Here is a 72,089-nt window from a genome sequence, read left to right as displayed (position 1 = left end):
GAGAGAGATTTTATAACTTCTTGTCTCATAAAAGTCATCATGTAATTGAAAATAGTTGTTTATAATAGCATAAATGTTAACTAAAGAATTAATGTCGTCAAGCCTATCAATGATGTCGTATATATTATTCAGAAACACTGAATATATTGATCTATTGTTAATTTCTGTATATATTTCAATGTCAGTATCCAAGTATGTATATTGTTAATTAAATTTACATAAAATGACTAGATAAACGGAGTACACAATGCAGGTTATCTACAATGAGGCAAATATAAATGTCCTCTATATATATCGTAGTCTGGCTCATTCAACCCATCTACTTATAGTTCCTATGGTACTACACCAGTTTAGTTGATATGATACCCTTTTGTCTGTTATTCGGAGGGGCCAGTGTTTTGTTTTTGCCATGTCAATCTACTAGGTGGATTGCCGAAAAACATTGCTCCTAAAGGAAAATGCGCCAATATGTCCACGAAAGCAAGCTAACTTAAAAACCCAAACAAAGAAAACCAAACAACATGTCACCTTAACAGATGATTGTATTAACGTCAGGTATTAACTACAAGTCTTGTTGCTATATCGTTTTGGTCCTAAATAAAAACGATGTTAATCTGACATCCACTATTAGATTATAATATCATCATGTAGTATTCACTGAAAGACTTCTTGTGATATCTAGATGGTACTAATAAAATGGTGCCTATCAGTCATCTATTATGATAGTTACAGTAACCATTATGAACATCGCGTTATCACTACTCATCCAGAATATAAATTAATATTGACATGATGTTTTCACCACAAGACATCCTATGGTGACTAGTCCTAAATGAAAATGGTCCAGCCTGGACAACCAATATATTTTCTTTCACAAAAGACTTTTTGAATTTATTACTCACAACGGATGATCATGTCAGCATGGAGTTTTCAGTAAAATGCTTTATGATGTCGACTTGATCTCCAATGAAAATTGCACCGATCTGACATCTAATATTACTGCTCCTCCTAAATAGAAAGTCATATAATTTAACTAGAAGACTTCGTATAATGTTTAGTTAGTCGTACATGAAATGATACAGTCAGGATATCGAATATAGCCAACCTAGTGTCCATCTTACAAATCTTCACCATGCAGCAGGGGCATGGCTATGATATTAGTTATACTGTTTATACATAAACTGAATGTGGCTAAAGTTTAATTAAATTCCCTTCAAAATTATACTATGGACAAGGTTAAGTCAGAATCAATGTTGCGACCATAACCTTGAGGTACAGGCTGTGGCTAAAGTACCTGAAACAACAACAAGTCTTGATACATGCTTGGGAAACGTTTAATACAATTATTGTCGTTGGAAAGTTATGTGCTCAACATGTAAATGTTAATTGATGTACATGTGCATAGATGTGTAGACAGCCATTACATATATCCGATTTAAGAATGGGCAATGAGAAAAAGACTATATATCTATAGAGTATATGCAGGCAATTAATATTGTCAAAATAAATAAACGTGGATCAAATCACATTGACATTATTGGATTTGTATCAAATGTAAATCAAGCTACCTTAATCTCGGACCTGTTTACATCCTGGACAATATACATCTTTCAAGGTTTTGCAGGATTTATTGAGTCGCCCAGGTAAATCTTGTGCGGCATGGTTCTATTTGCTTGCAATCTTGTCGTTTATGATCATGAGGAAAATATTTTATATTAATGTAAAAAACATGGAAAGCAACTGGCATCATTTTTATCATGTTTAGTTTGAATACCACAATTTCATTATTATAGCTTTAAAACTTTAATTATCTGTCAGTGTAACGTTGAAATAGTCCTCTAAGACTCAGCATAATCTACATGACTATTCTGACCTTTCTAAAATATAATCATTCTTTATCTCAATTCAAGAGCTCCGATTGTATCATTTAGTTAAAATCACTGTCCAAGACTAAGATATAGACATGTTGTCAAAAACGTGGTAAATTATTTCAGGACCCAACATGTGTACACCATTTTATCCAGGGCAATAATACTGCCATATAATTTATGACAACATACTCTTAATGCTGCCTTTGAGTATGTCTTTACTGACCTATCTAATCACCAATCCATCCATTAATCTAACTTGAAGCAATTAAAAATACCTGCAGCTGAACAAGTTGAGCTTTCGGATGTTTTATCTCAAACTCTTGGATTTTGATCTGCTCACCGTTGTCCTAGCAACTGCTTCTATTAAAGCCTATACTGGCTAAAAACATCGACTTGAGGACTGCTTCTAAAGAGGTACATGGTGGGAGAGAATTATTTAGTATTAAATTCACGGCGGGTTTATTTGGCAAGCTAAACTGATCAGGAAACAGTTCATCATATATGTATGTCAATTGTGGAAATACTATTGTCATGGTGTGTCATTTCCATTATGTTTAATTTTGTTTCTACATGTGATTGCGTTTTTGTGCAGGTTATACTAATATGGAAGTAGAAGTGGTTGTGACAGGACTAATTATTCATGGTTTTGATTGTGAAATGAAAGTCCTTTCGTCTTTAGAGGATCTACTTTGTTCATAGGTTTTTCTCTCACAATGTCACTATCACATCTGATCCTTGCATGCATCGGAAGAAGTCTTTAAGTGAAAAATCCTTATTTTGATATAACCATCCAGTCAGGTCTGACCCTTGCATCCATCGTAAGAAGTCTTTAAGTGAAAATTCCTTATGATGATATAACCATCCAGTCAGGTCTGACCCTTGCATGCATCGTAAGAAGTCTTTAAGTGCAAAAACCTTATGCTGATATAACCATCCAGTCTGGTCTGACCCTTGCATGCATCGTAAGAAGTCTTTAAGTGAAAAAACTTTATGTTGATATAACCATCCAGTCAGGTCTGACCCTTGCATCCATCGTAAGAAGTCTTTAAGTGAAAATTCCTTATGATGATATAACCATCCAGTCAGGTCTGACCCTTGCATGCATCGTAAGAAGCCTTTAAATGAAAAAACCTTATGTTGATATAACCATCTAGTCAGGTCTGACCCTTGCATGCATCGTAAGAAGTCTTTAAGTGAAAAAACATTATGTTGATATAACCATCCAGTCAGGTCTGACCCTTGCATGCATCGTAAGAAGTCTTTAAGTGAAAAAACCTTATGTTGATATAACCATCCAGCCAGGTCTGACCCTTACATCCATCGTAAGAAGTCTTTAAGTGAAAAAGACTTATGTTGATATAAGCATCCATTCAGGAGGACTAGTGATAACAGTATTTGCAACAATGAGGTGGCATTTTGGACATTACAGCAGCACAAATGTCATCTTAGAGCACCTAGAGCCCTAGACCATGGGACAAATGCGCCTGGCAAAGGCAATCCTCCAAGTAGTTTAGGAGGATTAGTGATAATAAACTTCTACTAATGGATGGATGGGTAAAACAAACGACATAATAAGTTCCTCTGGTCTATCACCAGTAGAGTTTAGTACTCAATACATGCTAAATTATTCCTTTCAGTAGAGTTAAGGACTCAATACATACTAAATTATTCCTTTAAGACACACCATACTTAATATTTTGAGCCAATTAAACCAAAATCATGTTACACTAATCATTTGATGATCATATCAAATCAACTGTGTTAATTGAGAATGTCATCATACTATAAAGTATGAACAAAATGAAACTCTACTGAAAAGCAATGTCGGAAATGTTAAAAATACTAGACCTCCAGGGCACATGCGTAATTGCCCTAGGATGTTAAAAATACCAAAATACTAGACTCTGGGACACAAGTTTAAATGACCTACACTCAACAATAATACTCAGCCAGTTAAATGGTGATAACTATGTCTATCAAATAAAAGATTTTCTTGAATAAATTCACGATTGCTGAGAACTGTTATGCATTGAAAATGTCATGCAGTATGGAAGATAGATATCAAATTATAAAGATCTAAAATTATATATTCATGTATATGGTACAGGAAATCCACATAGCTCCTGACATACACTTGAATGATGGCAAAGGAAGTAATAAACTAGGCATTCACCAAGCTGGGTGATTAGGTTAGTTTGTATAATACATGACAGTAGTGGAAGGTACAGTGATCTATTAAATACTGGCTACTAAACGTGTTCTAGTATATGTTAGTTTTAACATCTTTTTCTTGGCGCATAATAATCTATAAAAGGAAAAACGGGGAGGAGGAAGAACCTGGTAAGATCCCAGAAAGAACCACTGACGCATGGGTATCTACTGACAATCGTTATTGTATTTTAATTCAGTTACATGACGAGACATTTGGAACTGTCCGTGATGTTAATAAAGTTTGAATTAAACATCGACCACTGAATTCAATGAAGGAAATCCTATAAGCATGTAACAGATAAAATACATGCAGGATGAGTAAACATTTCAAGGCACTTGCCCGGCAGGGCAAATAGTTAAATGAAAGTATTTTCTAGCCTCGTGGGGTTGAAAATATACAGGAAGTGTGGTATGTTGGACCTCTTTTAGAGTTCACTTTGAATAGGAACAAACTATACAGGAACTGATATTGTGTTCAGAATGTGGATGCATTTAATTGTAAACGATGAATCTGGGAGTGGATGAAGATATCACCTCCAGAAAAGATAACGTTAAAGGTTCTATCTCTGCATGTCTGGATGAAGTGCCAGGCACTGGTTTAGTTTTTAACCCCAATCACCCCCAAGTGTGTGCGATGAAATATCTCAAATGCATCCAAACAAAATGAACATGTCATAATTCTAACACCCTTAAGTGCCTTGGAAAATAATTTCACATTCTTAATTTGCATATATACCTGAATTTGGATGTATGCTTATTATCAAGCTGAGATCTAAAAAAGAACATGATACATGTGATATTTTACTCGTGATTTGGTACTAAGGATGCATGTTCAAAATCCACTGAGGCACTTTATAAACAAAGCAACACACAAAAAGGTACATTGCAAACTATATTCGTAAGCATCAGAATGTGAATAATGTCTTTTGGAATTTGGCTTAGTAATATTTATTTGAGAACGCATTCTCTCAATGGGAATATACTATTATTTTAAGAGGAACACATGGAGCTTGAACAGATGGCATATATTTTTGACTGATAGACTGCTCCATCATACAACACACTACCCTAAGATGGTAGTGTAAAACAATAAATAAAAAATTATGTACACAGAATAATTATCTCCTTTAGATTATTATATGTAGTTCTGATAATACATCAATAATAAGAATCAATGAGACACGTGAAGCTACACGCAAGTAAAGTCGTTTGTCTTTGACCACTCGGCCAGAGAGAGAGAGAGATTATGGACTACAGTTTAATCTATATTATCATCCGAAACGTAAATAAAATTCGATAATTATGCGCTAAATGTTATGCATTGGGGAACACAAATTTCATTATACTTATAAATCAAGAAAGAGGAAAGCGTATTTTATTAAGGATACGAAAGAAGCTTCCTAATTTCGTGAATTTCCATACAATCATATAAAATACAAATGGTTGACATGACCAGCCAAAACTAATACACATTTAAATAAATCCAACCTCTATAGTATTGATCTATTAATACAAATACTGGGTTCACGAATTTACTAACCTTTTGAGGTTTTAGCTTACATGATATAACTTTTACGTATAAGCTGACCAAATGTCTATCTTTTGCCTAAATACAGACATAGTTTATAATTTGCATGATTCGCTGCGGGTAAAGGCAATGGTAATTGAGACTCAGTTCATCTGAATTATTATTAGTACTTGCAATAAAATGGCTGTAAAAACGTACATATCACAAAGTTGTTTTATTAGTACCAAGCAAGCTATAAAATTTACGTAAAGAATCCGGAATGGTCAGCTCATAGACTTGCAGTCTTTCTTCTAAACCGTGTCTTTCCACAAAAATCGCATTAGTTGAGAACTAATTCTTATATTAATTAGTATGACTAAATTTTAGAAATAGTTTTTGACTGTAGTTACGGAAATTCCCGGCAGGTTTACTAAAGTGTATTCCTGAAAGGCTTATTATGACATTTTGTAGGTCCTAAATGAATCAGAGGCAAATCGGATGACTAATATGGTCACCACATTTGCCATCTTAATCTTGTAATCGTTGCACTTCCTGAAAATAAAGTAACATTGTCATAGGGTCTGAACCAGAATGTTTTTATCATGTCTAGTTAGTTCTCATATCAAATATATCAGCCACAGCGGTCATCTTGAAGATTTTGTTTATATTCATCCTGAATGGATTGACATAACAAAATGGATATTACTTAACGTAGTATTATGATATCTACTTGGTTCTAAATGGAAAAAGGACCACGAAGAATTTTAATCTTTACACCTTTACACTTGATTGTCACTGCTTCTCCTGAACGGAATGCCATATTTTCATGGACTTTTCAACAGAGCATGTATTATTATGTATAGATAGTCTTAAAGTCATAAATGAGAATAATATTTATATGTCGACCAATGTGGCCGTCATATTGGGCACCTTGAAAATCCTATTATCGCTAGTCTTCCTGAACGAAAAGTAATATTGCCATGTGAATTGATCGTCAATTAAAAATTTTCAAGATGGCAATTTTAAATATTTTATTATTGCTAATCTCCCTGAATGTAAAGGAATATTGCCCAAGGGTTTTCCACAGATAACTTTTTATTTCTGGATGTTTGAAATGGTAATGGTGTCACACAATAGCCATCTTAAAATTATCGTTATTACCACTCCACAACTGCTGAATTAAGTTTCTATTAACAGGAAGATTTTACAAAAGAACGTCTTATGCTGTTTAGTCGGTTCTAATGACTCCATTCAGACAGTCAAAATGTCTTCTACAATGGCTATATTGAAAATGTTATCAATACTTCTTCTGAATGATTGTCATAACAGAATGGGGTTTTCACCAAAGGACTTCTTATTGTGTCTGAAAAATATGACTGAATTTTTTTAAAAGCTACGTTAAAAATTCAAACCACACACACACAACCAAAATTCATCTTATTTTGTCTAGTTGGTCTTAAAATGAAACTGGTACCAGTCTGGCGTATAATAAGATTGACACGATGACAACCCTGACAAACTTGTATCACTACATGTCCTATCTGGCTCGTGAAATTAACATTATACATTCACCAAATGGCTTTATACGCCGTCGAATTTGTACTAAATAGAAGTGGTACCAATATGACATCGAATTTGGCCACCATGACATCTTACGTGAAAATCGTTACTCCCCCAAAACGGAAAATCTTATCAACATGGCGTTTCCACCAGACCCTTTATACTGATGCCTTGCTGTTCTAAATAAAAATGGTTTGTAGGTGGCATATGATATGTCCACAGCAGTAGTTGATATGTAAATTTTGTTATCGCTGAAGATAATCAAAGATAGTTTCGACAGTCAGCTGTTTAATGGAAGAAATGGTTTTGTCTAGAATTTCAAAATTTATTTCCAACCAGTAGAGTGTCAGTCGCTTTTATGGACTCTTGCTTATATTCACACGTAAAGTATATCTTTCTTTACACTGTGTAATCAACATGTCATCCTGTCTGCTATATAAATGTTTTGTTAGAAATTATATTTTATTTCGGTCGCTGCTTACATCATGCACATATTACACGACTGTAATGAATCGACGACAGAGCTTTGATTAAAAGGGACCGACTCAGTATTTACATCGAAATTAGTGAGGACAACATATTTTTTAATTCTTGATTATTTCTGAAGAAATGGTATATTATTTGCAGTCAAAGAAATTGAAATTGTTTTGTCCAGTTTTGCATTTGGTGACCTACAGTTTGCATTCCTTGTTCTTGGTGTTGTCAAGAGAGGTGAAACACAATGAAATGTAACTTTAAATGATTAAGAACGGTCTTGTACGTTGAGATTTGTAACCATAGCAAAATTTTATTTATTTATGCATTTTTAAATGTTATTTCTTTAGAAGACAAAGAATTGAAGTTTAATATTTGTATCTGAGTTAAGTACATTATTATGCTTACAAAATCTCCCCAAACCCCATTGCATTGTGTATTTTTCTTGTCATTGTTGACAAAGATGAAATGTTATTTATATTTTAAATACAATAACGATAAACTCACTATAGAGTATTGGAAATTTTATATGGCCTTAATGGATATACTCCATCTAGATAGTGATGTCATTATAAACTTAAAATGGTCTTGCTGGACAATCGAGCAAAATAGAAATACACACCAAGTTTTGGTACAGGAGACGTGAGCTAAGTTTAAATTCGCTTGTGTACATGTATTAAGAATGAATAACGCTGATGAAATTCAAACTGGAAAACCAAGCAAACAAGAACATTATACAAACGGTATCTGTTTTTAAACACATTAAAGCGATGCATGAAAGAGGGGGATAATTTTGATGTTGCTTGAAAGTTAAGAGTTAAGGTTACTTGCTGGAATATTTTCTTCAGACAACCAATTTTTTCAGGAGTTAATAAAACAAAGTATTTGAATGTGTAACTTCTGTAAATGTGTATGCAACAGTGGAAGGAGGAAACGATGCCGATAAGCTGTAGAACCATTAATATAATCTACATAACACTGGTCAAAATAATTTATTAAGCCTTAAGAAGATAGTCGTAAAAGCTATGATAACGGAAGGCACGGATCAGTTAAAAAAGGTATGTCAAGACTGGTGTCATCACATATAATTATAAATTTACAGACATATATGGCATATAAGTGTTTCAAGGAAAGGTATCAGAACGAAAATATTTTTCGATCCGCTTTTCAGGTGGAGGAAGTTTGGTTTGGTGATCGTTATCTAGGAGGTGATCGACCACGGTGTTAATACCCGGATCGAGTAAAAAACAAGACATAAAATGAACTTGCTGGATGGAATAATAGAGATCTGAGCAAATACATTGAATATAACAATTTAATCAGTTAAATAGAAAATGACATTTAAATGTTATACGTTTTCTTAGAAATAAAATTATCACATTTATCAGAAATACAATTAGTCATGAAATCAAGCGAATGATCGAACTCGTTTGCTCAGCATGCCTGCATAACCTGGTTGCTTCCGATCGTTTCAAAGTCAAAGTTACTGACAGGTCAGCGTTGCGTGTTCCTTTTCCTTCTCTCTCTTTCCTTTTTGAGAGCTCCAACATTCACTGAGTTGTCTTCTCTCTTTCTCCATTTTGTGGTGTATATATGGAGCTAAATAAATGTATAAAAAAAACTGGAATCTAACAATATTTTCATTCTTTTCACGTCTGATATCGTCTTATCGTAATTCAGCAGTGACCTGATCTAATACGGGTCAGACTGCTTCCTGAGAGGCGATACATACGACGCTATTAACATAAAATTAAGTTTTTTGCTTAGCGTTTAGTCGCATTCTTAACCGGGTTATGACATCTAAACAAACCACTCGTACGCCCTTGCTCTTGGTTATAAATCACCAACTGGAATATGCAGGTAGTTAGACGTACGATTCAGGGTTGAAAATAATTCACAACTTACTGACACAATCGAATTAATGGACTTCACTTCTTGTCTTAACTACATTATTTGCCAACTAGCAATGTATTGGCATAACACTTCCAGACACTGTAATATCAATTCCTAACATACATGATGTCTATTCCATATAAAGGATTACATTCGAACAATTCTCTGAAAGTTCAAGTCAATGCAATACTGTATGACATTCTTAAAATACAAGAGTCATATAACATTGAAGACAAATGAATGCAAGAATGTAACTTCCAAACTCAAGGAAAAGTTATGTATGAATATATATATGAATTGGAAACGAATACTTGAAAAAAAAAAATATATATATATATATATATATATATATATATATATATATATATATATATATATATATATATATATATATATATATATATATATATATATATCCGGATCTCTATTTTCCTATGATTTTCGTGTCTCACCTTCCAAACACTCCGTCCCTTGGAGAATTTTAATCAGACAATGCTTGTTATTTTCCCGGAGTTATTTTCTTGGTTTCTGACAATAACTAAGGCTGACGAAAACTTAGTTCCATAACACTTAAATAGCTTAGCCAATCAGGATTATCTTTATCTAACCTTCAAAATGTATCTCACGCCTATCAAAGATTTAGCCCAAAATTGTATCTGGCTTGTCTCCACTTTGTCATTTTACATTTACTTAGCACCTCCCCAATTTACGTCTCTTCTCCATGTGTCTGACTGTTATTCCAACTACGGATTAGAATTAGAAATAAATCATGCCCCAAATCTTGGATGCTAAAAGATCGTAAGCTATCAATTTTTTGTAGGCTTAGCACATACGTGTTTCAAGATCTTTAGTACAGAAATGAAATCTTCTGAAATACTATAGTGTATTTCGGATCATTGGAAATGGCACTGTAGGTGGAATTATTATGATAAACATAGAGAAGCAAAGCAAGCAAAAAATACTTCCTGGACGTAGAAGACAAGGCAAAATTGTAATTTTGAGTAAGAATGTGCAAGGTCAAATTAAACTCATTATGTAAGTAAACTCGATTGTTTCATACAAGCCAGTACTTGCTAGAAAAGAACATTGTATGTGTAAACGAAGAATAAATTATGTTAAATATATATTTATACCTTGCTTTTTATATCTGCCTTTTGGAACATAATGACAAATTGCAACAGATGAATTTGTTTTCTTTTAAACATACAATCGTGATAAGGACATCTTCAAAATGTACAATGTAGTACTATGTTATTATGATGAGTGATAACATAAATTCATTACATTGAAGACACGAGAGCACTTTATTGCCAATGGGATATTCTAACCTCATTAATTATTTGTTCCATTTTAGTATTGCAAAGTATCTACAGTTTCTTGTTTCATTTTTCTTAGAACAGTATGGTTCTCTGTATACACGGTCTTCATTGGTTTTCTGTCCTTGCAATAGAAGACGATTTAAAGCATGTGCATTGTTTCTAAAATCTCTCACTAAAAGATTACACATTTCGACTATAATCCTCACTAAAAAATATACGTTTCTACTCTAATCCTCACTACAAAATACACATTTCTACTATACTCCTTACTAAAAGATTACACATTTCGACTATAATCCTCACTACATATCTAAATGCCTATCAACAAAAATACTTCACTAAATAGGACCAACGTATGTGAACCTTGAAAGAAAGGAAATAAACAGAAATTGCATTTCATTTCATAGTTGGAAATTAGCTTCTGCTGAAGAAATCTGACTCGACGTTGTTCGCGTCTCTTAGAAGTTATATTCAATTACTTGATAACAACGATAAACCAGCTGTGATGTTTTGCTGAATCGGACTTGCCTTGTGTTCATTTAGGGTCAAATAGTTTGCCAAAAATAAAATTTCCTGCAACAGTTTGATCAACCCAATCCTACCGCTCACTTGAGAAATTATATATATATACTGTGTACTGACGGGTGTGTTTAATTTTCCAAGTTTTAATTCTGGGCAGGGCTTGTATATCATTAAAAGAAAATGATCTTTCATTACATAAATACCGGTTATATTTCATCTTGTGGTATCCAAAACGGTATGATGTAAATTTTTGCTTCGCCCCTCATTAAAATATAACCTTCTTTGTACCTCACGATGAAATATATCCGGTATTAACGTTGGAAAAGACAATATACTCTGTGTTCATTATATAGTTTAAAACATCTACAATGCAGTTATAATCATGTGTACATATAAACAAAGCCAGATACAGTTTCATTGTACAATTTATGAATATTTGTGTTACTAATTTCAATGTCCTTTGTTGGACATTGAATAAATTCATATAGGCTTTTGTAAATTACTGCCTCAGTCAAACTCTTCTTAAACGAATCCATGTTTGATAGATTTACTGTGCCTCGGGTGGAAACTCTGAGAAGAATCCACATTTAATAGAACTTCTGTGCTTCAGATAAAAACGCTGAGACGAATCTGTTTGTCTGATATCCTGACGAAAAGCACATAGGATCTGTAGATAATTGTATGTGAATATTTTAAAGTAAATTGGTATTATAAAATTGCTTTTTTCATACACCACACATAGTACAGCTTCTGTAACGTATTGTTTCATATCAGGTGCCTTTGATCTCAATATTCTCTATCTGTTGCCCCTTGTTCAATGCTCTTCATTAAATTGTTACTGCTAGAAACTAGTCCCTGTAGATCGTGAAAATGTTGCAGTTTATTTAACTTGAAAATATATGGTGGTGTGTTTCACACGCATTCTACCCGAATTGTTTACAATTACATTTTAAAATCTCCTTCCACTTTCATATCAAACAATATGATGAAATTATAGGTAATATAAAATTTCACTTACGATGCATAAACTACTAAAACTGAACTCAGTGCTTGCACTAAATCAAAGCATTCTATACCAGACAGCTACTGAATTGTGTATAATGCACATTAAAAAAACTGCTGTATTGTGCATATCCTACATTAAGAGACAGTTACTGTATTACAAGTAATCTACATTAAAAGGACATCTCCTGTATTGTAAATAATATACAATAAAAGACAGCTACTGAATTGTACATAATCTGCATCAAAAGGACATCTACTGTATTGTAAATACAATATTAGACAGCTACTGAATTGTACGTAATGTACATTAAAAGGATATTTACTGTATTGTAAAAACTCTACAAAAATAGACAGCAACTGAATTGTATGTAATATACATTAAATCGTCTACTGTATTGTGCACAAACTTCATTAAGAGACAGCTAATGCATTATCAGTAATCTACATTAAAAGGACATCTACTGTATTGTAAATAATGTACAATAATAAACAGCTACTGAATTGTACGTAATGTACATTAAAAACAGCTACTGTATTGTAAATAATCTACAATAATAGACAGCTACTGAATTGTACGTAATGTACATTAAAAACAGCTACTGTACAGTGCATCACCTATATTAAAAGACAGCTAATGCATGATAAGTAATCTACATTAAAAGACAGCTACTGTACTATAAGTAATTTACATTAGAAGACAGCTGCTGTACCTTAAGTAATTTACATTTAGAAGAGAGCTACTGTAAAATAAGTAATTTACATTAAAAGACAGCTACTGTACTATACGTAATTTAGATTAGAAGACAACTACTGTACTATAAGTAATCAATATTAGAAGGCAGCTACTGTACTATAAGTAATTTAGATTAGAAGACATCTACTGTACTAGAAGTAATCAACATTAGAAGATAACTACTGTACTATAACTAATTTACATTAAAAGAAAGCTACTGTACTATAAGTAATTTAGATTAGAAGACAACTACTGTACTATAAGTAATCAACATTAGAAGACAGCTACTGTACTATAAGTAATCTACATTAAAAGGCAGCTACTGTACTATAAATGATCTACATTAAAAGACTGCTACTTATTGCTAATAACGTGGATTAAGCGACAGGTGCTGTATTTTAAATAATGTACATTAAAAGAGATCTGCAGTATTGGGAATAGTCTACATCAAAAGACAGCTACGAATTGTAAAAGGTGTAGGTTTAATACAACCGCGGTATTTTAACTGATCTAGATTACATGTAGTGTACGTTATCTATATTACAACACAGCTATAGCATTGTAATCAGCATTCATTAAAGAAAGCTACTGAACAGTATACATTCTACATTAACAGCTGCTGAACTGTACGTAATCTTCATTGAAAGTCATGTACTGTTTGTAAATAGTGTACATTAAAATCAGTTAAGGTATTTTAAGTGGCCTACATTAAAACAAAGCTACTGTATTGTAAGTAATCTGGATTAAAAGACAGACCCTGCAATGCATGTATGGTACACTAAAATGAGTTTCTGTATTTATATGTAATAATTAAATGCCCTTGTGATATCACAATACCAGTCTTTCTTTGACCCATATTCATATTTACATTTCAGTGGTTTCAAGAAAAGCTGTTGCATAACAATTCAAATGTATAGTAAAAGCATGACATAATGTGTAAATAATTAAATTTTCTTAGGATAAAATATGTAACTGCAGTAACGTTCCATACCATTTTATGAAAACGGACAAGTCGACAAAGTATACTGACCATCTTTCGTTTATGTATTTTCATGACAATTTGCAAAATTACTATTCCTGAATATAAAGTCTAATTTTTATTTTCATATAATTAGGAATGTATTTTTTTGCTGAACCGTGTAAAAATTGAAGCTTGCAATTGATATTAGAAATTGCCATTAAATGTGGTCACATATTCTAACTTGAAATAAATTATTACTAGGCACACACTACTAGGCACACGCTAGAACCAAGCAGGTCTTGCTAAAAGATTGTAGCATCTCCACAGAGAATGTAGTTAGAATAATGCTTACAGACATCTCGTGATCAGTTGATGTAGGTCACACAAAGGTTTGCATCTGCCTCTCGTGCCAAGCGTTGTATTGTATAATATGTTCGATTTTCACTATCTTACACGTTGAAAAGTCATAGGTTATGATAAAACGAAATATTCCATTAGTCACATCATATAATTCTAAGAAGTACCACCCACCCCAACAACTAATGTCAAGTACGCCGCAACATGAAAGATTTTGCATATATGTAGCAACAAATAAAAACGTTTATACTTTATCCTAAAGATTGCTGAAAAAACTGAAAATGTATTCCTTAATCACAGTTGTTCAGTTTCGATCAGTATAAAGTCTTTTAAAGCATTCAAGAGATGTTCTTGTTAACCAGTCTTCAAAATAATGAACTTTCGTGGTGGCCGGGTACATAAAAATATCCCTATGACAAGCAACTGTTGTGGTCAAATGTTTTATGTGGAGTTGTCAAACAATGTCAGCTCCTAAACCTGCAAGTTGTCAGTCGTGGCATCCAGCCACAGTTAATAGTACTATATGTCTTCTTTGTACTCGTGTCAACCTTTTTCGACTATAAAAGTTTTAAAACAGAATCAGCTCTATCATTGTGCATTGTAGCATAAAATGATCCGATATAATTCTGAAAGAACTTGTTGCAGTACATAGTCTGCCGTGAATTGTTACAAAGCTGCCACGATATATATTGAAAGGTATTCAGCTAAAAACCTTGTGCAACATAGAAACCGCATTAGAGCTGCCAAACGTAAGTCTCGTAAAAAAGTGAGAAAGAGAAAAGAAAAATCGAGAACTTATTTGTCATTATTAAGAAGTATGTTTCTATGTTGAGCAATCCGAACAATACAATTTAAGAAAATGGTTTAAATTATTCAAAAATAATTTCATTATTTTTTTTTATTATTATTTTCTTACTTAGGACAACATTTCGGAATTATTCCATGATCCGCAAAGACTTAATTTGAACTTCTGGTTGGAATATGCCAAATCAGCTATTCTAATTTAATTCATTGAAAGACATACCGAAAGGTCCTGTTCAAATATGTCGGGTATTCAAATGGATTGCATTCAATTGAAATACACACTGCATGTTCGTGTTCGAATATGTCAGCTCTGCAGCTCGAATTTATTTGTTGCAAACACATGATGGGGAAATGGAGAGAGAGAGAGAGAGAGAGAGAGAGAGAGTGTGTGTGTATGTGTGTGTATTATATGTATATCGGACAGATATGACCGAGCATAATATAACTGTAATTATTTGCAGTCAATATAATTAACACACTTTGTTTTTCAATTGCTCTCAACCTACATTTCTCTAATTTTCAACATCATTTTAAGCTAATCTGTTGCCTTTTCGCTAGTGCTAGAAGAATCATCAGGGTGCCATTTCTTTGCTGCTGAGTGGAACTAATACTATCATTGATAAAAAATGTCAACTTGTGTGCCTATTTCTGTGGCGTCTAAGGTCAAACACTAAATTAATTAATGAAAGGATGATGGGTTGTCTAATCATTGAAGATTATACTTGAATTATATCAAAGATAAAATAATAACTGTATCAGTACGGCGCACGTAGGTCACATCAAAAGTCCTTAGAATCCTGCCCATTGCTGACATCTAAGCTGATTTATTGCTCTTCTGTTCGAGCAAGAAGAAACGTTAGGAAGCCAAATCTAACCTGCTGCTCAAACTACTATTATCATTTGTAAAAATATTGCTTAAGGAGTAACACAAAGTTAATGATCAGTCTGCTCCGTGCAGGATAAACTTTAATTATATTGGACATAAAACGGTATCTGTATCAATAAGGCCCAGTGATATTGATTTCAAACGTCCTTAGAAGGTTGTCCAGTGCTTAAATGAGAGCGAAGAGAAACAAATACACACATACTCATTTCTGGCACGACCAATGTCGTTTGAAATATTACTGCCATCTAAAATAGACCCGGAGACATAGAGATATATTATATCATACTGAATAAAGTAGTTGTTTGAGAAGTGATTGCAACTTTTCACAAATATATTACAGAAGCAACACATTTTATTCAAGTTTAGATTGGATAAAAGGGCAGTGAAAACAGCTTGTGTTTAACAGTAACATACAAGGGAACAGAAATGTCAATTTGTTGGTAATTGGCACTGAACAACTATCTTACGATGTATCAAAATGGATAGTGATTTACAGATTACTTTATATTATGAAATATTTGAAACAAGATGACTACAACCATAAACTACGAGAAAGTATGATTAATTACGTATTTGTTCCGCTTATTATATAGATCATCACTGCCAAATGTAGATGTAGTACATAACATCAATATGTTACAACAAGCAATATAATGCAAAGAATAAAATCGAGATTTCAAGCAGCAAACTGTGTACCCGAAGATGGAGCAGCCTTGTCACAATCGATTTTAAAACATGGGAGATATTAACGGAATTATGTACTCATTATTGCATTTAAAAGAGGCAAGACAGGTGGAAATTATCGCGAAAAATGCATATGTTGTTGATTAATATTTACATGCTTTGGAAATTATCCCTAAAGACAATATACTATACATTTTAAACCAAATACAAATAACAGAACATGATGATTATATTTTCTAGGATCCTGATCCACTGGTCGCAGCAAACACGAATGATTTATGGAAACATGCATAAGAAGACACAAATAAGAAGATACCGCGGATTTCGTATGGAAGGGTTATATAATATATGACAGAAAGAAAAATAGAATATGGCCGAAGATATTTTACGTGATTTCTTGAGAAATTAAAGAGCATTCCATTGTGAAGAAGAAGAAAAAAGATTTGATCAAAGAAGCGAACTTTTCAACAAAAGGTTGAATCGTATGCTAGAAAAAAGAAAACCTTGAATACATCTCAACCTACTCCGACAAAAAAATAGATCAGTTGTTGAAAGATTCAACAAACTGTTAGAGACCAAAATGTGGAGATACATTACACAAATAGAGACTAATAATGGATAGACATTTTATCTATATCAACAATGGAAGAGAACAACACTATTAAAGCTCGATCGATATCACAGCAATTGAAACAAGCTAGGTGAAAAACAGGTCCAAAGATTGGATCAACCTTTCCGATTACGTGGCAAAACTGTTTTCTGGTATACATATATTTCAAATAGGTAAAACATATATGATTGTGTAATATAAGATCAATCATAGGAATAAATTCTTCCTTCCAAATTTTAATAAAGAGATTGTTAAAATGAGATAACTGGTGTTAGGAGATCGGGTTGTATAAAAAACTGCAATCATTCCACACACTGCCTCTCCATCAAGGAATGTTTCTACTTGTAAAATGGAAATGATGCGACGATTCTTTCACCAGATGGTAATCTTCGAAAACGAATTGTTTAATTAAAATAAATATTAGAAGAAATATAAATAACAGTATCATGCAACATACGGTTTTAAAAAGTTAATTTTGTTTATAAAATCGAGAAGACGTCAAAAGAATGATGCAGTACGTGATAAGGAAGGAGTAGAGCGATGCTTGACCTGTCAGTTGGTGTTTATTATAGCACCATAGGGAAGAGTTACATTCCGAAATATCATAGGTGTGCTAGTAAACGTCACACATAAAAACGTAAAAAGTCGACTACTGTATACACACTCCTCTATCACGATAATTAATATTATATCACAAACAAAACATTAAAATAGATGACACTGAAGAATAATGAACTGATTATAACTATATCTTTGTAAAGCAAACCGAAAATCGTCAAAACGAAAAATCACCCCAACAATAAAAAAAGCAACAAAAGCTAAACAAAACCAAATGCATTGTACATGATTGCAAGATTTAGTTAAAGTTGTAGGGTTGAACGGCATATATTAGCACAAGATTGGCCATAGATAGAGGCCAGTATTAATGGTGAGGGAAGAACCCGGGAAAACCCCTGAAAGAACCACCGACCCACGAGAATGTACTGTGCAAGCTTTCTCACATACCACTCGGCCACTCTGGGCCCCTATTTAATTAAAGATATTTATAAAAAAATAAAAGTTAATGAGCATCATATAAATATTTGTAACATTTTAGAGAGTATTTATAGTCAATTTTACGGTGTGGATATATCAAATATTTTGTATGACATTCATTTATTACACATTATGAATTGTAATAATACTACAATAATAAATGCCATCTGAGTCGCATAAAGCGAAACATTCGTTCAAAAAGTCAACACCATGACTGTGGAACCAGAAGAATTAATGGCAATTTTTTACAAATGAAACAGAGAAACAGCCGATACAGGAAATTGAAAAGCAAAACGCTAAAAGATTTTGCGAAAGCAATAAGTTTTAAAGTGGTATAATTAGGTGAGTATATCAACAGGACCGGATCAAGTCATGTGTTTGTTGTATAATGATTAAGTAGGATGTGAATAAAGCTACACTGAATGTATTGGGGAGCTTTCTTCATATGTCTGGAAGAAAAACCCATATGGCTCAAATGATGTGTTTGGGTAAGATCGTTTTACATTCAATACATTCAGGTGGGGTTATGACACGTGCAATATGACAATAAATTGGTTAAAAGGTTGATATAATGGTGAATTTTGAAAATGTCTATGCATTTGGCGTCACGTTAGATAAAATTGAATAACTTATCAACCACAAGTTGCAAATTTTCGTGCCTAAATATGATGTAAGAACGAAGTCTCTGGCCTTTCTTGTATCATAATCAAGACGTAAAGGTGACCTAACCAGCTCAGTGACTCCTCTGTCTACAGTCTAATCTTCCTTAAGTGACACTTTTTACACCTGCCATTGATGTAGGAGACAATACTTACTTGTGCATGCATATGAGTAGATTTTTTTCTGTCACTGACGTTAATTATGTCCTTACTACAGAACTTTAATTAGTTTAGTTTATCACGGAAACAGTGGCATCCAGGGCATGCTTTTGTTGTTGTTCTTGTAGGGTTTAACGCCATTTTTCAGCACACGATAGGCCATAAATGGCGGCCAGTATTAATGGCAGAGAAAGAACCCGGGAAAACCCCGGAAAGAACCACCGACCCACGAGAAGCAACTGGCAAGCTTTCTCACATACCCACATTGGCTGAATCCGAGACTCGAACCCACGCAGACAGAGGTGAAATGGCAGTGATCCGTAACGGAGAGCGCTTTAGACCACTGGGCCACTTGGGGCCCCTCCAGGGCATGCAAGTACCACTGTAAAAGATACAGCTCTAGAAGAAAACTAAATTCAGGGAGTCTACGTCGGAATATTGCCACCTGGATTTAAAAATGTATTAAAAATGCGCACATTTCAAATACATTATTTCTCTGGTTACATATATTTTTAACAGTGTCTGTGCCTTAGATAAGGGTTTGTACGAATCCACACTTGCCAGTAAGCGTCATGAAACCATATTTAATATGATAAAGCCTTTATTTTATAAATTTGATTCTCTTGAAGGAAATATTATACTAATTAGCGAATTAGTAATCTAAAAAATGCTTAAAGCCTAATACAATGGGCTTGTTACATTCACTTTAAACTTGACTATATTTTGTTTCTTTAATTGGCAAGATCGATAGATGTAAATGACCATTTCGTACATGGTACCCCATGGGAATTCAATTAAACATCGGCGGTAGATTATCATTCAAGGGTTATATATCGTATCCAGGTAATTCACTGTCCCTACATGTATGGTCCTGGCTATTGATACGCATATTAAACGATGAAAATGTCACGGCGATGTGATATGAAGAGATCTCCGCCACCTCTTTCAGTGTTTGGTTATGCTTATTCCGGAATGACCGATGACGGTAGTATTGCCTGGATCGAGCAAACATTAAAATAAAATATGAAATTGTTCGATGTAATAACAGAGATCTGAGAAGAGATGTAGAATAGAACAACATGAGACCCTTTATGTAAAATATAACAATTTAATGTATGAAATTGAATATTTGAATGATTCCTTTTCTTATAAAAATAGAGCTTAAAAATGTATGCGAAATTCACTTTGACATTATGTTATACTGATAGAATAATTTCTGCATATAATAGAGTGACTGATCAACCTCAAATTGTCTGCATGTCGGCATCACCCAGTGCTTTCAGTCTTTTTCAAATCATATATGATAATAGGTCGACGTTTCCGTATTTGATCTCTCTCTCTCTCTCTCTCTCTCTCTCCTCTAGCCTCTTTAGGGCATCAACCTCTTGGTTTCAGACTGCACTTTCTTTACACTGTATACTCAGCTATGTAGCAATTTGTCTTTCAAAACTAAAATATAATACCCAACCTCATTTGTCATTTGTTTTCCAAAAGGAATATAGGCCGGTTTATCATTAAAACTATAAAAAATAACTTGGGTTTATACGGAATTTTGACTGGCAACCATACCATTATATTGATGTGCAATTGCCTTACACTCCAGAATATTAGTGCACTTACTGTAGTTTGTAAAAAGGGGTGTTAGTTCATTTACATCAAAGCAAACTACAACTCAGTTTTTATGGTATTAGTGTAAGTTTCGAAGCATTATTTATGAAACTTCATTATCATATATTAGAGATATTATTAAAGTTTAGTGAAGTTCATTCGAATTCAAGTGATGTACTTCATTCAGTGTAATGTTCGTCATTCAGCGCATGATCAAACGGACAATGTACACGCGTTTGCACATTTATGTAAATATGCTCACTAACCTAAATGAATCATTGTAACAAACCATTTTGTTGTTCATTGCTGTTATACTGGGATCACGTCCAAATGAGTTGGGTATTTACAATTGCAAGGCAAAATAAAAACTTAATACCCGTGCATCGATATAAAATGTCAAATGCAGCAATGCATAAACAAACAATAACCGAGTCAAAATGGAGAGGACGTGTTACAGCAACACGATGATGCTCAAGTCATGGTCATCGTCTCATCAAGTTATGCACAAATATGAATTAGGCAGAAATAATAAGAAAATAGATCATTAAATAGATTTCTTGACTTTTCTAACAATTTTATGAACATGTACCATTTGTATGCAATGATTGTCCATGCCAACCCGTTTGGGGGGGGGGGGGGGGCTTATATGTGAACTAGCTTATACACGGTATACACATGTACGATCAATTCTGCCATGAATTGAATGTCTGCCTTCTTCCATAGATAAGTGAGCCGTGGTATTTGTTTGCATCTAGCAGGTTATACACTGAGTCAACAAGGATATTATCATGGTCACTGAAGCCTGGAAGTGGGAAGCATTTATCTACAATTAAAGGTCGGTTGGTGCAACATAAATCAAGGGTTCGTCAAGCCTGGTAAAAAGCCAACTATCATATGCAGCTTATTTCATTGACAGTATTGATTAATGCTGGGCTGATGGGGATGGAGCAGTTATGTCCCTTTATGGTTTCTGTAGTCCAGTTTGGAAGGTTTGCATAACCGCCTAACCATAGGATGTAGCCTCTAAACCTGTCAGTAGGACACTTATTGCTCTGCACATTTCGTTGCTTGAATATGCATTGTTGTCATTGGGATGTCAATATGTTATCTCAGATTGACTCAAAGCTGATCAAACATTCTCACCCAGTACATCTATATAATTAAGAGTAATTTAAAGGTTATCTACTTATTTACAATATGGCTGCCATATGTAATGGCAGAGCAGTTTGAATTAAGTTTAAAAGCCTTGACTGCAAAGGCCAAAATCAGTGCATAAGCTTTTGCTAAGACAGTGTCAAAATATTTTCCTATTTTTAGTAATAGAAGCCATATTTAATGGCAGATCAGCAACATTTTGTACAACTTGAAAAGTATTGAGTTTCTAGTAAGGGTTTACACATAGCTCATTTAAAGATTAAGGGTTTTCGTGGAAAGATCGATCAAGTGAAATTACTGCTAACCTCTCCAAATAATAATATCCATTTTTGGGCTCTCGGAAACAATGTTGATATAAATCAGGGTAAAAATTTATAGTATATCGATGGATATGACAATCCCGATCGTAGGGTTAGGAAATCAGGCGGTGGTGGGCTCCTATTGTATGTTAGGACATGTACTATTTCTAAAATACGGGATGACCTAGAAATACAGGAAAATGAATCCATTTGGCTACATATCACTACATAAAAAGCTAAGCCCTTCTTAGTAGGTTCTGTGTACATAACCCCATTATCACATACTAATTGGTGTGAATATTTCGATCTACACGTATATAACATTTCAAATGAAGAGAAAGAATTTTACATGCTAGGTGATATAAACAGAGAACTTCTCAATAATCAAATAAAAGTGAATTGGATGGATTTTAAGAGTACATTATGACCAGTACTTATATTAAACTGAATTAGTGAAATGTTAAAATCCTATCCATTGCATCACATTACCACTCTCCTGTCTCCATTAATTGCCTCTTACAACATGTCTCTCTTACTTCAGGATAATCAAATCGGCATATCTGCAAGAGACAGATGGACAAATACACACACAAATTCATTTGGAACAACTATAGATTGAAAGTAACATTCCATTAATTTTCACCATCAGAACTTGAATGGTGCAATGGTCCTGGTATCTAAGATAATATTTTAAGTCCTTATAAAGTCCTTTTTTGAAGTCTAATTGTATTAATTATTTATGACAAGATATTAGAAATAGTGACATAATCTGTGCACGTACAGTATGTACTCAATTATAAATGAAGACCAACTGCAATCTGCATTGACCCAGAGCTTCTGCTGCATAACACACTGGTGGATCTGAATTTAAGCAGTTTGTTAGATGTAATCAGCAGAACAGATAACATACACCCTGATCTGCTGGTACATTATGCAATGACAGATCAGGGTCTGTGTTGTTTGATGTTTAACTGGATGTATAAGTGAATATATATGCGACTGTAGATATCCAATGATAGCAATCCGTTTGATGATAAATCCATCTAAATATTTACAAACTTTTGTCAAATCTTCACTAAACATATCTATTTGATAGTACATCCATAACCATGTCTTTTGATAAATCTAATCTTGCTTATATCATGGAAGAAATACTTTATGTCACACAGCGTGAAAAGGAGATCAAATGTGATATGATACAGTTGTTACATCAAAGGACTGCCATATTGTTATCACACAGGAAACTAAAGTGTGGGACAAAAGTTTGTTGTGGCTGAATTACTTGAAGATAGCTGAATGATGCTACAATGCAGGTCTCCGAGAAAAATACACACAGAGAAAATAAAATACTTTGTGTGGATTGTTTCCATACTGAGAACAAATATATTGCACCAAATGAACTTTGAAAATATGACTCACACATGACATCAAAATGAATAAATTTTCAATATATGTTGTAGACACAATTTGTACACAAAACCAACCCAAACTTTAAGTAGTTCCCCTATAATTTTGTAGCTGCAATGACAACCATCATTTTACCAATAACTAATTTGTGAACTATTTCAGTAATTCAACAAATTATGAGAAATAAACTGATACTGATAGTCTTCTGGTGGAAACTCTATGATCATATGAATTTCCATTTAGAGTGGGAATGATAACATGATTTTCAAGATGGATGCTCTGGTGTCCATATCAGACTGGCACCATTTCTATTTGGTACCAACCATATATCATCAGACGTTTTTTGTTGAAAGCATGATGTAAATATGACCAGCCATCAAAGGATTAGTACTAACAAGATTTTCAAGATGGCATTTGTTAATTAGATTATTTATTTGCTTGATATTTTCAATTGTAATCAAGTATATGACTCACAGAGAGTGGTAAAATGTGTTAAAGAAATTGATTTTCGGTCAAATGCTATGTTAACATTGGTTGGAAAAAAGGTGCACACAATTAATTAAATTTAATATAGCAACTAAAACTTCTTGTTTTGATGCTAATGTTAATTGACAATGACACTGTCCCCAAGGCCTGGAAACCACTCACATATGGTGTTACTCTATATTCTCAGTTTAAGTCCAACTGCAAACAATATAGACCCTAATCTGAGGTCACATAATGCACTGTCAGACCAGGTTCTGTGTTCTTTATTTTGCTGGTTATTTCCAACAAACTGTATTGACCCAAATCTTCCAACACATTATGTGATGGAATATCTGGATCAGACCTGTATGCAGATAAAATCAACGTATAAGCAAGTATATAGGGTGATCATTAGTGTAAAGAGACTAATTATCAATTAGATCTACTCGAATCTCTTTAATCAACTGCATGCAATATGTTGGGTATTCATGGTGACAAGATAAATTACTTCAAACCGCTGTGATAAATAATTTATATATATATATATATATATATATATATATATATATATATATATATATATATATATATATATATATATATATATATATATATGTGTGTGTGTGTGTGTGTGTGTGTGTGTGTTCAGCTTTCCTTTCTCTCTTTTTTCTCTCATCACATGCTGTAATCAGTATATGAAATAAAAAAAAACTCTTGTCCCAAGAAATACCTAAATCAATACAAGGCAAACCTTATTTGAAAATTAAATTACTTGTAACGAGTGGGTCACTGCAACAAGAGTTGACTGTAAAGCATGTCACATTCATGATGCTGAGTCTAAGAGTAAAGATTTAGAACAACGACATATTACTGATGTGAAGTTGATTCATGCGTTAAATTCCATTTTAAAAAATCTCTTAAAGAAAAAATTAGCTAATTGGTTAGTTAGATCTGCGATGAAAAGTAAATTATCATTAGGTGCTGATAATTAATCATCCAATTATCAAATAATGGAATCGATTTATTATACCCCGAGGGGATATTGGAAATGTAGAACAGCGATTAGTAAACTTGCTGATGCAGTGAATGTCACACGTTCTGTTGCGGCAATATGGTTAGCACGACTGGCAATATGGCCAATTAGGCTACCACCACCTAAACGAATTCAGCACGCACATTTTGATGTCAGTGCTCCTAATGAAGTTCATCAGGCTGATATTCTGTTTTCACCACCGATACAATACAAATTGGTAGACGTGAAATAACATACAAATACGCGTTAACTGTCGGTGTTGCTGCAAGTAGATATAACGAAGCAGAGCCACTATCAACTAAAACAGCCGCTGAAACTGCATCTGCTATTGAACGAATTTATCAACGTGGGCTTGGACCACGAGGTGGTCTACGATGGCCACAACTATTACAGGTTGATCTTGGCAAGGAATTTCTTGGTGTAGGATCATCTCTGATGAAAAACATAATGTCAAAATTAGACGAATACATACTGCAATTCATCGAGATCAGGCAATTGTTGAACGATATAATCGAACACTTGCTGAGCGGTTATTTGGATATCAATAAGCGAAGGAAACAATTCAGGATACAATATCTCGTGAATGGGTTGCAATATTACCAAGTGTGATAGCTGCATTAAATAATGAGGTCACTCGAACAACTGCCATGAAACCTATTAACGCAATTACAAAAAACATATGCCAATACAACGACATGAATTTTCAAAGACTCAGATATGCTTACTTTTTTATTTTGTTTATAGAAATACAATTTTATAACAAAAGGCAAAAAAGTCTTGCAGGGTACAAACTATTCCTGTATAAGGATGACTTTAGGTCAATCAGGTGATTGAATGGTACAAAACATGTTCCAATATAAGATTCCCCACGCGGTAATGCAGCAGGATCAAGTCAAGCCAATTCAGATATATAGTACAAAACATGTTCCTATGGAATATTTCCCACGCGGAAGTGGAACAAGACGAATTCAAGTAAAGTCAATTCAAATCAGTGTTTAAAAAAGCATGTTCCTGTATAAGATTTCCCACGTGGTTGTGGAGCGGGATAAATTAAAGTCAATTCAGAGTTTTGGCACAAATATTCCTGTAAAAGACTACGCATGCGGCGGTGGAGCAGGATGAATTCATGTAAAGCCAATTTAAATTTATTGATCAAAACATGTTCCTTTATATGGTTTCAAATCCGGTGGTGGAGCAGGTTGAATTCAAAGCCATTAGGCAGTTATTGATGTGTTCTATTTCCCACATGGTGGTTGAGCAAGACGAATTCAAGTCAAGTCAATTCAAATTTATGGTGCAAAACCTGAAGATGATTAAATAGAACACAATTTAATAAAATCAAAGACAAGTGGCAAGACAACGGTACACTTCAAGGATGTTATGTTCGAAGCAATACAGTTATATTAATGTCATAATATTGTGACCATTTATATTGAACCCTTTCAAATTCTATTTGTATTTGATATAAGCGGCAATGGCTTATTAATTGGACAGCATTGCACACCCAGTATAAGCTATTTTATAAGAAGTAATCGTGTCCATTGCTAATAGAACCATACATTTTTTAAAATAAAATGACTGGATATTAACACTTCAATGGTAGTTTATTTAAAGCCATTTTCAATCTTTGAGTACACTTTTAACCAGGTTCGAGAGTGTCCCTAGAAATCTCTCTCTCTCTCTCTCTCTCTCATGAAAAGTCAGAATAATTGAAGGTGTATGTGAAGAGCCTCATAACATGGCAGCTACCATAATGGTTGTCTTCCCTTGATATAGTACTCCATGTTCAAATCGTAATTTAAAACAAAAATAAATTTAAAAAATTCTGACATACAACTTTGACAATACACTGGACTCTATAGTTTATAATGTTTTCTCCTTTGTTCTTCTGCAATATTCTAAAAATGTTCATGTACAATTAAATGTGTAAAGTTGACAATTTGTATAGAGACTGCGCTTAAAGACAGTTTTGAAAACGGGGCCGTTGTTTATGTTGCTTTTTACGTAGCATGAACAGATGCAGTGACAGAGGTTCTCCATCCATGGGTGGATGGATGAAACTGAGTATTTATGGAATTTGAATCGAGCGAAGGCACGTATTGATCTTTTTTTTGTTGAACCTAACACTTCAGTTCCATTGAAAACTCTCTTGGACTACCTGATATGATCCGGTATGACTCGATCATAGTGAAAATTTGATTCCAGACACCGTGTCATTGTCAGAGGGTTTCATTCGAACAATTATCTTACATATTACCTAAAGATGGTGTGATAATGACAGGATAACCATCTTACATATACGCATTCTCTCAAGGAAGACTGGAAGAGGAAAAGCTAACAAATATGGATCTAATTAAAACCCAATAAACTCGTCATCATATAAGACACCGAACTAGGGTGTGATGAAGAAATAATTTGTCACGTGCAAGTTACAAGTGATGCAAATAAAATGTATGTGATAGGATGTTGGAGACGAAATATGAGTATTGGTAACATTTAGAGCAGTAAACAGGCAAATGAGACGAGTTAAACGGAATGAAGGCAGTCGACCCGAGCTGGGCTGGATGGGTATTTTATCTGCAATCCTTTGATTACGAGTCTGGGTTGTGCTTCCACGGTTTTCTACAATTTCTTTGTCCACTGAACTAACCGTGTGAACTGTACATTTATTAAAAAGAAACGAAAACGCAAGCAACTAGCCGTCGTTATTGTTACTTTCAATTCTCCTTAAATATTAAGTTCATGCCTATGTTTATCATTCTATTTTGTGGTTTTTTTAAGAACCTTTTTCCTGTAATTAATATCAACATTTGTTGTTATCTTGAATGTCTTCAGTGTGATGCAGACTGACATCTTAAACCAATCTGAGGACAAAGATAAATGAATGTGTGATAAATTTCTATTTTTCCGAGTGACAACATAAACAAATATTGATGTTAATTACGGACTGATTTCTGCGAGAAAAGAACGACGCCATATTATAATGCTTGACGTTGTCTGGCGAAAATTATCAAGGACTCTTTGTACGTACTTATATAAAGCAACCTTCAAACGCCAAGTTTGATATTTAAGTAAATAATTATGGAAAAGTTAGCATTTTAGCGGAAATTTGAAATCCATGACCCGTGAGTTTGTGACTTGGAGTAGCCTATTCCATGTTATGTTGAAATGCCTAAATGTCATGTTATGTTGAAATGCCTAAATGCCATGTTATGTTGATATGCCTAAATGCCATTGTTATCCAGTTGTCATTGTGTGACACACCCCAGTCAATATACACAATTAGCCGCATTCATGTTATATATCATGCCGTGTTTATGCCAAGTAATGACCTTGGATGTTTGTCGGTTATACTGACGGCTTTTGAAAGGAAGCCGACTGTGACGTCTCGATATGCCCAAGCCGTATTGATTCCATGTTGCTGCGGGAGATATTAATATTGCAAGTAATTGCGTTACCTGAAACCGCGTAACTTAAAACAATTGTGCATGCCGTTCTCCAGTCATAGCCAACAATAGTAATTTTAGGTAAACAAATCGTACATTTGCCTATTTTTAAGGTAAACAAATACTTACTTCCCTCTCTCTCTCTCTCTCTCTCTCTCTCTGTTCTCTTTTTCAACTAATATTTTGAATATAGTAGGGGCCTGCTTGTCATAAATCAGATGAAGTATGTTTTTTAAGCTACCGGAAAGCTGACATTTTTTATTTTTGAATACCATGCATCAATCATCCTCGAAAATTAAACTGTCGGTCATAAATATTAATGGGACGCATTAATCCATACACACAAGCGGGGCATAGGCCAACCATGACCGTACGGGTCAGAGTATCGGTGTCTCAAACTCAGAAGGACGAACTTAGGCCTGAAACCGGGCCCCCTCAAGAGTGCGACCTGGGGCGGTTGCCCCACTTGCCACACCCAAACGTCATTACTGCATACACAACAACATAACTGGACAATAACGTGGGCCCCATCTTTAAATGGCACACATTAATACATACAGACAACATAACTGGGCAATAACTTTGGCATCATCTATAGTAGTAGTGGTCGTCATCGTCTTCATTGTGGGGCACAGGTGGCCGAGTGGTCTAAAGCACTCGCTTTTACTGATCACTGCCGTCATACTTCTGTCCCCTGGGTCTGTGGTTCTTACCTGGGTTCTTCCTCAACCAATTATACTGACCACCATGTATAGTTGGTCTTGCGCTGAGAATTGACATTAAACCCAAAACAACTGTCGTAGACGCACCAGTAATAAGAGAAGTAACGATAATAGATGTAGTTGTCTCTGTATACATATCAAAAATTTTGTGTTATCGAATTAGTATGTCTTCATTAACATGTCATTGACATGGACGCTAGCACATGGGGCAAGGGGAGGGGAACTTACCCCCACCCCGTAATTCACCTGTAAACAATCTTTGGTCAACGCCTGTAAAATTGAATAGTTGACAACTACGTGTTTGCTAACCCACTCACACCCACACCCATCCCGGAAAATAATTCAGCGGGCGCCCCTGGGTATTGTTGTTAACTATTTTCCATGTATTGAAAACATACAGCAGACACTGAAATTGAATAGCTTTAATGGGGATTTTTGTAACCACCTATGGACTTAATCATCAACTAAGGAAGTCGATACCGAAACCTGGGTGGAGTAGGTTTGACTCAGCAAAATCAATAATGCAAGTCTGCATTGCCAAACTCGGTCAATGTGCAGATGTTGTGATGTTTTGAATTATAAATAACATAGAAACCGGATTTATCCGCCTTATGGTATATAACTGTAACTACCATACTTGTAACTACCATAAATGACACGTAATATTGACTAATGTCATTGTCACAGTCAGACAAGAAAAGGTTTAGAATATTCTTATGTGTCCTATGAATGAACATTGATAGAAGAGCTGTTATAGTGCATTATGAATTATTGAAAACTTTCCCGCCTTGTGATTTTTATGTCATAAATCATGCCCCAAGCAACGGGAGGGAGGGGGTAGGGAACGCTGATGAAAGAATGCGTGCATATGTAGAAATTCCTTCAATACCACTCGAGAACACGCTAATACTGAATTACCTAGATCAGCAGTCCAGTAATTCTAATTGTACACAGGACAGTAGAGATCGACCACGGGCCCTGGGGTAATAAACACCCGTGCCTCTCCTAGTTCTTGTCTTACGGTTGCCCCCCACCCCTTTGTCGGCCATGCTCGTACACCAACTCAAATACTGTTTAGCCCTACAGATTTTACAATAATGCAATCTAAGATAAGATAACGTAACAGACTCGTGACGATCAGAGCTGTTAAATTTGATGTACAGTGGAGATGAACGAATAAAGGCAGCGACGATGCATTATAAATTCATTTTTGTAACCATGAGAACGAAAACGCTCAGAGGAATTTAGTTGTGACAATTTTCGAAAAACCTTTGGTACCAAAGCACAGCGCTACGACACATAATAGTGGTACCAGTAGCTATGTCATGGCATTGATGTACTGCCATATAGGTTAGGCGTGCGTGTGGCTATTTCATGGCATTGAGGTACTACCATAGAGGTTAGGCGTGAGAGTGGCTATTTCATGGCATTGAGGTACTAACATAGATGCTTGGTGTGCGAGTGGCTATGTCTTGCAATTGAGGTACTACCATAAAAGGTTAGGCGTGCTAGTGGCTATGTCATGGCATTGAGGTACTACAATTGTGCAGTATACATAGCTACAGCCTTTCTGTCCCTTTGAATTTTGGATTTCCCTCACCCACACTAGGAAAATTCCTAATGTGTATATACTCGTCTTCTTGAGAAGCGGTTGTTAAATTAATACAATATTACAGTCTGGTCTCATAGAGAGATACAATATAGCTGTCATCTCAAATATTGTTTAATATATACAGTGTATCAGTCAAGACTCTCATTTATTATATCAATCTAGGTCTAACAAGCCTACAATAATATAAATAAATAATACTCATCTATCTCTTCAGCCTTCCAATTATTAGTATATAAATTCCATTTATTTAATGCAAGTTTATTTAAACTCTTTCCAAGTCATGAATTTCTTTTTGTAAAGGTTACACAAACTTTTTATTTCACATAAAGCACTACGTAAGAAATTCATTATTATCTATATTAACCAATCCAAGTGAACAGGGAAGCATGACATTGTTATTCGGACCAAACTGTTTACCCAGTTTCCAAAACATAAATTTCTTACAAAATGTACGAGTGTAATCACGTTTTCTTACATAACAGATACATAGAGGGACTGAATGATTTATCTGCAGTCTATGATTCAGACACATGAATGTACAGTCAGTATTGGGAATTTTTGAATGGAAGAAATGAAGTAATTCCCTACAATCTGTAAAGCATGCAAACGAACAATTCCTTTCTATGCTTACATAAACGACAGACCACCTCTGTGACTGTCGCAATTGAACCACAACAAAAATATTTATATATAGTAACCTTGTTTGGAAAAGGAACAAGAAGTCGAGCATAGTGTTTCAAACTTGCATGATTTTATCTTTTATAAGATTAGATATCCATGCAATCTTGTTACGAAAATCCCGAATCCCGATATACTATATAACGATTATATTTAATCTTTAACTATGTGCAATCGTTTTTGCAAATTTTGCGAATGTCTTGCACGTCAATTAACTTTATATAACCATAAGGTTCTTTAAATACCAAAGAAAAGAAGGAAAGGTTTTCCCACTATTATTTAACCAGGATCCCCACCCCATTTAAATGATAAACAAAAAAAGAAAAAAAAAACAAACAAAGTAACATTCATGATATGTCACAAATGTAGATATGGCCGAAACTTGTGCGGATGTGTCTGCAAGCTTGTCTGGTTTAGCTAACGTGTGAGCTTCTCGAACTCTGGTCATTATTATTATTATTATTATTATTATTATTTCATTGTACATTCAATATACTCAAACAAGGTTTTAAATGTTAGTGGAAAATCTTCCATCTTTGTTTGTTAAGGTTGTTTACATGTACTTTTAAAATGTCAATGTTCACGGGGTTGGTTGTCATATCAATCTTGCACACAGCAACAGTGCTTATTGCGCTTTCCTTGGTACACTTACACAAATTTTAAAACGGTGGTTGGGAGATTAATTTGGTTGAAAAATCAAATGATACAGTAAACTGGGGCATCAGCATATTTATCTGCGTAATGCAGGAAATAAATTACTGGGCCCATAGTGTGTTTGTAAAGTCGCTATTTAGCTGAATGAGTCATTACGATGTGTTATATAGACCCCAATAGATGACATGCAGGTTTAAAAGACTATATTGAGCATCAATGGGTCAAGGATCATTTAAATACTGGGTTCTGTGATTCAAATGTCATTTTTGATTGGTGCTACATGAATAGTTATAAATAAGGGTATGATTTAAATGTCATACATTTACATACATGTAAATTGCTATTACAAAATAAAACTATTCAATATTCTAGTAAGAGATAGTGTTACACTTGTCACGTGAAAATGCTATAAAATAAAAATGTTCAAAATCCTAGTAAAAGATAATGTGTACCACAATAAACTGATTATTTGCAACATTTAGAACATATGCAGTCTCCTATTTTGAGAAAGAATCATAGTGCATGAATGTGGGTGTCAATGTATATGCTATAGAGTACTGAACATGTAGTATCGTTCTTAACTCACTTTTGTCTCAACTGTGTCAAGACTTCCATTGACCTGAACATGTAGTCTGCTAACTATCTTTTCTCTCAACCGTGTTATGATTTCCGGAATGTGGGCCTGCACAGCTTGCTTAATTAGTCTCAATAGACACATAATTGTCGACCATTGATTTAACATGCAATGTGGTTGTGTATTTTATATGAATTTGTATTGGCCTTGATACAGTAGCTCCTAGTTTAGTGACACACTGGTGTTTTATATGATTTCGTATGGGTCGAGACACAGATATTCTTAATATCATGCTATAGGGTGTTTTATATGCTTTTATATGGGTCTGGACACAATGATTCCTAATGTCATGTCCTGTTTGTATTTTATACGAATTTGTATACGTCTGGACACTGGTACTCATAGCTGGACACCAAGATGAAAATAATCTTTCCCAATTGTTCTACTGGTCTGTTTCATGTGTCTAATTCTTCTGATTGTTCGTATAACATTTTCTGTGGGAGGCAAGGCTGTCTTAGTTTCCTGAAAGAATGTCATTAATTGTGTTGAGGAAGAACAAATTGAAACAACTTAATTTTACATACATACATACATACATACATTGTGTATTGCTTATTATAATAGTTTCAATATATAAAATGTATTATTTACTAGATTTATCATACATTTGTAGTAGAAGCTCTTCTCTAAACCAGTGGGACTATCCATTCAGTGGGAGATAACAATATGTTCATGATGGCTACATGGTAGACTTATTAGATTTGAGATCAGCGCCATTTTCGTTTAGAAACAACATCATAAGAAGTTTTTCAGTCCAAACTCCAAGTTAATATGTCTATCTATGCAGGCGAATTATTGATAACAAGATTTTCAAGATTGCCTGCTGTTGACCATATTGGATGTAAATTAGCAACTTGACATTGTACAAAGTAGTTTAGTGAAAACCCAATGTGAATATGAACATCCAGTAAGGAGGAATAACAATGAGATGTTTAGATGACTGCCATGGAAGCGGCAGCCAAGCTGGATGTCCGAAGAGCACCTTTTAATTTAGTACTAATGAGACCATGGGAATAGTTTTGTGTAAAGTTTCTTGTTAATGATCCAAGTAGTTTAGGACGAGTAGTAGTAGCAAACATCTGCTGATGGAATGGCTGATGACGGACATTATATTTGAACGTTTACCTTGATGCCTGTTAAATAAATAATTATTTAGTTTAAGCCCTTTCTAAAGATATCCGATATACATAGAAATAAACATGGAATGACCTACAATTACAGTAAGAATGTCTTTATTGGTAATATAACGGTTTCATCTGAAACAGGAGCTTTAGGGGAATTTTTTCCATCCAGTTTTGACTAATATATTTACAAGATTTACAAGATTCACTTTACTGGAAATCGCTTTTGTCAATGTCTAATCAGCAGATCTGCACATGACAAATTAGAGTTGAAACTTATGGTCTTTGGTACACTTATGCTAAGGAATCTAAAGTTTAGGAGTCTATGCAGACTGGTCACATAAATCCTTTAGATTACTGTGGAAAACAATTAACTGACATAAAGCTGCATGCCAAATTTGGATGAAGTTTAATAATGCTTGATTGATAAAGTATTTTGTCAGATTAAAAGTTAAGAGAATAAGCAAGTAGGTGAACACAGTCTCTAAATGAGGACTGAAATGCTGGTAATCAACGTTCAACAGTAACATAACGTTAATGTACATGTTACGTTTGGTTGTAAGCTAAGAATCCTTTGCTACATAAATCAAAGTTGGTATAGCAAACAATCATTTGATACAAATATTGTACATTATGTCATAGAAAATCAAACAGTCAAAAACATTATGGTTTTGAAAGCAAACATATGTTCTCTAGAATATTATGTCATGGAAAGCAAACAATTAACAGATTATGCTCCTTTAAATTATATTATGGAATTCTTGAAAGAGAGATCACGTGTGGCCGTTTTACTGTAAAGATGCCGTTGAAATGTAGATGAAATAAAATAGTCTGAAGTGAGTTTGCTAAAATCACATTTTGTAGTATTCTTGAACTTTATGCATTTTTCATAATAAATAATTTTGTAATGGTAAATATTTTAATCACAGCTCTGTTGTTTGAATGTTTGAGATAAATTACACTAGCATAATATTTCAACTTCGTTTGGTTAAGATTAGTTGTTGTGTCAACTGAATTGAAAATACACACATCAATGCTTATATCATGAAATGCCTATTACAGGTTTATGCAGACAGTTTTGTCATCCGATGGATGCTTCCTATTATCTTAGATCAGATATATGTAATGGTTTAGTCTCTGCTTGCCAGCTTGCTTGATTTTCAACAAGATCATATTGTTGTACCTCTATTAAACTCCACTTCTCTCATTTTCATATTCTACTTTTAGCCATGGATAACATATAGCTTTCTTCGCAAGGAAGCATGCATGCCTGATCAATTACCTATCATAACTTTAACATTAAAGATCTCCCAAGATTTTGCATGTTATTTCCAGTCTTTATAATTTTCTTTACCATTATTAATATTCTAAATAATGAACTAGTTAATCAATTTTGGTAATAGTCTTAGTTCTTCAGTGCAATTTAGAGAATTGCATGTCATGATGCTTTCTGTCTAATTTACTCAACTACTGTGCAGTGGGTGTTTCGTGTTAAGTTCTTAATTATATTTGGTGAATTTAAATAACAATAACATCTTATTTTGGTTAGCCTTAAACATGTTTCATTGTATAGAAGATGATGTGAATAACAACTGCGGATAGACAAATATTGTGACACAATACTTACTGAATGCTGGCATGTACAATAAACTCACAAGGTTAGGTGAGCTAAAACTTTATATATATATATATATATATATATATATATATATATATATATATATATATATATATATATATATATATATATATATATATATATAGATAGTATTATTATTAACTAAAATTCAGTAAGTAATGTTCTTCAGTGTGAGCCGATCATTGTAAATTGGTTAAAGCGCCAGCTGACAGGTGTATTTATATCCTAAGCTTAAATTTAAGATAAAAGGGCATTGCTACAAAGGGTTTAGTTTAGGAAGCATCTATCTCAGTAATGATTAATAACCACACATATAATTTTGCTTTTTCTTTAATGTTTAGTGTAAATGCTTATTATGATCTTGTACAATTCTTTCTTATTTATCATCGATAATGACACCCTATTCACCAAACCATTTTTGGACATTTTTGAAGCAGTCGTACTGATCTTTTGCGGCTACTTCTTTTTTAGATTAAATTCTTGAATCACATTGTCATTCTCAAAAGGCCCTTCCCTCCCTTGCATAAACGATAAATGCAACATATGTTAGGGAGGATAAGGCCACATAAAGAGGTAAATGATTACACTAAAATGTAGAAATTGTTAAGACGTCAAAATATAAATTAATGGCGATAGAAAGTTAATTAGAGCTAGCATGTTTTCTTTCGTCCCTATTAAATGTAATTAGTTTAAAATTAATATCGTTTTCATGTATATTGTTGACATTAAATCATTTAATGCTAATATGCGCGTTCTAATCAGTCCACTGTACAAAACACAAGTTGTCAATTTGGTTTATTTTATCTTGATTATTTATTTCAAAAAAAATTTTCACACTGTAGCAATTAACTTATTGATTTACTTATAAATCCTGCTCATAATAAGAATTTTTGAATATTATACTGATATACATTTTATAGCGAATATAGAAATATCATTATGACATTGCAATTCTCAACAAAGCCTCCTTCTCAAAATAACGTGCATTTTTCCCGTCCATTCTAGATCTGTATCTGTAACACAGAAAAATTACTTGCCCACCTTCGTACTCCAGCTCCATCAGTAACTTGGGCCACCAGATGTTACTCCTGTTGGCATCCCTAGCATCGACATAGTTCAGAACTTTCAGATACCCAGGAATTTCACAGTTTTCCACTAGTACTGGAACAACACAATTTCTTTTTTCTATAAAACCATTGTTCATGGCCATCTGAATTTCAAGTAAAACAAAACCACTTTCAAATGCTTCCTTTGTCATAACTACTACAGTCTTGTAGGCATTTCTGATGCTATCATCAGCAAATGCAATTAACGGTGTTCCGGGGGTATTGTCTCGATCATACTCACAGCAGACAAATCCATGGTCTTTTTCTAGTTTCGTTACAGTTTTCTTTACCCACTCCATGTTTGGGCTTGCGTAACTGAAAAAGGCATGATATTTCTTTTGTGGTGGCAAAGCTCTTTTCGGTAAAGGTTTTTGGCCTTCTTCAGGCACAGTCTGATTTGTTGTGCTTAAGCATGTTTCTTCATCTGAATCTATGTTTTGCTACAAAAGAAATATAAGAAAAGTAATAATTTACGTTAATTTATCCAAACTGCATTGTCCTGAATACTACATCAAACATAAGAGATAAAGATGGCACAACATTTATGAAGGGGTAATTAAGAAAAGGTTTGTAGTTAGCAATTTTAGTTTTTTTTTAATGCATGTTACACTATCAAAATAAATAGCAGATAATTTGTAGTTATCATGGTATCTATGTGGTTTTGCATGAATGTGATGGAGTAACATTTTGCATATAAAATTGTTTGTTCAAATTATTTGTGATCAACACAAATACTATGGGGCAACCATGAATATGGAATCGAAAATCCCCAACAGCTGGCCCAACGTTATTAAAATATATCTCACCTGGTATATGCTGACTCAAAATGCAGATGTAGCAATTTTATAATAAGACATGTGCCCGCAGTTGAAAGGTGTTCATGCCACGACAATTTCCAGACATTTGCTAGGAAACTGATACTGAGATGTTGTTTTATTGCTTAACTATTTCTTTTTTTTGGTAATTTCAACTTGGCTCAAAAGGTACAGAAACACCATTTATATGTATGTGTATGGTGTTTATGCTATGACACTATCTATACATTTTTGTCTCATAGGTAAGACAGTTATGCAGGGATATAAATGTTTAACATAGTTGCCAATAACACAATAGCAATATCTGAAACAATATGAATAACAATCATTATTCAACTACACAAACATCATCAGGTAACAAGATGAGTGTCATTTGAAGTTGTTCCATCAAGTTGCTATATAAGTCTTATCATTAATGGGAGGGGTACTCTGAGACACAGATCTAATATTGCATGTCATAAGAATAACGTACGCACTGTACGATCAAACTTAATTGTATGTTCTAAAGAAGTTGCCTAGAGGTTTCATCTAGTTGCTATGCAGGCCACACCATTGCTAGTCTACAGTGCCGGACATTTGCTTCCAATGACAGTGGACGCCGTGTCCCACATCATTTAAATATGGGAGAGACACACTATTATAAAGGGACAAAGATATAACAGTACATAATACTAAAAAGGTAAGATACTTTTATTTTGTTCAACCACTGTCACCTTAAATGTGTGCACTGCACATATATTATTTTAATTTCTTTTTACATTTACATCATCACAATACAATGTTTATCGTGTGCTGAAGTAATTATGCAAATATGTTTAAATATCTAGTTCAAATGAAATGAGTTGAGCCATGGAATGTTCTATCTCGGATCTTGTTCTCATTTAACGTTTGTTTACACTCAATATCTGAGTAAATTCGCGTCAGTAGAATGCAGGTTGAAATCATTCCATTAGATTACACGCGTAGGCTACAATGACTTGTCCTTAGAAAAGAGTCTTTACTCCAACACATAATTAACTACTTACTTTGATGTGGTGTAAACCACCAAAAATATCAAATCATCATATTACAAAGTTCTAAACAATTTCATCAAATAAGAATATCTGGTATGGAGAAGTTGTATTTGCTACGGAAGCTATAATACTGCCAAGTGTGCACGGATTTGATTAAGGCTGTTCATGTACACGAGCAGTACATTCTGAAGCACAGCCTATAAATGAAGAATGCACAATTCTGACATCAGGACAGTCAGCAGTAATTGTCCTACTTTTCAACAATGACCTTGTTAATGTTGTGCTGAAATTAAGACAGTGACCCATGCTAATGTTATATAGAATTTAATAAAATTGTCTCAATATACATTTTGAACATTAAAGTTACTCAATATGCCCAAAGTATACCCTTTGTGCAAGTTCAACATGAAACTGGCTGGCAATCATCGGATCATCGGGTTAGGAGCGATTTTACAAACTTTCTAGAAACCGCTTATTTATTCAAAAACGTATTGGATACAAATTATTACGACTCTGTGTGCTGGTTTAAGGCCATATTTATTTAAAGTTTCATCTCTCAATTTTCAGAATGTTCCAAAATACAGACACATATGCTAAGCATATACTTTTTATTGTTAGAAACGCTTTTTGTTGAATAGGCCTATGCATTTAAAAACAACAGAAGAAAAGGACAAATTTAATTTTCGTTGAGAAACAAAGAGCCTTCATCATGAGTTGTATAATGACGGGCACCAGTAGATAAAAAAGATCTATATTGCACACGGATATAAGAATTGATAATCATTCCGTTAAATGAACAAGTCAAAAGGATTGGTGTTTTCTGTTGAAATCAGTCAATTACAAACAAAAAGATGTAAACACAACAGGGCTACATATCTAAGTATTTGTTTGCATCAATTACATAACGAATACTCACAACTCTCTGTTTTATTTTAGTAGATGGGTCCTCGATAAGATGTTGTTCTGTCTGTGTATATGGATCCTCACTAACAATCTGTTCTGTATGTGAATGTGGTTCCTCACTACCAAGATGGTTTTTGTGTGTATGAGTATCCTTGATAACATGCTCTTTTGTCTTTGCTTGTGGGTCCTCGCTACCATGTTGGTTTCTTTGATAAATCTCGTCCACTTCTGGAGTTCTATTATCTTCTACACAAGAAACAAAGTCATCTCAGCTTTAGAAATACCACTACACAATAAATTTGAAACAAGGGATTAATGACTTCAATAGGACATATCTGTGAAGACAGTCTTATAAGAAGACATCTGCAAAAATATGTCTAATACGAACATGTTAGTAAATTATATCTGATAAGAATATTTAAGTGAAATATATCTAGTGAGATAAAACTTCTTCAGTAAAATAGGTGTGAAAGTCTTATAAGAGGACGTCAGGACTTGAGAATAAACCATAAGCAAAATATTCGTGCTTTTGTAATGGAGACATCAAATAATCTACCTTACTTACGACATGTTATTGAACAATACGTTTAACATATGAGACCTGTAATCATTAATATACTGGAAATGTGACTAGATGTTATTGAACATTAAGTTAGATATGTGAGAACTGTAACCATTAATTGATTGGAAATATAACATTATTATATTAAGGAATAACATATTAATATCATAAATGTAACCATTAATTGATTGAAAATATAACATTATTTTATTGAACACGAACTTATTAATATCAAAACTTTAATCATTAATTGATTGGAAACATTATCCTATTGAACATTCAGTTATGTACATGAAAACTATAATCATTAATTGATTTGAAAATTGCTGCTTCTTTTGTCCCTGGTGATGGCTTAATGACATGCTTAAGAGGTTAAAAGTGCTTTATGTGAAATATAATCTGACACAAAAATGAAGTTTTACTTGTTTCATGTCAAAACCATTTACTATCTCAAAAATATGGTGAATGAATTGTTCTCATTCCCAATCACTAGTTATAAATATGACAACACGGTGGACTTTATTATATATTACACCATGTATCCAATATATCTAAGAGCAATGCAATACAATGATCATTTATCATTTTTAATCACTAGATGTAAAACATGACATTGTTATGGAGTTTATTCCATTTTACATCTTATATACTGTATCACAAAAATAATGCAATATAACGATCGTTTATCATGTCCAATCGCTAGATGTAAAAAGTTACACTATTGTGGACTTCATTCCATTTTGCATCCTGCTTGTTGTATCGCAAAACCACTTTGCATTGCATTGACGTTTTCTCATTTTGAATCACTCGATATAATTATGCTGCAATGGTGCCTGTCAAGCCTTGATGTATGCAAAGAAGTAGAATGATTATCTCATACTGGGAATAATACTGTCATTAGGTCAAGTCTTGATAACTACAGTGGTCTATAAATAACAAGGTCACTCTAGGAATAATAGTGTCATTGGATCAAGTCTTGATAACTGCAATGACCTATATATAACACGGCCACCCTAGGAATAATAGTGTGATTGGGTTAAGTCTTGGTGTATGCAATGGACTATACTCTCAATAATAACGTGACTGGAAAAGATCTTGCTTTAAGCCATAGTCTGTGATGACACTATCAACGTAAGAATTATATTGTGATGAAATTATTGGCCTGAGTTCAGCCTGTATTAATATATGAGTGTAATATACAGGAAAATTAATGGTGGACTGGCCCAAATGGTGAGCGTAGATACCATATTAAGCCTTGCATGGGGGATAAGGAGGATGTTGGTTAGGTTATCCTAGACAACCTATTAAACAGGCCAAATTACCCTACTCTTTAACACAGAGACTGTATTTAGCGACATCATATTAACATAGATAACGACTGTTATCAGGTTCATAAATCATGCAAAACCAATCATGCTGCATAAACGTAACCAGACGTGAAGGATTATTGTTCTGGGAGTACACCGGACAAAAAAGATGACATTTGTCATGCACGGATCAATGGTGTTGATAATGTGTTGGCTCTGATGTGAGACTTCCAGCCCTGACAAACTGCTTCATGTCGACGGATTTGAGTGATCTCCCAAGAAGACGTGTTACAAAGGAGTGCGGCTCATTATTTTATTATCCTGATCAACGAATACATAATTGAAATGCAGCTACCAAAATTATCACATCACTAAATTGCTCAAATATTTATCAGAATTACTTAAAAATAAAAAAAAGAATATTCAGTTCTTACAATCTTACCTATGGGCTCTAAGGATTCGTAGTGGTGCTCCCATATGTGCCCAAGAAGAATTGGATTTCCTTGAAAATCTGGTTCACCAACAACCCACACAATGTCGTCATCGGGACCAGCGGAAGGCGAGCTAGTGACAATCAAGATATCACTTAGTAACATCCTAGCCATCGCAACAACGACCACATGGTCGGCCCATTCACCGTCTTTGTCCATTCGTATGCAGTAATGTTCAAAGGTCTCGTTTTCTACATACTCAGATAAGTCTATGGTGCCTTCAGATACCTGAGTAGATGAGATATATTGTTTTCACTACAATGTCGTTTACAGAAATCAATATTAAAATTCATTATACTGTACTGTGATGCTGATATTATGCAGATGTTATTTTGACACAATTAGATTCATTTCTTTTGTTTGTGCTGGCCAATGCGCCAAATTGTTTCTCATATTTGCTTCCTCATGAGAGTTGTATGCAAACAAAGCTTACAGATTTGTTTCTCACAGGTTGAGCAAAGCTGTTGAACCTAGTTCATTATAAATACATGGCTTAACACGTATACTACTGGCATAATGCAAATCCAACAATTCAAGAGAAGACCTGGTATGAAAATATGATACCTAGATAGTAATGAGCCATACTAGGTCAGCATGGTGTGATGTCAATAATTCAAGAGAAGACTGGGATGAAATATGCAAAGACATTGATAGATATACCAGGTCCAATTGATGTAATGTGATGAATTCCTGAATGTTAATAAATCATACATTCAAAAGAATATTAGAAAATAATGTGAAATGAGATCATGCAAGAAGGGGATGTTTGCTGGTTTGCTATTTATAGAGACAACAACACATTCAGATAGGCTGCAAGACACAGTAACATTTTGTCCCGATGCAGTATGTCATTCTATACCCAAACACAAACAACCACGTTTCCTTCTCTTTTATTTTATGTAAATTATAGATACAGCTTAAAGGGTGTATGTATGTAATTATGTATGTATGTGTTGTGTTCGTGCGTACATGCGTATGTGTGTATGAATGCATGTATGTATGTATGTATGTATATATGTATGTATGTATGTATGTATGTATGTATGTATGTATGTATGTGTGTGTGCTCCTGTGTATGTATGTATGTATGTATGTATGTATGTATGTATGTATGTATGTATGTATACATACCTTTACATTTATTGTGGCATAGACAACATAACACTATATATATCTTTATATTCATCGTATTATAGAGAACATGATACTATACCTACCTTTATATTCATTATTTATATACCTACTGTCACGGAATAAGGCAAGAAATAACAGGGTTTCGCCTTAGAACGATTTGAACATTTTTCGTCGTACATGCATACAGCGTTACCTAGGGTGGATAATTGTTTTTCTAGTTAAGCATGGGGACTAGCATGTATCTCGTAGTAGATCGCTTGCGGTGAAAGACACTAAAAGCACGGTATACACGGATATTTCACCCATACTTATACTCATTCTCCAGTAGATTTAAGGCAAGTTTCTGTTTCTAACTGACACACTGATCTTCGATTTTGTGAAGGAGCGTACATTCTCCATTTGTGTTATACAGCCATAAGGGTACGTGTTACATTTTTATTGTATTTGATATGTTAATCACATTCAATTTTTAATGTCGTAGCATGAAATGATGCCTTTACCACTACGCGGATTTGAAACGTTGTGATCTTTTGAATTGTTACAAGTTGCTAATAAGAGTTTAATTTTGTAGCATGTATCTACAGATTTTAATTCCGTACCTGTTATTATGACCAGTTTTGGTTTCATTGTAGCTGTCGGTGTGTATGTGTGTGTGGGGGGAGAGGGTATATCAGGCTGTCGGTCTGGCCGTCTGTGCCTGAATGAGATGAAAGATAATGTGACCATCAAGGCCATACAAAGATGGAACAGCTGATTTTGTAAACTTGTGCGCATGGTGGATCCATGAAGGGTGTGTGTGGCCAATACCATTGTGGGCCAACCCAATAATTCAGGAGAACTGCGTGGTTTGTCACTGGACAGGTTTGCAAGTGTTTACATGTATCTGAGTCATACGGCTGTGCAAATAACTGAATCATGAGTCAAATGTTTTCTTCAATTAATTGTTGTTTCAGCTAAGTAAAATTGAGTTACTTCCATTACGGGAGAATATGTGAATCTTACTTTCATCGCATGAGATTATTTGAATCCTACTTCCATTTTGTGAGATTATATGAATCTTACCTTCATACATGAGACTATATGAATCACATTTTTGTATTCCAATTGTGAATGTTTTTGTAAAACAATTTAATGAGTTGTGTGTTTAGAGCTTGAACGAATTACTCTATTCATGGAGTATATACATATTTTTATTAATTCATAAACTTCCATCTTTCATCATATTGTGTTGTGTTGTCATTTAATCAAAGCATCCATTCAGGTCAATCCTGTTAGATTTGGTGCCAGAAGTTAGATGACTTGGATTGAGTGAAGTACCATATTTAAACCATAGACAGGCTGTAAATTCAGGTCTCTTTGACAAGGGAATTTTTAGCAGTTGAAGGGTTCCCTACATGTATACATTTGGTTAGTTTTTGTTGCCATGATATCTAAGATTGTTAATTGTAGTTTGACAACGTCTAATCGACTTTACTTAGATCTTATCAGCAAACGCTAAAGGATCTAAAGGATTTAGGTGAATTGGGAAATCAACTGGGTTATGAAGAGGAAAATCTTAGAAAATTCATTAATGAAGAACGAGGAAAAGAAAGTTATGAGCGGGCAAAAGAAAGGGAATTGGAAAAGGAAATTTTGGCATTAGAGAGCGAATCAGAAAGGGAAAGATTGGAAAGGGAACATCAACTCAAAAGGGGGAAAATGGAATCGGAAAAGGAATGACTGGAAAGGAAACAGCAACTAAAAATATAATCGGAAAATGAAAGATTGGAATAAGAAAGTCAGGCAAGGTTAGAGGTTATAGAGTGAGAACAAAGAAATAAACCGAGAGAGTACGAAAGAAAATTAGAGTTAGCATACGCTAGAAAAGTAAAACGAGATTTTGCCTCTATTAAATTATGTGGTCCTTAATTACCTTAATTTGATGATGAAAAATATAACATGGGTATTTATGTTCATCGGTTCGAGCGGTATGCCGACAACCAGAAATTGAAGATCTTGAGATAGTTGGGCTCTTAATCTCAGTGCTTTGTTAAAAGATAAGGATCACGACGTATAATCGCGACTTCTAGTGGCGATATGTTTAACTACGACGCTCTGAAGGAAGCATTACTAAAACCGTATGAATTGGTAGAGCCAGGATTCCGGAAAAGGTTTAGGTATAGTCAGCCTGAGAAGTGGGAAACCTTTGGACAATTCATCGCTAGTATATATAATTACTTCCAACGCTGGATTGAATGTGTTAAGGTAAAAAAACAACATGTGAGTGTTTAGTGGATTTCTTGCTCAGAGATCGGTTATTAAGTATAGTAGGGCGGGATTTGAACCAGTTTCTTAAGGAAAAAGTGTACAAAGATGTTCAAGACATGGCTGATCAAGCAGATCGTTTCGCTGAAGCACACGATGGAACTCAAAACGTGGTTTCGAAAGATAAGTCTGGGAATCAGTCTAAGAGTTTGACTCCCAGAGAGCCAGCCCAACCAACTGAAATAGGTAAATCTGGTAAAGAAACAAGATGTCAAGGTGAAATGCTATGCATGTAACTAATGGGGCCATGCAAAATGAAATTGTCCTAAAAGAAAAGGTCCCATACATAAGGCAGCCATAGCAATACATAACAAGAACGGTTCAGGTAGATATATTCATGAAGATATTCCGTTATTCGGTAAGTGCATATGTTCCCGGAAGCGCGGACACCAACTGCGAACGGTACTGTTAAAGGTCTGACGGTCCGATTTACGTGACACCGGATGCACACAGGTGTAGTTATCAAACGTGGTCTAGGTAAGGATAGCAAAAATTCTGGGGATAGGGACTCCTTGCATGCTACTTGATTAGATGATCGATCGCGCGCCTGTTGCAAGCGTCAGGATTGAAACAACCTTTCTTGATCGGAACAGTTGATGCGTTATGTATGGATAATCCAATTTACAATCTGACAATGAAACGTTGAAGGGTCTAGTCTTCCAACTATGGAAGATTTTAAAACACCCATAGCTCTTGCCGTTGAAACGCGAGTGCAAACTCAGCGGGAGAAATGAACGTTTCGGAAGTTAACCGTCCCAGAATCGATGGAAGGAATCTTGCGTGACGAATTCCTCCGTGACACATCCGCGAGGTCGATTAACGAGAAAATCTCATATGGTAACATCAAAGCCTGTAAAGGAGGGGATGTCGAAGTTTGTCAGAAGAAATGGATTAATTCATAGGGAGTTTACCACACAAGGGGGAAATAAATATTCGCAACTAGTATTATAAAAAAATACCCGTCTCGTGTATTGAAGGTAGCCCATGAATCCAGCATGCCAAGTGATTTTGGTACGTGCAAGACTACCAGGAGAGTACTGGCGGAGTTGTACTGGTATGGTGTACATTGTGACGTTACTAGGTTTTGTCGGTCGTGTGACCAATGTCAGAAAACTAAGTGGAGAGTTTCGCGTGTTCTATTAGTCCAAATAACCTTTGATCGACACACCTTTCAAAAGAGTGACTGTGGATATTGTCAGGCCCTTACAAATCGTAACCGATAAGAAAAACAGGTATATCCTTACACTCGTGGATTATGAAACCTGGTCTGATGAAGCCGAAACACTGCCTAGAATCAAAACAGAGAGGGGATATATTCAGTAGGGTTTGAGTGCCGGAAGAAATTTTAACGGATTGCGGAACCCAATTAATTTCCGACTTCATGGGCGAATTTAGTAGGCCGTTATCCATTAAACAAGTGAACAAGACACCGTACAATCCCATGTGTAACGGTCTGGTAGAAATGTCCAATGGTACGTTGAAACAGATGTTACGTCGAATGTTCGCGGAACGGTCGCAAGACTTGGATCATTTGACTTGAATGATGTTCCTATTCGCGTACCACGAAATACTGCAAGAAAGTTTACGGTTTTCGCCCTTTGAATTGCTGTACGGAAGAACAGCACGGGGTCTTACACGAATTCTACTTGAACATTGGACGAGTGAGGATCCTGACGACGAAGTGAAAACTATTTACCTGTGTGTGTTTGATTTGCGCGAGAAACTAGAAAACACGTTTAATATGGCACATAAAGAGCTAACAAGATCGAGTCGCAATTACGCCACAATCGTTAGACGTGCAATATGAAAATTGTTGTTGGGATCGGGTTTTAGTACTTCTTCCCATAGGTACTAACAGATTACTGATTCAGTAAAATGGTCAATACGAGGTGAAATAAGTCAAAGGTGATATGGAATATAAAATCGACTTGAATGGTACGTTGAGCATATTTCATTTAATATGCTAAAGCTGTACGTAGAAAGGCGCGAAGACGCGTTAGAGCAAGGAGTGCAAAATGTAGTGGATTAATTATAGAACAGCAATATATCACACCTAAAATAAAAAAAAATCGACTAAAAATGTTTTAAGGCAAGAAAGAAAATATTTTCGAGACAATAGAGTGACTCTGAAAAGGGCCTTTAGTTTACTTCAATTTTCTAATTCCTTCTTTTCCTCCACCAAATTTTTATTTTTCGTCTTATATTCTTATTCTTCATCTTCTCTTTCTTCCTCTCTTCATCCTTTCTTCTCTTTCTTCCATGTTTCGTTTCCCTGTTCTTTTTCTATTTTTTTTCGTGACACTCCCTTACTTTTTTTTTTTTTCCTCCTCCTTCTCCTCCTTTTCCTGTCTCAATAATTCTCGTAATCTTTCCTTCGTCTTTCTCAGATTGTTGATTTCCATCTTCACTCGATTGGGGGCTATAATAATTATGATCACTATCCGTTTCACTAGCATCCCCCCATATCTAAATCGTCTACTGCTTCTTGCAACGTCTTAATCTTGTCAAGGTGATTACTTGCCATCTTGGTTCATTCAATATTGAATGGCGCGAATGATGAACGCTTGACTTTATATGTATCAAGCCCGTTTGTGAAGGGAAATATCCCTTACACTCACTTCACATCTTACTACTTTCTACACGGAAGGAAGGTTAAAGAAAACCCAATACACTATCAAAAACCCCTATATCTACCTACCACACAGAAATGAAGGGCAAAAAACTATTATATACTATCATAAACCATAATATCTACTATCCACATAAACGTACGCGAACGCATACAAACCCCAACATATACTATCCACACACAGGAAGGATACAAAACAAACCCCAAATATACTATCCACACAAATGTACGCGAACTCATACAAACACAACATCTACTATCCACACAAATGTACACCAACACATACAATTCCAAAATCTACTATCTACACAACGTACGCGCACGCATACAAGCCCCAAAATATTATATTCACACAAGGTACGCGTACGCATACAAACACACTCGCACGCATGTCAGTAAAGTAATCAGTGTTTATAATCACAATACTCCACACTTGCATAGTTTGCCAACTTTAAGTGTCTCTTTTCTAGAGATTTGGATATCTCCAAGAAAGGCTGTTGTTTGAACTCAGAATACACCTGACTAATGGTAACATATCCCAGGCCTGGCGCCACAGATATATCCCCGGCTTCATTCTCGCTCTTGGGACTCTGAAGAATGCTTCTTTCCTCCTATTCCTCACTCGTGGATGAGTTGTTGTGCTGGTAGTGGTTACTGTGCCGGTTGTGGCTGTGGTGCTGATGCTGGTACTGGCCGTGGAGTTGTCCACTCCTCAGGCTTGACCTCACACAGAGTCATTTGCATGAGGTGAGGTAGGGTTCTTTCTACATTCTCTTTCTGCGTTTTCCTCTTCTCATCTCCCGCTTCTATTCTCTCACTTTGTTCAATCGCCTCCATTGCTAGTTCGTCCAGGAGGCGCCTGTCATACTTCAGGTGCGTTTGGAGTTCAAGCAATTTGGTGTGAAGCACGAACGTGAAATAAATCATACCCTGACAACAAAATTCACAAGGTTCATTGGATCACCCAAAACAAATATGCAACGCGCTGACCTAAAAGAAATAGTCACTCAATGTTTCGTCTACAATCACAAACTACAAATAAAAATTACATACTACTTTTCAAGACAGGGAAACGAAGTGTGAGTAGACACACTTCTATTTATTTGGACGTAAAACAAAGAAACGACATGCTTATAAACACACTTCTATTTTTATCGTACTGACAAACGCAAATACATAAGGTTTTGGCAATTGAAATACTTACTCTTTTCTAGGGCATTGGGGGTAGACTTGGAAAGGGCTGTTGTTGTAGACGGGGAGTTATGGCAATCTTTGATCGTATAAGATTGCATCCCTGGCTGGCGGCGTCCTTTCCCACATTTTATGGTCTGCTAATTCGTAAAGATAAGGTGAACTCTTTCGTGTCTACACTGCATTTACAAATCCTCTGTCTGGTTCCTAGTGTTTTTGCTGCCGCTGCTGTTATCTGTTCTCTTTGCTTCTGAAGTCTGTACTCTTCTTTTGTTATTTCTTGATTTCCTCTCTGAAGACCTCTCCTATCAGGTCTTCGACCACTGTCAGCATTCTGACATTCTCTATCTCTTCAGGCTTTGGCATAATGTTTTGTCTGACACGATGCAAATACACGTCGGTTTCGTTCAGTTTAGATAATAAGAAGGCATCTTCATAGGTTGACGAGTCATCTATGGATGATCAGACTAGAGACTTCTTCGCTTTTTATATTTCAAGCTCGGACGTGATAGAAAACATATATTATATTTATGTTGGGTCGAGCTACTCCTCGATACGCTGAATACATGACTTACAAGTCGTTAGACTATAGTTTTAGAAAATGGAGTTTCACCGTGACTTTCCCTTTGGTGAATTAAATATTTTGTACTTTTATAGTAATGCTGACACGATTTATTGACGGGCAAATAGTGAGGATGTGCAAATTCGCGGTGAACGGGATAGGTATTTCCACCGTCCTCGCCAGCGCTTGTGGTAGTATCCACTTTGAAAGGAATGACACTCAGTAACGGTAAAGACGTGCGCCCCACCACGTTGTACTGCGCCACATGTCATCCAATATATAGACACAAAACAATTCGGCGGCTCAGTTGGGTAAGTAACCTTTGCCGAATGTGCATTTGGTGTTTTCAATGCGCACCCAATCTCCTGCTGCCAACATCCCACCCTTCTTGTGGACAGTTACAGTTGGGGACGTATCTAACAGACGCCCCAAAACAGTCACTTCGTTGTCGGGAGTCACTTCTTGTGGGGCACGTCCGATGCTCTGATGGTAAGATATGTTATGCGCCTGGACCAGGTGCGGTAAGACGTCGATGTACTTGAGAGTGTGTTGAAAACGTTCCACGATTCTTGCTTTTGTTTCGGGATTCTCGGTAGTGAAAAATTAATGTCACGTTTCTTTAATTCTTTTCGGAAAGCTTTGTTCAGAAATTTGGTGCCTTTGTCGGATTCCTATCGAAGATGGTGACCACCACTTGGTTTCAACATCAGCTTAAGGGCTTGCACTAACTCACTGCTTGATTTGGAAGTTAAAGGCACGGCCCAGGCAATTTGGAAATTACATCGATGACACAAAACAAATATGTGTTGCCACGATTGTAGATGGCCAAATGAGAGACACCGGCTTAATCGGCTTGCTATTGAAGATCTATGCCCTCCACTCTCGTGAGACTTCTGGACAATGTTCGTCGAATGGGTTTGTGTAAAATGTACGTGGCTTGTTCTTGGAACCATTTTTGCACTTGAGGTAAACGGAGACTTTTCGGTCAGGTCTTGGCAGCAGGATACAACTTTTGAACTCTTCCGTAACCTGCAGGATGTGATGGATCGTATTAAATGCTGGTTAACACCTTCTCCAGTTTTAAGTCACCAACTCTTCGCTGCTACTACTTTATAGGGGGCAAAATGGTGGCATGGAAACGACTTTAATTGTCCTAAATGGCACGGGAGTGGAAGTCGATGGTAGTTGTAGAGGTGGTGGTGGCGGTAATAGGATGGCTTTGGTCTTCTTTTCTTTTTTCACTTCAGGTTTTCCTTCATTCTTTTGGACTTCTGTCGAATTAGCATTGGACATCATCATTTTAGCCGAAGTGCTTGTCGTTGAGGGGTGGGGGAATGGGTCATCAAGGACGCTGCTATCTGACTAGTTCTAGGAGCTGCTGACGGTGTTAGAATTATTTCTCGTACCTCTTCTTCCTCAAACGTTCCTAAGACTGAGTCTGTCTTGACTGCTGGGGGTGGGTGGGTGGGGGTGATTGACTTTTAATCAGGGTCTTAAAATCTATCAGAGTTGGCACATTTGTTTCGTCTCAAACGTTCTGGTGAACGAGTTGCAGTCGTTGCAATAAGTGACATAACATTTGCGATTCTTCTGTTTAGGACAAATCGTTGCAATCAAGCAACGGTTGTAATTTGTGTTGTAACTGGGATATCTCGGTCAAATGAGGCAAATGTGGGGTCCGTGACTCCTGCCAAGATTTTATTCTATCCATCGTTTGTAAGGCACTAAAGCCAGTTTTGTCCATCCATTCGATTTCATTGGTCACGTCTGAGATCTTTTTACTCCAGAGGTCCCTTTTATCTTCCTGGATGTATGGGTAAAACACTTCCCATGATTACCAACAGTGTTACAATAATTGCTTTGGCTAACATGGGTAAAAATCCTCCGCGTCGTACCAACATCTTTTTCTTATGACGGATGGATATTTTCGTTTGAACTATTTGGCCATGAATGTGTCAATGTTAGTCTAAGCATTTTTTCTGATGTGGAGACAAAGGTATCGTGCCTTTCAAAACATGCAAACAACATTCGCACACGGTATCGGTGACGTCTTTTGATTCTGTTTGAATGTGTGTTTTTTTCTCTCATGAGTGGAGAAGCTAAGGACAGAACGGACAACATGCCATCATGTTTGACTGTTCTTTTCTTTCCTTTGGGGAATGAAGAAGAATGTTTTCTGGGGTGATATCTTTGTCTGTTAGTTCCGGGGCACACACTAAATACAGAATGACGTTGATGACTTGGTACACACCCAAATACCTTTTTTAGACTATCGCTTCGTCAAAATGTGACGATGCGATTTCCAATACGCCCAAAATCCTCCCCTTTGCTGGATCCTCTTTTCATTTGGACATATGCAAATGAAGGAAAAATTAACTAGTGCATCGATTTTAATTCTACCTGATATCAGCAAACGTTTTATCCGATGCCTTGTTGGTGTCACAGAATTAGGCAAATATTAACTTAGTTTTGCCTTATAACTTTTTGACTATTTTTCTTTGTACATGCGTACAACGTTATCTATGGTGAATAAATATTTTTTCCAAGCGACTAACATGTACCTCGCCGGAAATTACTTACGACGAAGGGATATTAATAACATGATATGCACGGGTATTTTACCATGACATTTGCTCGCTTCCTATGTATTTAAGTAAGATTAATATCTAAAACCGACACTGATCGTTTTGGATCACGTCAAGGGGTGTACGCTCCCCATTGCTCTCCAGCCTTAGGGGTAAATTTTAAATTTGCATTACATTTGATATGCGAAGCTTATTTGGCTTGTAATGTCTTATTGCGTAATAAGGCATTTATTACAACGCAGGTTTGAACTTTGAATTACAAGTCATTATTAGAGGTTAAAGTATTATCATATATCTAGAGATTTTACAGAAACTATTATTATGACCAATTTGGTTTTATTGTAGCTGATTGTGACTGTCACTGTGATTGTGACTGTAAATAAGACTAGAGCTGACTAGAGCTGTCTGAAGCTGCTTAAAGCTGTCTAAAGTTGTTTAGAGCTGTATGGAGTTTCCAGAGTATTTAAGGCTGCGTGCTGTCGATGCGTATGTATGTATATACGTATGTCTGTGCCACGGACGTAGACGTAGCAAATTCAAAAGGATGCTGTATGCTGTATGTACGTGTATACGTATGACTGTACATGTGGTGGATCCATGAAGGGTGCGAGCGGCCGATAAGAGTGTCGGCCAACCCAAGGAATCGTGCGACTGTATAAGAGGTCTAGAAGCATACGTTTGGTTCAATTATTGTTCCAATTGCATTTTTATGTTCATAAGATTATTTTGAATCTTAGATGTGTTTTAAGATTATTTTGAATCTTAGTTGTGTTCGTAAGATTATTTTGAATCTCAGTTGTGTTCATAAGATCATTTTGAATCTTAATCGGAGTTCATATTCGAGATTATGTGAATCTCTCATGTAGTGCAGAATACTGTTTGAAGCGTATCTGCAATCCATGAGGTTTCTTGGATCTGTACCCCATATTTATTTCATATTTTTGGTTTATTTTCGATGTGTGACTGTTGTGAATAGTGATTTGAGTCAATCGTATGTTGAAAGCGTGAGAAAACCATTGTATTTTTACATCATATATTTTTCTTTAATAATTCATTTCATAAATTTCCATCTTTCTCACATTGTGTTTGTCTTATTCATTCAGTCCAAAAACCCACTCTGTTTCTATTCTGCGACAGTTGGGAGCAGTTTTTTTTTTACAGGAACAAGACATGGTTAAAATGCCCGTACCCTATGCCAGTAGGAAGTTACTGTCTAGGTAACAAAATCACTCAGTGATTGAGAAAGAATACTTAGCCGTAGGATGAGGGATTGGGAAGTTTCATGCCTATCCCTTTGGGAGAGATGTTAGTCTCGAAACAGACCATCAAGCATTGTTGAATTCAAACAAAGCTAAGGTCGCTAACGCTCGGTTGATGCGTTGGACTCTAAGACTACAACCCTATCGTTTTCGAGTTGTAATCAGAAAACGTAGGTGCGTATTTGTTTAAGTAGAATGTAGATAAAATCTGGATTATTGTATATCCAGTGTATATATTGTAATGCATCATCAGTAGTTATTTTTTTATTCTGTGAAAGCTAAGAAAATGTGTACATGTTTCTCTTAGGGAAGGTATTGTCAGAGAATACGGCAAGAAAGAACTTGGTTTGCCTTCGAACGATTTGCTCATTTTTCGTCGTACATGCGTGCAACGTTACATAGGGTAGATAATTGGTTTTCTAGTTAAGCAACTGAACTATCATGTATCAAGTTGTAGATCGCTTCCGGCGAGAGAGACTAAAAGCACGTTATGCACGGGTATTTCACCCTTGCTAATACTCATCCTCCTGTTGATTAAGGCAAGTTACTTTTCTTACTGACACACTGGGTGTGTGCGATTTGGATTTTTAATGTAGCTTTAATAATTCCAGTCATATCGCTACATATTATAGAGATGTCTAGCACTGGGGTATGATGCCGTGGACATATAGCACGATGTCCCACCCATTCACATTATCTTTACACCAGACAGACCAGTCCTAACACTAACCTCTTAAGACACACTTGCCTTTGGAACTTAAGGATTGTACTTTCTCCATTTATGTTCTACAGCCTTATGGGTAAGTGTTGCATTGCTCTTTTACTTGTTATGTGAAGTATATTCAGTTTTCAGTATCGTAACGTGAAAGTATGCCTTTACCACTACGCGGATTTGAAACCGACAAATGACTGAATCACAAGTCATGTTTGTTTCAATTGATTACTGTTTCAGTTGAGTACATTTGAGTTACTCTCATTACGTTAGATTATTTGAGTCTTACTTTCAATGCTTGAGATTACATAAATCTTACTATCATCACATGAGTTTATTTGAATCTTACTTTCATTACGTGAGGATATATGAATCATTTGTTTTCCCATTGCGAATGTTTGTGTAAATCAATTGAATGAGTTGTGGGTTTAGAGCTTGAAAGAATCACTCTCTTTGTAGAGTATATAAATATTTGTATTCATTCATTTTATACACTTCCATCTTTCAACACATAATGTTGTTTTCTCATTTAATCCTAGCATCCATTCAAATCAATATTGTTACACCTATCTCTATATTCATTGTGGTACAGATCACATAATACTATATCTACTGTTACATTCACTGTGGTGCAGTAAACATAATACTACACCTACCGTTATATTCTTTGTGAAGCAGATCACATAATACTCTACCTATCTTTATATTGATTGTGGTATAGACAATATAATACTATACCTATCTTTATATTCATTGTGGTGCATAAAACATAATACTATAATACCTTCAGTATCTTGTTAGTCTTAATGAAAATTACTACATCATGGCGTAGTTGTTGTGGAGATTTCTGTACAGAGCCATTCAGTCGTTGAAGTTGACTGGACACAGCCTCAAAGAAGCAGTTTCCATTACGAGGAGTTTCACCACGAAATTTCAACCCCACTCTTAGACAGTTTGTTTCCAGAATAGATCGACTAGAAGAAGCATCTTGTGTGGCCTTGTTTAGAACTTGACAAAGAGTTTTCGGATCAGAACAGCAGACTCCTGGAAATAAAAGGTTACGTTTGCTTTTTAACTGCATATTATGGTATTAATACTTTATCTCATATTTATAGAGTTCAAAATTTACAAATATCTTGCTATGTATGTAATTACTGTCGGTTACTAAATCCTAGTGTTAGACTGAGCAAATGTCTTTCTGTAATCAGTTAGCAGTTCTGCAGATGTAATGTGTGTGTGTATATATATATATATATATATATATATATATATATATATATATATATATATATATATATAAATATATATAGATATAGATATAGATATAATATTATTGATACAGAATTCATTCTAGTTCTTTCAGATACAGTGAGCTTGGACTAAGACCTCTGCCCACACAGGGCAATCATCTGTGTCTTTCTCAACCAAAGTGCAAGCCACACACAAAGTTTGATCCAGGGCTCTAACAGAAAGCAAATATAATCAACCAGAAGCAAATATACCGGGTTTTGTCCTGCACTATATAAAAGCTAGCAATAAGGTCTGATCCATGACATAGCACAGATGTTATTAAAGAGACAGTACTCTTTTTTCAGTAACAGTGACCTTTACCACTAATCGTTTCCCCTCATAGTCGACATAGTTCTTCATTACCGCTTATGCTATTCAGCTACAAAGTTTGGTAATTGCATATGAAGGACAGTTCAAGATTGTGTTTTTAGAAACTACAAAGGCAATGGATGGATGAATACATGTACAACATCATAGTAATTCAATGAGCTTAATTTGTGTACCTATATTAACAATATATAAATGAAACGATCTGATCTTCTTGTTGCAGTCTTTTCCAAAATTGCTGCTAATTTTCAGTTTTTGCCCCTATTCAGATTGTATGTCTTTGTTATTATTATTATTATTATTATTATTACTATTATTATTATCAGTAGTAGTATTAGTACAGTTCTTGTCCTTTATCCTGGTACAGACTTATCCTAACATCTTCCTTTATCTTCCTTTCAGAACCTTCTCGCATAATTCTGCTGGGATATAAATTCTTTACTAAATCCTGTAGATGGCGTTATTGTTCGCCGCGACGTGTATGTGTCTTTTGTTAACATGCCGCTCGATTATTAGTTAAGCACAAATAGGCATAGTTATATACCGTGTTGTAAATTCCCCTAACTGATTCTACTCTTTTGAGTGCTGATGTTTTCCTAGATTGTGTGTTAAATGTTTGTCTGGAATATCAAGTTGTTTGTTCCTGACAAAAAGCTTGTTTAGTCAGGATTGCCCTTGCAATTGAACGTTCTTTTTCAAAAGGCACATTTAGAGGTATCCCAGTGGGATAAGATCCCTTCTGCATTTAACAATCCGAAGAGTTGTGAAACTCCCTGGATGTGATTAATTTCGTGTTGGAAAACGTTTCATAGATTCTGACTTTTCGACCAACTGAACACAGGGGAAGAAAACAAAACAATAGAAAACGCTTTCCAAAAAGGGATAGGCAAATATGGGGCCTTTATAATTGATCAAACCTATATGATGTAAAAGGTCAATGCGATTTACAGTAATGGTACTGATTATACGTTTCTGGGAGATATCATCCAAATAGTCATGGATGTAGATGGCATTGTACGAAATAAGAAATACTATACATTGTAGTGGTTTAATGAAACCCCAAACAGAGCGAGAGCGCGAAACTGGTACCAATTTCCAGATATTTACACCGCAGGAATCATCTTAAAGTCGGACAGACTGGAACCTGAAAATCAGCGTCAGTCAGATCGATCAAAATGGTAAATTCTTTTGAATAGACAGAGAGGAAGATGAATCGTGGCGTCTCCATCAGGAAGGCATGCTATAAAATGCATATGACAATATGGCCATCAATTCATGAGCAGTAGAAACATATGCAGATTGTTTGTTGTGGTGGTCATACTGTATGTTAGAATTCTGTTATGCTTAAAGGATAAAATTAATCAGCTCAGCGAGTATGAATATGTACTAAAACCTGCGTGCATGAACTCGGTGAAAATTGTATTCGTCATAGAACCATTATTAAATTTACACATTATTTAAATGTTACCGACTATCATTCGTAATTCAATGGACTTGCAGCAAACTTATATAAAAAATTATCTCGTTGAATAAATGTTTCTTGAGACACGGACAGTATTCCTCTTGCATGGAAAACTCTCAATAAACTATAAATTCCTAAAACAGAAAGTTACGTTTGATCCAAAGGGTTTCTAGTTTTTAAATGATTCAATTATACATGTACGTGTGTTTTGTTGATTTTCTAACTGTATGCATGCAAAGTCTCTCTTCATTTCATAAACATGACAATTTACGTGTACAGTTTCATTAAAGGTAACAAAAGGTCTTTAAGTATAAATGCAATATAACGCTTTTCAATTAAAACATCCAATACATCCAATTTACATTATTATAAATTGTATTAGCGATATTATGTAGTCATCTTTTTGGACAAGTTCAAATGGTCTAGTTCAGTTGTCCAGACAGGTTTGCCCTGTTCTATCATGCTGACTTTTATCAAAACTGTATTGCTTTAGACAGTCCCGTAAAATTAGACTTTTTCCTATTTGAAAAACATTGGCCTATCGACAACTCAACCTTCTTAAGTCAACTGGAGCACACGTGGAATATAAGGAAATTGTGTTATCAACAGTACAACTGTCTTATGCCTATTAGTCTAGTCTTGGAACATGCATAAACCATTACCAATAGTGTAACTATCTTGTGCCAATTAGTCTGCCCAGGGAAAACCCATTTGTTATATCAACAGTGTCATCGTCTTATAACAAATTTGTAAAAGAAGCAACTTCTTGACATACTGGTAGTATATTCCTCCTGTTGTGTTAAGGCAAACGTTTCTGTCTCGGGCACTGACGGCGGTTCCCGGATCTCGATGAATTTAACAACCGAAGGAAGCTAACAAACAAATATATATCAATTAAACCAGTTTAATTTCATCCGAATGTCAATCTCTGGTCAAAATAAAACATACAACAAGAATCTTAAGTTTCACAACCACTGAAAAAATCTCATGAAAACATTTTATATGACGTCAGTTTACAATTTTAGTTAGATACTATCATCTGCAATATGTACAGATAGATAGCTTATGTTCGTACAAATTCACGCTATGATTACGGGCATGTACGAATACAAATAAAAGTAATATGCTATTCATCTCTAGAAAATGCTTAATATATATATATATATATATATATATATATATATATATATATATATATATATATATATATATATATATGCAAAGTACCTATAATATGTAAATAATGTATACACAATCAATGACCATTTTTGATTGAATGACATTGATATTTACCTTCATCTCCAACCATTGCATTAAAAATCAACCAAAAATTTAAAGAGGAGTGATGATAATATTTTCAAAATAGTTGTCATGGTCACCATATTAAATATTACAAGCTTAGCGTCGATACAATATTTCTTGGGAAAAAGTAACTATAAGAAAAGACGTTGCACATGTTTGCTATTAGATCGGCATCACTGTTACTTAGGGATAATGAAACATCTTAAGACGTCTTCATTGAAAGACCATTGCCTATGACTAGCATAGCTAAAATCATATCCGAAATATTGCCACCATAGCGGTGTTACGTTCAGTCAATGATAATCCACATCATCTAATTATTATGCGTAGTTATCTCTGAGTATCTTACCGCTCTAAGAGCTTTGTATTACCTCAACTTTGGGCACAGTAAGATCAAAATATACCTACAATAATTGTAACAAGGACAGTCATATGGTAGATAACCTCATTGATATCCATACTTCTCTCTCAGTAATTCAAGTTTAACCGACCTCAGACTGAAAATGTGGCTACATCACAAATAAATAGTTCTCTTGAACAATAATGATAACAGACTCCACGGAGCACAAGGTAACTAGCTCTCACAGGTCACAATCTGACCCACTATTTATAGTTAGAATTGTACAAGACGATACGTGATGGATAATCTTTGCGTAAACGTCACCATTCAAAATCAATACGGTACCTAAGTGGTATAAGTAATGAGTAACCAAATACGTAGATAGATTAAAAAAGTTAGAACTGAGTTGTAGAGTGGTCAGATCGCCATCCGTGAAAGTTAAGATGTCTTAATTTAAGAGGGAGAATCGAGTGCCTATCTTCCATAGCGGTAGCAAACTCAGTCAGGTGTAAGATAAACAGATTAATATGCAAAGATGAAGCTAATATTCCAACCTGATGGAACTATTCATCATACAAAGATCTACATTTTGTCAATAGTAAATGAAACGTGTGGCATACAAAGGCGCATTAAGCAACTGTTGAAAGACAGGTAATGGATGGTGGCCAAAGGACTATAAATCCAGTGTTGTAAAATATGGCTTGCATTCTTTTGCATATTTGCTTGATCTAACATGAGCAAGCATGCTGGGGAAAGGATTGCTGGCCTTTCGTTCCAAATCTCTCCGCTTCAGCCTGTGTAATTTGCGTAAAAAAATAAAAGAAAGGCCTCTATGAAAGTAAAACAGTGTTTTTACTTGTTATGTGAAATTATCACATCCTACAACGGTTTTAGTTTTTCATCTTGTTGTGTGAATTTAATACATATGGGTGAGATATATATTAAGTAAGCCAAAGATAAATGTAAAAATGGGCTCGAATATATTTCAGATGTGTTATCTAAACCATAAGTTTTACTCTGTTGAATGCTTTTATTAAAATAAGATGTAATTTAAATGTTTCCTTTCATTGTTTCAACTTGCCCTTTTATTTTTGTATGGGTAGATTTCTACATATCTGCATCATTACATACATGTGAGGAGTTTCTATCTATCATATTATGCAGTTTTTGACATCGATAATTTCAAAGTTTTCTAGTTTTATTACTGATGACCTTATTTGATGTGAAAACAGCACGATTTGTTCAAACTGCATGCCCTTCAGTGGCAATTATGACGATTTTTGAAATATATGTTCACGAATCAGCGACATGTAAAAGGTAAAGGACAATGATCAATATGGCTAGCATGATCAATATTGCTACTATGATCACTATGACTAACACGATCACTATGACTAACACGATCACTATGATTAACATGATCACTATGATTAACATGATCAATATGGCTAGCATGATCAATATGACTAGCATAATCGATATGGCAAACATGATCAATATGGCTAGCATTGTCAATATGTCTAGCATGCTCAATATGGCTAACATGCTCAATATAGCTAACATGATCAATATGGCTAACATGATCGCTATGGTTAACATGATCGCTATGGCTAACATGATCAATATCGCTAACATGATCACTATGGCTAGCATGATCACTATGACTAGCATGATCAATATAGCTAGCATTATTACCATGTCTATCATGATGAATATGGCCAACATGATGAATATGGCTAACATGATCAATATGGCTAACATGATCAATATGGCATACATGATTAATTAATAATGTATTTAAAAGTTAAGTAATAGGTTTATTCATTATTTAATACACCAACTAATGCAACCGCACCTACATGCTGATCAACGTGTATGCAACCAAGAAAAGCGCTTTATACATACACAAAACTATATACATGCTATCTTCTGAGTACGCAGAGCAAACTAATTGGACATGGCATACAAATACATCGAGGCCGCCAAGCCAAGATGAATTCATCAGTTATATCATGAGTTTTATCGCCTGACTTGAGAAAACAGAACACGAATGCCATTTTATATGTATTACATTCCTTCACTTGTTTATGTCTGAAATACTTTTAGCTTTACGAAAGGACATTTAAAACGATTTGTGATTTATAAACATTGAATTCACTGTGTCTGAAACCAAACGCTCAGACGTCAGGAGACAGGCAAATAGTTCCAATATGGGTGTGGTAGAGAAATACGGACTGAACGGTTGCGTCTAATTCTCCCAATCAACCCCGTTAAGCATGCAAAACTTGAAGTTTCCTCGCTTTTACAAAGAACCCAAGTATAAAATGATTTAATATTATTAAAACTTGTCCTATATTTACATGTTCAATAAACCTGGTAACACAACATTTTATAATGTGTGCAACCTATCCAACGTGCATGATAAAATACCCCAGAATGTTGAATAATGAGCAACCATTATGCTTGATAAACGACCACTGTATAATATTTCAAGGACATTCAAAAGAAGGCTCATCGTATGAATATGAACCACAAATACATGCTCATAAATTTATACGTACCTCTCCAGGTTTCAAATATACGACTTCATCATCTCCATATAAAATTCGGCGACTTCTCTGTAACTGCTGTGAAACATTAAAACAAAAACTATGGAATAAAATGATAAGTTTGATGATCAATAATTCGAAAACATTTTCTAGACCAAGACAATTGCATCCTTTTGACTGCCGAATGTTGAAACCATCTGATATTCATCAGTGAGAGCACAGGTTGCAAATTAGCTTTCGAGTTGGATATATTGATTGTCATATGGCACCATTTTAGTTTAGAAAGATATGGACCTAATTAGAAGTCTTGGTATGAATACTATTTATCCTAGTGATTATTCATTCATGGTGAGTAGAAACATGAAGGTTTACAGTTTAATGTATAACCAACTAGATATCAAATGAATCTCGTTAATGGAGAATACATGCTACGTATTTATATGATTGTCCATGCAGAAGCAATAACAGGACTTGACTTGCAATATTAGGTCATTATCATCTAGACCATGTAATGATTGTGTGTAAAATTTCATGGCAGTGTAATAAATATATTATGGTTAGCAGAGACAGCAAAAGTGTGCTAGCAAACGAATGGACGACGAAATTGTGTTAATAGAACATCCCATAATAGTTTATGGCATATGGCGAGGAGAATTTATACAAATTACATAAACAGAATTTTGAAAAAATATTGTTGTGAACACTGTTATTCGTCCTGTATTGTTATGCCAATAAAGATGAGAAGAAAAATCATAATCAGGATTTAATAAATGTACAAAACCACATTATGAATAACATAATGGACGAATGCACACAATTACTGGTAAATTATACGGTCGAATTTAAGGGACTGGCTGATGTTTCTAAATATTGTTAAAATATGCATACTTAGACCCATATATATATATATATATATATATATATATATATATATATATATATATATATATATATATATATATGTATGTATATGTGTGTGTGTATCTTTCAACATTAGTTCCTAACATAAGCCATTTGCTTAAAGTCAACCATGTTTCATTAGTGCCACAGAAGAAAAGTTCTCTACAACAGACGTATACGACACTATAATTATATAGTAAAAGAGTTAATATAAATTTCGTAAAGAAAGTCACAATGGAAGGCTTGAAATACTGGGATTCGAATCCAGGTGAGGTCTCATGACATAAAGCTGCAAAGACAATTTCCTTAAACTATTACCATGATTCAGATTGTTTCTTGTTGTAGCAGTGGGTACATCTAACAATCAGGAGTAATCACTACATTACAATGATTAAACAGAAAGCTAACAAATAATGTCATTTGAATCTCTATCAGCATATAGCTGCATGGACACATTGTAGCTCAGATATAATACAATTTTACTTTTAAGAGATGTTAAGGTAATCATTCTGGTACAAACTCCATGTTGAAATGACATTTCACTTTGAAAGGTGACACTACAATAATCTTTAAAATGACTGCCTAGATGACAACAGTGGCTTTCTCTTTCATTAAGGACCAACCAGACATCGTTAATTATCCCTTGCTTATATAACCACCCGTTCAATAGGCGTAGCAAAAACATTATTTTCAAGCGGTCTAAGCGGCACTATATACATCCAGAATCGACTAGAGTTTTGAATTAATGTGTTATTTTAACTTTACGAAGAGTAACGATAAGAAACGTATGCTACCAAATGGACAGACAGCGGATAAGAAAAAACAGACAACCCATCAGCTCTTCTAGTCTGCAACCAATAAAAGCAAAACAATCTACGAAATATCAAAACATACACTACATGCACGCTTATTGTTTTTTTTAAATGGTTCCAATATGTCTTCATTAACTCCCTATTAAACGTATTTTAAACGTATCCCAATGATAAGAAAATATAACCCCATCTTCTCTATTATATAACATACCTGATTCATGGATTTAGATCCTTGAACATCTTTAATTGTTTATCATAAATCCAAACAGATATAACAAGTTGTGGATTGTATTGTCTCTATCAGAAGCGAATGCCCGTTACCTAAGGTGGGTAAACTAGATGTGATACATGAACCATATATGAAGTACGTACAATTTCATGTTCTTTAGGTGCTTCCTCAATGAATGACTGCTTGAGTTCACTTTTCAGTTCTGAAACTTTGTGATCTCCTACAAAGGAAAACCATCCTATAATTAGCAGTATAAACACGACATCCAAGAAATTTATTTCAATGAATTAATAATTCACATCAATAGAAACTAAAGACTACAGGAAACTTTCTGCAAATGCAAATATAAAACTAAAATTTGTTCCAATGTATATGTGGTAATATAATTCATGCTGCTTATCATACTTTCATAGGAAATGGAAATTGATAGAGCTATTAAAGGGATAGAAAATAAATTTAACTACAATATGATGGTCACAATGACCTACGTGAAGGACGTTAGTGTGTTGCTTAACTACATCTGTACGTAAAGTGTTACAAAACTGCACAAAAGCTTGGCAGGATGGTTGATCTGTTGGTTTTGCCGCTTGTGGACCATTTTTGGCCATTACTCAATGTAGTTTGGCCACAGAGAATTTCAATGAGACCTATACCCAGAACACACGTAAATTTAGATCTGGCTCACGCCTGTTCTAAATGAGTTCCAGTCCGGGTTGATGAGCAAATACGTGTATTCCAATTTGTCTGACAAACGTTAAAGTCTGGAATGAAATATAGTATTTTCATCATTGCCAAGTTCTTGAAACAGCTGGTAATTTAATAATCTTCATCAACTTGCTTGGGTTCCAATTAATATGTTGATTACGCAGTTTATTTTCTTTTCGCGTAGATCTTTATTGCAAGAAAATTATAGAAGCACATCAAGAGATGTATTCTACAAAGTCAGTTAAAGTACGCCGACATTTCTAGATTATATCTCCCAATGCATGTGACAATCCAGATTCAATTTTAATGTTGCGGTGTCATAGTGAAAGCACTGCATCGTAGAAAATATTTGTACTACTCTGACCTGGCGTGATTCGTAGTAGGCGATTGATATTATACATCTATATTTTGTGATAACTAATGAACAAATTATTTAAGAAACAGGAACTAAACGTTTTAAATAAAGTATATTAGTATTAAAATATTATAACTGGACAATAGTTTATGCGATCTAAAATGTGATGTTATTAGAATAAAAAGTATGATATTTACCTGGTTCATGTGAATACTTTGGGTTGTATCTAGCGATCAAATTCTCCCAGTAGTGTCTCGTACCCCTTACGTATGTGGCATATATAATGTCATTGTCCCAGAATATATGCAAGTGTTGACGTATTGGTATCCTCTCCCTGTATATGGTCAACAACTCACATTTATCTGTTAGATGATGAATACAGGGTGGGATGAAGTTACACACAAATAAATATCCCGCTGAATCCACGGTTATACCCTTGGGAAAGTTCAGATCACCATGTTTGTATAAAACTGTATGTTTACCAGGATTATGAATATCATATCCATATACACCACTCTCTGTTGAATCATCATGACTATTATCACACGCGATATACATAATGTTGTCCTTTGTTGTCAAGTTACTAGTTCTCCCTTTACAGATCCTGTGAATGCTACCAATAGGTTCATCATTAAGGGACACGAGACACAAGTATATGGCGTTTCCATTGATACCACAGACAGCAACATGTTCCCTTAATCGAACAATTCCTTGGCATGACTGAAATGCGTTGTTTATATGTAACTGCCTGACCCTTGTTATTACACCCATGTCTCCTACTGACATGATTTCTATCGTACCGTTCTTCATAGTCACGCAGATTTCCTTGTCGTTAATAAAACAGATACTAAAGGTCGGCGAATCCAGTTGACCTGATTTGGCCAGTAACTCTCCGTCATGGCGTCTGTACATCAAGACACACCACTCAAAGAGGTCTGTGATCCCAATCATGTCTTTGTGCACACAAATACCGAAGGGGTGAATAAGGGCTGTAAAAACATAAAATTAATTTATACACTTGATTTTAAACAATAGTCTACTGTCATTACTTTCACCACCACCACAATCGTGAAGCTATCATAATCACTGTCGCTTTCTTCGTAGTATTAGTATTATTATTATCTGTTAAGATATTGTGGTAACCGGTTCCATACGGAAACTATCATTTTCAAAGCCAAGTGCGGTAGATACGTGTGGTGCTATACGTGAGTTGTCCATGGTCACCTAATTCACTAGTTAGGCTATGCATAAAAGTTGGATGAGTTACGACCTTACGGATGTATATTGTGCCAACAATCTTATAGTCTGACCATGAGGCGATAGAGTTAATCATATACAAAATCCAAATAAATTTCGAGCAGTGTGAATTTCAATTTCCGACATAACATGATAGTTCTATTTTAAAAAGATGTCACCACCACCACATTATTATAGTCGTGGTGTTGTATCATCAACTTATTATTATTATTATTATTATTATTATTATTATTATTATTATTTTTATTTGTACCCTATTGATATACATGAGAAATCACATGGAACCAATAAGCACAAAATTCTAGATCCGTTTAATATTTGAAAAAGTTGAAGATACCAAATGAACTTTCAAGTTAGTCGGACACTAACTATTTCTTCCCGTTATCATTTTCAAAGGATATGGTAAGATATTCGTACGCATATATATAATGTCACTGAATTTTAATTGTACAGTTACATTTGGTTAGTTATAATACGACGGGTGTAAATTGCGCTAAGGCTCTAAGAACTTTGACCACGAGAGGGTAAGGGTGGTGTTACATAAATGTTAAACAGGTCAATAACGCCAATATAATATACAAAATACTAGATGATATTCGTGGTTACCTCATTTTCGTCACTTCCGCTATTACTTCTACTACTGCTTCTGCTACGACTACTAGTAATATGATAATAATAATACTATCCCAGGTCACATGTAACCAGTACTTTAGCTCTCTGTGCACTGTATTCATTAAAACAATACTGTATATGAAATCGTAATGAGTGTGGTGGTTAGCTATGTGTAGAAGGTATTGTTTTTCCGCTAGCATGTTCAAAGGATAATATAATATGCACGTACTATCTCATATGCGTAGCGGAGATGACTTCGTATTACACCCCTAATGCTAGTGATGTAGATTGTGATAATACCTAGGTTTTGACCATGAGGAGTAAGAGTGATTATATAAATAACATTCAAGTAAATCCATGGTTGTATGCCTCTCGTGTCTTGGAACTGCTAAATGTGATATTTATGTATTCTCATTGAATTAGGTTTGATATGTGTAAGTGGAGGGAGGTAAACATAACACTCATATTCTACAAAAACAAATCTGGTTTGCAAAGTTCAAGTAAAGTAGTAAAATTCTCATAAAGTGGATCCAATCATTAAAAACATAAAGAGATGGTTGCTTGTTTAGATGGATCTGAAGTGAAAATTAGAGACATGGCCTTAATAGTTTATGTACTTTTGAATTATTTCAGACTGTGAAACTGAAGTGGACAATGAAAGAAATACATATCTTGTAAGTTTGATTTTACTTATTAAAAAACAAGAGACAATAGACCTAATTATGGTGTTAAGGACGATGTATACATATATATGATATTGTATTCTAGCATAACAATGTACATCATTGCACCAAAATAATTTCACATTATGTGTATTCTTTCTCTGAGCGTAAAAGTTTGAAAAATGTTGCGATTTTAAACCCCAGATGTTAGTGTCATCACTTTATGAAATTGTAGAAGTTGTGGTTTTCTCATGCGCCACCTATGCCTGTATTGTTATTTACTTGTATTAATATTTCTCTTTCTCTTCTGTTCTTTTCAGACTATACAAATATTCAATACAGTCATAAAAGCAAACAATGAACGCAAAGAAAAAACCTGAAAACAGCTAAGAAAAAACCCTCATTAAAATTGTAATTATTTTGATGGCTGATTAACAAAGGAAATTAGTGTTTATAGGCAACCGATAAACCACGTACTGTTTCCTAGCCTGAGAGATCCAATATCGACCAGACTGCATGCAACAACTTTTGGTAACCCTGCTGCCATATCTTCGGTGTAGCAGATTGTGCTTCAGTGTTATGGACTCCAAGGAAACAGATTTGTCAACCTAACACAATGGTCTGCAAAATATAGCCAAAATATATCTAGTCTTGTCAATGCCAAGTGGATAAATGCAATTATATTATTGGAGCGATATTAGCCTGCTCATAAAATAATATGTCTAAAAGATCGCATTAACATCTGTTTCGTAAAGAAATTGTAAAAGGAAATTAGTCTACGCTGCACAAAGATACACCGTTTTACAAATATTGTTTTACACGTAAAATATTCAAAATTGTTCACCGAACAGTATTAATTAAACAATTGTGTTGACCTCTTATTTAATTTATCGAGTCTACCAGGAATTTTGTTAAAATAGAATACAGTCCGAAAGTGAGACGTAATTGATTTTGTTGAGAGATAGAGAGAGGAATGCATGACTTTGATGCTGTATATCCAGAAAATGTAATTTTCGTTACCTTATGTTATCTTGTTCGTAGTTTCGTATTATCACATAGGTGTCAATTCATCTCATGGAAGGTAATGAATCCAATAACTGGTGGAATAACTGTGGGTTTGTGTTCTGGAATTTGCTGGTTGGTAGTAACAAGGAAGATGGACAAATAATGTTGAATGTTGAGATTGGGATTTGAAGGAGTAAACACTTTATATTGAGTGTTAGTCGTTGTTGTAATTACTGAAACGACGTGCACTTGATACTTGTCTTTATAATCCCACTCGTTAAAAATGATCGAATTGTCCTGTACATCATTTTACCTCGGTGCGAGTTTTTTGTTTTACATGGACGTCAGAGGATATCCATCTATATTCACATTCGGTCACCTAGATGTTAATACTGGGAATTACATGACCGATATATCACTAACTGCACAACTGACTGTCGGAGCGTTTAGTGATCTTTATACGAGTATGAATACGACATTGAACATGCTGTACAAGCCTATTCCAATTTCATACATTTTCTCAAGAACAGTTCACGCACATTTGTAACAAAGACAATATGAATATATCCTTGTGTGGTGCTATAACGAACACAGTTATCTTTATAATAGTACAAAAGACCGATACTTACAGAGTATCCACAAATCCCTTAAATTGTCGTCTACATTGATGATTGTACTTGTTTAAGCACTCCAAGTTTTGCTACTGTATTCAAAACCAACCAACCATTGCATAACAACATGCTATGGTATTAATAGTTGACCTTACCTGTCACGTTTGCGGCGTTTACATACAAATACTAAAATGTCTAATGAATACAATTAAAATGACTTTGCTTACAACATGCATGGTTGTCTGAAAGAATCAATCTGAAAACTGAATAACTTACAATAATGACGACAAAGTTCAGCGCTGGAAAGCATGTATTTTGTATAACTGTTGCAAAAATATAAGTTTAAATAATGACTCAAAGTTTGGTGCTTGTAACGTGTGTAACTGTGGTTATCTCTCTCTCTCTCTCTCTCTCTCTCTCTCTCTCTCAATATATCTTGGGATAGAGAGAGATTACCACAACTACACTGTATCTGTAGCTCAGAGACAGTTTAAGCAATGAAATTCATTTATTCTGGATGGTATGGCATGGTTGTAACTTTAGGCCATTAAAGTATGATCATCAAACATTGTACAATATTACAACTTGACTTATTTTGACTTTCACAATCTGAACCACACATTTATGGTCACATGCCAAATTATTTATATTTCTTGCCAATCAGAATTTAGCCGGATTGACAGAACAACTCAATTCCTCCATTCCTGTCCAGCTGGGAACTTTGTTCAATGGCGCAGTCATTCATAATATGACTTTAAATTTCAATTTTAGATAGAGCAAAAAGGGATTTCTTTTTTAAATGAGTGACTGAGCGCACGGTACGCTATGAACTTAAAAGGTCGGTGGGAGAAGCTATGTGCGCATGAATACTGTTATTGTGTACCGAAGAATCTGCGGTTGTGTTTATTTAGAAATAAAGCATAAATCAAATAAACTGTTTCTTGTAACGTATTTTATTATTAAATCTTAGGTAGTTAAACAAAAATGAGCATGTAATAAAAAGGTTACTGCATTTGTATGGGAAAATATGAAGTCGTTTTGTAGTGCAGTATTACCATACAAAAAGAATACCATGTATATCATAATAGGGCACCCGCAGCAGACAGCCGATTGCATCTGGTTCATGAGCTTTCAAAAGCATGGAGTTTATTTTTCTCTAAATGCTATCTTTTATAAAAGGCACCACTCAGTTGGCCTAGTGGTTAGAGCGTAAGCGGGAGGTCGGGAGGTCGTGGATTCGAACCGCGGCCGAGTCATACCAAAGACTTACAAAATTGGTACTAACAGCTGCCTCACTAGGCGCTCAACATTAAGAGATTAGTGTTATGACTGGTCGGCCTGGTGTCAGGATAATGTGACTAGGTGGGACATCGTGCTACGGGTCTGCGTCGTTATGCCCCAGTGCTACACATCACTATGAACTACCAGGCTGGAGACATCGTAGCGATATGACTGAAAAATTGTTAAAGCTACGTTAAAAACCCTAATCACACACACACACACACACACCTTTTATAAACTTACACTGTTACGCTTAGGAAACTGAGCTCATTACTTTTAGGATATGTTACACGTAAAGTTTTGATATGTAATAGGTTTACCTTCAAAATCAATTGAGATTACTAACCATTTAATCAGAATACTTTGGCACATGCATTTTTACATACAACTAATGGAAAAAGAATGCTTATAAATATGATAGCATACATCATCACTGGAAAAATGTGTATCATTATTAAACACATAACGGACACAGCGGTTGTAGTATAAGTAGGGAATGGGGATGCCCTATGGTCTATGGACTTCTATGTTAAAATAGTGTGTTTGTACCCTGGGGTGGGTGGGAATTTAACATGGGTGGGATACTATATAGTCAATGGGACTTTAACATAGTTAAATTAATGTATTGCGACATTGTATTGGGACTGTTTAGGGACAAAGATAATCAGAGAGTAATACGTCACGGTAACAATGGCAACAATGTTGCGGATACGTGAGGAACATTGTTGCAAGGGGCTGACCTAAATACGCGCTACTCTAGGTAGGGACAAACACAACAGTGATAGAGACAGGCATACAAATGCAAACCCGAGATTTGTATATAAACAATACCTAGACTTTAAATTATGTTGGCGGTGTTCATAAATTTGTATAATGGTGATGATGCTTTAATTAGCTATAATCAAGGAAAAGACCAACGCCAAAATGAATGTGACTAAAAGTATCTCTATAATTAGGAAATTGTCCCAAAATTTAACGGAGACTAAACATATCCCGGAACATTAGATTTGATAGGTTCAGACTAAATTAGTACTAAAATTACTATATTGTCCCGGACTATAGCGGAAACTGAGAAAATCTGGAACATTAATATTCAAAATGGATGTGACTAAAAGTAACGCTAAAATTACGTAATTATCCCGGAATTTATCAAAGACTTGTTACGTATATTTTATATAATTTATGTTTGATATAATTTATTTGTCTGTTTGTAAATTATATTTCTTTTTATTTTTAATTTCATTACATGACAAAGTAATGGAACTTTGTTTATTAGGTATTTGATATTTTCCAGAAAATTCAGTTTTACCTGAATCTCTTCATAAATACCGAATAATAGAAACACTATCTAGTTTCCGACCTTGATTCAGAAATCACTGAAACAAGAAAACAACATTTTATGTTATGTTCGGAGTAAAATGATTGGTTTTTATCAACGTCATACTAAGAGTAGGTGATTTTATATGTAAATAGCCTCTATTTCGCCATTCTGGGTTTTCCCAAATTGCGCAGTAGGCAGGCTTAATACCGATGTCTATAGAGATATTTCTCAGTTGTGCTTTTCTTCTTTACACAAAAAAGTGTCTGTTGTGGCAGTTTTGAGTTATAAGTTAATTTTTTCCAAGTTTTTGGATTCTAAAAGATTAATTTTTTTCCTGGAAAGATTTGAGTGCTCATACATAATTCTTTGCCAAAGACGTTAATTTAAATTTTATTCGGAAATTCAAAAACCGGAATATTATTACTGTGGAATAAAAAAGAACTGTAGACGATACAACACCAAAAAGGCGACATTATACGTCAACGACCTCCATTTTGGATTTTTCTTTGGGACTCGAACTTTAATTCATTAGAACTTTTCATTATTATGACTTCTATAATTTAATTTGTATATTCTTCTTGGATTATTTTTGGTTGGATTCTTAAAACCGTAAGTTTCAATTTTTGTAGTTTTTCCAGGGAAATGAATTATTTGTTCAATTTTTTCAAAACTTGTTTTCACTCTTTATTTTGTTACTGTTTATTATACCTAAACACATAACATAAGAGACTAAATATATCCGTGAACATTATATTTCATTGGTTTAGTCTAAA

General features: G+C 34.8%; 1 protein-coding gene across 2 annotated transcripts; it reads right to left on the bottom strand.

Annotated features, from left to right (window-relative positions):
* Positions 1-31,726: 31,726 nt before the first annotated feature.
* LOC149799968 (uncharacterized) lies at positions 31,727-68,767 on the bottom strand. 2 transcript variants are annotated; one of them, XM_089959480.1, is made up of 11 exons: positions 68,119-68,767; positions 67,576-67,719; positions 64,765-65,556; positions 63,651-63,727; positions 61,579-61,644; positions 58,151-58,247; positions 55,081-55,340; positions 41,872-42,148; positions 39,574-39,806; positions 36,765-37,269; positions 31,727-33,425 (listed from the first exon to the last, which is right to left on the bottom strand). In XM_089959480.1, exons 2-11 carry the CDS (start codon positions 67,643-67,645, stop codon positions 33,418-33,420), a joined length of 2,385 nt encoding a protein of 794 aa, XP_089815606.1. In that variant the 5' UTR covers positions 67,646-67,719; positions 68,119-68,767; the 3' UTR covers positions 31,727-33,417. The 2 variants fall into 2 exon arrangements, with proteins under 2 accessions (XP_089815606.1, XP_089815605.1); XM_089959479.1 differs by lacking the exon at positions 31,727-33,425 and having other exon boundaries at positions 36,344-37,269.
* Positions 68,768-72,089: the final 3,322 nt, after the last annotated feature.

This window comes from Sinohyriopsis cumingii, chromosome 5 (genome assembly GCF_028554795.1).
Source record: "Sinohyriopsis cumingii isolate HCF-2022 chromosome 5, ASM2855479v2, whole genome shotgun sequence".
Lineage (NCBI taxonomy): Eukaryota > Metazoa > Mollusca > Bivalvia > Unionida > Unionidae > Sinohyriopsis > Sinohyriopsis cumingii.
This window is presented reverse-complemented; position numbering and strand designations above follow the sequence as displayed.

Coding starts and splice junctions, on each gene's coding strand:
- LOC149799968 (XM_089959479.1), bottom strand. CDS start 67,645: ATGGCAGCAGGGTTACCAAAAGTTGTTGCATGCAGTCTGGTCGATATT. Junction 63,728..64,764: donor AAAGTATTCACATGAACCAG/GTAAATATCATA, acceptor TTTCCTTTGTAG/GAGATCACAAAGTTTCAGAA. Junction 39,807..41,871: donor CGAATCCTTAGAGCCCATAG/GTAAGATTGTAA, acceptor TTTCTTGTGTAG/AAGATAATAGAACTCCAGAA.